Source organism: Mesoplodon mirus (genome assembly GCF_964341445.2).
Source record: "Mesoplodon mirus genome assembly, chromosome: 12".
In the NCBI taxonomy this organism is placed as follows: Eukaryota; Metazoa; Chordata; class Mammalia; order Artiodactyla; family Ziphiidae; genus Mesoplodon; species Mesoplodon mirus.
Genome location: NC_138988.1, coordinates 93,225,562 through 93,297,650, shown reverse-complemented (window position 1 = coordinate 93,297,650; position 72,089 = coordinate 93,225,562). Strand labels below are relative to the sequence as shown.

The following is a 72,089-nucleotide window of genomic DNA, read 5'->3' as shown; positions in this document are numbered from 1 at the left end:
CAGGCTTAGGACTGGCTAGATTGAATAATTTCTGTGGGCTCTGGGTCATAGGGGCCGTCCCTACTCATCAGGTATCTGGCCCTGGGGTGATTAGGACAGGGTGAGAGTGGCCCAGAGTACAGTCCCCAGCCTTAGGAAGTTTCCAGTATCCTTGATGAAACATAACTAATATGCATGAAACAGAGAACAACAAAATAGTGTCTAATTGAGCAAGGAGCAAATTACAGGCTTTAGAAAAAGGAAAACTTAATGTGGACTACCATTATTCATGAAGCTGTGACAGGAAACCTTGCACCTAAAAGAGTTTTAAATAAGTTTACGCCGAAGTATATCCATCAGTTCCTATTTTATCTTTTAGTGCCTTAGTTTTCACATTTGAAAAACTGGAGGTAACACCTATCCTTTCTCACGGAGGGAAGGGATGATTACCAAGGGAGATCCTTGGGATAAAGGTGCCAGGATGCAGAGATACCTGAAGGAAGAACATTATCTTGTTAACCAAGTAGAAAAGGCAAGAAAATAAGAGATAGGCATAAAAACCTGAACAAACTGCATCCATTAACATAACCTGGACTTGCCCAAAGGCACAATATTGAATGCTTCTGGTATGGTGTTTCCCTAGCATCGTGTTGGCCAGAACTTATCATGTAGATCCCTTTTACCACATTTCTAATTATTTGGCAAACTTTGGAATTTTCAACGAGAGCAAGCAGTTATCTAGTGCCAGGGACTATTTCAAGAGCCTTTGGGACATATCAATACACTTAGTCCTCTTGAAACAATTCTGTGTGGGAAGCATTATTATTATCACCCTGTTTTACTGATAAGGAAACTTAAGCACAGAGAAATAGCTTGCCCAAAGTGTCACAGCTTGCAAACGGAAGCAGTGGTTTTGAATCAAGATAGTCTAACTGGAGCTCATGCACTTAACCTCCAAGCGGTAAAAAATCTCCCAGCACAATATTTTAACTGGCTTTGTAACTGGTTGGTACTGCCAAGCAAAGGAAGAGCCAGCATAAAGCTCCTATTATTATTAATATTAATTCATATTGTACAGGAGGTGTCCACAGATTGCAATTTCACTGGCAGACCAGGGAGGGTAATGGGGCCACCTTTACCATCTAGACACCCTATTAATGATTCTGCATACCACCTAGTGTGGAGGCCATGGTGGAGAGGGGTGGGCAACAGAGAAACAAAAGATGATGGCAGGAGGAGGGATGTGGAAGTGGGACAGCTGGAATGGATGCAAAGTGGGGAAAGGGTTGGAAAGCAGGGCAGCATCTTAGGCAGCCAGGGCTCATTCTGTTATTGAAATAAACTTTCCTGGCAATAAATTATCTGAGTATCTCAGGTCTTTTGTCTATGTTGAAATGTTAATGCAATGAACCACATGAGTATGATTTCAAAATTGGTGGGCCAGCAGCTCAAACTGGGAAGTCTTTTGCTTAATTTAAACCTCTAAGACAATGAGATTTGACCAGGGTGAGTTTGTGATCGTTCGCATGCTTACAAAGTCACAGTCTGGGTTTTTTTCTTCTGGACCCAGTTTATCCAGTTGGCATGTACTACTATTGTAAACACTGGGGTAGACACTCTGGTAGATGCTGGGGAAATAGATGGAGATGTTCAGCCCCTGCTCTCAAGGATCTCACAGTCTAGTGAACAGTCATACCGATCGTTGATCGATGACAATGCAGCACGTGTGACAAGAGATGACACAAGCTGCCAAAGAGGCACAGAGGGGGAAAAGCCTGACTATGCAAGAAAGTTTCAGGGAAGAAATGTCATGGCTGACTATCCCAAGAAGATCTGGAGTCTTCCAAATGGAAGGGAAGGATGAGGAAGGACATTCCTGGCAGAAGGGATAGGTGGGCAAAGGATGCAAGTATGAGAGAGCATGATGAATTCCTGCCCTTAGAAGATGGTATTTTTTTCCAACTTAGCACACATTTATTATCTCACAGTTAGGACTCCACGGTCAGGAGTCTGAGCATGGTGTAACTGGGTTATCTGTTTCAGAGTCTCTCACTAGGCTGCCTTCAAGGTGTGGGCCAGTGGTGGGGTCTGATTTTAAGGCTTGACCTGGGAAGGATCCACTTCCAAGCTCATGGGGTTTTGGGCAGGATTCAGTTCCGTGCAGGCTGTTGGTCTGGCAGCCTCAGTTCCTTGCTGACTGTTGGCCAAAGGCTGTCTTGAGTTCCTGAGGCCATGAGAGCTTCCCCAACCCAGCAGCTTGCTTCATCAAAGACAGCAGTGGAGAGTCTGCCAGCAACTTGGAACTTAGCATCTTATGTCGTTCAGTCCAGAAGGGTCACCCATCACCTTGCTGGATGTCATTGATTAGAGGCCGGTTACTAGACCAGCTCACACCCGAGGAGAGAAGATTACACAAAAGCAAGTGTACTGGAAGGTGGGGATTTGAGGCAGGAGCAGCTTAAGAGTCTCCCTGCCACAGAGAGGCCATTCCATGTCTAGAAGGAGACTGGTAAATTTCTATCCATATGCCCTGCATTGTAAAATACCCTCCCAATTGAAAAACATGATAGAAAATTCTTGCTGGATCTATAACAACCTCCTAATTTGCTTTTTTCCCCCTCTATCTTCTCAGTCACTGTAGGGACTTTGTGCACCTCTCTTGTACCCCTGAAACCGAGCCCCTTCCTGGGATGACAATGTCACTGGCTCCCAGTCTCCTATCTCCTAAATTTCTCCCTAATCTGATTACTACTATATTATTAGACTCCATTATCATATTACCCTTTTTAGCATATAGATAGAATTTTGGGTCTTCCTAAATGCTTAAAATAATTTTTACCCTTTTAAACACTCTTTAAATGCTTTTTCAATGAATGTTACTCATTACCGGTGAGATTTAGTCACCTCTGGCTCTTTTCAAAGGGCATAGCATTAAGGAGATAACAGGTTTTGACAAGTTATTAAGAAGGGTTAAGTCCACAGATTTCATCATCATTCCTGGCACAGAGTTGGAGGTAATATTTCCTTTTTATTTTGTTATAGGGGCTTTAGCACGTAATCCCCCACCTGCCACCATCACCCAAGGACCTTACTATGTGAGAGTTTCAGTGACAGTACATGGCTTGTGAGTTGCCTGAAAGAGATCAGAGAGTATCTTAGAAACAAAGTAGAATTTGTCTCTCTCTGATCACTATAACCAGAAATGGAAAAGAACACCGAACCAAAAATAGTAGCACCATTTACTCTGACAGAATAGGAAACTAGCAGCTTCTGCTTGTGAGTTTTAGCCTTTCAAGCAAGCAACACCTCTGTGACTCCTTCTACTCATCTGTCAAACAGCAAGGATGATATAAATGCGAATGTATTTCCCTAAACAGCGTCCAGAATTAGTACAATGTTGAGCCCAGTTTGCACAGCTCTGAATTTTACCAAAAGAAAGGCCCCAAATAGCTGAATAGTCCACCAGCCAAATGGCAGGCCAGGGTTGCCACAGGTTTTAATAAAATTCTATTTATAGCCAGCATCTGGAGCCACATTCACAATTGTCTCTTAAATAAAAGAAATACAGGATTGTTGTATGCATCATTTAGAGCACAGTTTAACAGAACATTCTAACACAGAAATGAACAATCTTGAAGAACAATCTTTAGATGTATGTGGGAAGGTAGAAAAATCACATGCTTTGGAGTCCAAAAATATGGTTCCTAATCTCCACTTGGCTTCTATGGGACTCCCACACCCACGATAGCCTAAGTCATTAGTTCTCAAATTTTTCACACGGGAACCCTTATCTGCAAAGGGGAGCAAGCAAGTCACTTACTCAGGAATTTGAGGGAGGGCCTGGAGAAACTTCTTGAAATCATAATATCCTGTTTAAAATACTCCAATTTACATGGAGAACCGACTGGTGGTTGCCAGGGGGGTGGGTGTTGGGGAAGGGATGGAGTGGGAGATTGGGGTTAGCAGATGTAAGCTTTTATATATAGACTGGAGAAACATCAAGGCTCTACTGTATAACACAGAGAACTATATTCAATATCCTATGATAAACCATAATGGAAAAGAATATTTTAAAAAGGATGTATATATGTATAACTGAATCAGTTTGCTGTACAGCAGAAATTAGCACAATATTGTAAATCAACTATACTTCAATTAAAAAATTTTTTTTAAATACTCCGATTTACTATAAAAATCTATTTGAACTTTGTGTTCGAATCCATTTTATATGTGTTCTTGGTTTTAAATAAAAATGCTTTAAATTAATTATTGTCATGTAAATTTACCTTCCAAAAGTTGGGCCATGTTTATCATGTGGCTTTGAGTGGCCACTGTGGCACATTGCTATGTATGTCGGGGAAGGTGGGGAGAGGTACGTACTCCCTGATTTTGAACATTTCAGCCAAAGTGATTATACAAATGAGAGAATTGATATCACTATAAAGTCATGATTTCTAACCTCAAGTGGACACCTGACATGGCCCAGCTGTACAGCGACTGATTACTCATTGTGTCCCCACTCTCACAGCTCTGATTCCCACCCCCCCCAACCAACCTCCTCCAATTCTCCTTTCAGGCTTTACCTTAGGTAGTAGTCACTCAGAAGCATTTGACACAGTGGATTACTCCCTCCTTCTTGAAAGATCCTCTTTTCTTGGCTTCCATGATACCACTTTCTCCTAGCTTTTCTTAAACACATCTGGCAGCTCCTTCAGAGTCACTTTTGCATGAATCCATTTCCTGCCTGTCTTCTGAATACTGGGGTCTTCCTGGGATCGCTTTTCAGCCCTCTTCTCTTTCAACCCTGTTTTGCTAGGCAATCTCATCGACTCTCGGGGTTTGTGCAGATGATCCCCCAAATTGAATCTCTATGCTACCACCTTCCTTCTGAGCTCCAACCTTATATCCCCTTTGGATGGTTTCCAGACCTCCCAAATTATCGTGTCTAAAATCGAACGCTTTATCTCTGTCCCTCTTCCTGCCTCCCCCAACCCAGTAAATGTCACCCATCCACCCCGTCATGTGCCCAGTATCTGGGGAGGTCATCACCGATGCCTCATTCTCCCTTAACCCTAACATCGAAGACAACGGTAGATCTAGTCTCACTCAAACCACAGAGGGAATCTGTTTACTTCTCTCCATCTTCACTACTAGGCATTCATTGTTTATCACCGGGGGACAATAACAGCCTCCTAATAATTCTCCCTGCTTTAACTCTTGTTCCCTTTCAATTTTTTCTCGAAATAGAAACCAGACTGATCATACAAAAATATAATTGCATTCATGTCAATCCTCTGTACAAAACCCTTCAACACTTTTTTTTTTTTTTTTTGCGGTACGCGGGCCTCTCACTGCCGTGGCCTCTCCCGTTGCGGAGCACAGGCTCCGGATGCGCAGGCTCAGCGGCCATGGCTCACGGGCCCAGCCGCTCCGCGGCATGTGGGATCCTCCCGGACCGGGGCACGAACCCGCGTCCCCTGCATCGGCAGGCGGACTCGCAACCACTGCGCCACCAGGGAAGCCCCCTTCAACACTTTTTATTGCACCTAGAATGAAATCCCAAACCCTTGACATGGCCTAGAGGGCACTTTGCGCTCAATGGCACCAGCCTCTCTCTCTCTCTCTAATCCAGTATAACTTGGTGTCAGCCTGGAATGCTCTTCTCCAGGTTTTTGTCTGTTTGTTTGTCTCTCCCCTCAAGCCTCAGGTTAAGTGTCTAACCCCTACTCCCACCTCATTATATGATCTCACACTAACTTGTATTTTCCTTTATATCGTTGTGATTAGATGTTGGTCTGATCATTAACTCACTATCTGTATCCTCACCAGACCCTGAGTTCCTCGGGGCAGGGGTCATGTCTGTATTATTATTGTTGTTATGTTATTATTATTCCCTCCAGTAAACCTCAATGCCTTGACCCTATTAGGAACTCACTAAGCCCGTGTTAAATACTGTGGGCACACAAAGAATATGATTGGTGCCCCCCGTTCCTCACTGAGAGGACTGCACAGTCCTGTGGGGTTCCTAGTAGATGGGACTCAGGATCTCTGGGGTCCGAGCCTGTTTCTAGAAGAATGGTGCTGGACGATCCACTTTTCATGTCGCTGGGCTTCATTTTCCTTATCTGGAAGTTTCCCTGCTCCTGTCTATGCCCACCCCCAACCCACCCCACGATTCCCATCACAATCCCTTTTAAGGCTAAGATTTCTTTCTATGGGGGAAGGTAGCAGAGGGGAATAAAAGTTTTCCCCACAGAGCCTGCCCAACTGTACTGCCCAGCTGCATAGGCTGATTATTATTGTTACTTTAAAGTAGAAATGAAATTAGTGTATTCGTTCTTAATTGCATCGTTGACCATGAATAGCACAAAATCCATTCACCTAAGATTATCCTTAGAGATGTTTTGGACACAATAAAGGCAAGCTTATTATTACTCCAGCATGGCTGTGGTTTTATTGCCCCCTGGTAGCGACGTTAATTACTTAGCCCTGCACGTTTAAAGATGCTGCTGTTTAAACCGGGGTCCACAGATTTTCCCCTGGAGATCATGGTATTTGCTTCTCTCCGAGTAAAACTAGAGACAAAGGGTGTGAGGGCATTCTCTTGATGAAAACTTCTGTGTCGGCTCCACATGCATTTTTTCCTTAAGGGCGATTGCTCCCTCCCTTTTATGTCCCTTCCCCCAGGAGACGTTTTTGTACCCTCTGAGTCGCTGTCCAGGGAGGAAACCACCAGAGCGATTAGCCATTTGGTCTCAAAGAACAACTGCTTGGGGACCCTCATTTTAGAGAACAATATTCAATCTGATAGGAGCTAGCTTTCACATGGGACATAGATGTTCAGGCGGCAAATTGTTTCAAATGTATAAAATAATAGAAGAATTACCAACAATCAGACATCTGAGGTTATGTATAATAACTGCATACAATAATTGCATTCTAGGGAAGTGTCACCTGTACTCATGTTTTCATGTTTCCAAATGCATTTTCACTCTTCAAATCAGAAGCTTACCCAAGAGACACAAGTCAGCTACTCACAATTGTACATCCCTTTTTTAGCCTTTGAGATGAAGTAGGGAAAAAGTGGATAAGGGGAATGTTTCTAATTGATAGAAAATGCTTTAACAGAGTTGAAAATATATATCTATATATATCTGCAGAGATGGCTGCATTTATTGTTAAAGGAAACAATTCAATAAGAAGTGACTGACTGTTCAAAAAGGAGAACTAGCAGTGGAAACGCAGTTTTCCCTGCTATCTGCATTCCCATTTTTTTTCTCTGTAGCACTGGGTTTAGAATCAGACAGTTCTGGGTCTGAATCTTGACTCCTTCCTTACCAGTTGTGCTACTTTAGGTAAGTGACTTAAGATTTCTAAGCCTCAGGATCTTCTCATCATCTACAAGATGGGTATAATAATACCCACCTCTTACACTTGCTGTGAAGTTCGAATGTAATATTATATGTAAAATACTATGCAAAATGCCAGGCACATATTAGGCATTCAAGAAACAGTAGCTATTACCATAACTGTAATTATTCTTAAGGTTATTCAGAAGGGTATGAATGATCTTGAGGAGAAAAAAATAACATAAAGCCAATCAAAGCTAATTGTTTGCATTCAGGAGCAATATTTAATCTCTTTTAAGAAGAGAATCTCTTTTAGAAGAGATTATGAATCTCTTCTAGGAGATATTATGAATAACAAATAATTGACAAATAATATTCATTTTCTACGCTTATTTCTTCCTGTCTCCCTGGGGCAGGCAGAACTCTAAGATGGCCCCTAATATCCCAGGACCCTAGTGTATACCCCCTGTATAATCCCATCTCCTTGAATGTAGGTAGACCCTGTAATTATGATGGGGTGTCACAGTCATGGTTAGGTTAAATTATATGGCAAAGGTGAAGGCATTTCACCTAAGGTTCCACATTAGTTTATTTTGAGTTAATCAGGAGGAGATTATCCTGGGTGGGCCTAACCAAATCAGGTGAGCCTTGTTTTGTTAAGCAATTGATTTTATTTTTTTAATTTATTTTTTATTGAAGTAAAGTTGAATTACAATGTTGTGTTAATTACTGCTGTACAGCCAAGTGACTCAGTTATACATATATATACATTCTTTTTCCATTATGGTTTATCACAGGATATTGAATATAGTTCCCTGTGCTATACAGTAGGACCCTGTTTATGCATCCTATATATACCAGTTTGCATCTGCTAATCCCAAACTCCCAATCCATCCCTTTCCCACCCCTCTCCCTTGGCAACCAGGTGAGTCCTTTAAAGGAGAGTCTGCAGGTCAAAGATAAAAAGAAACAGCAGAGAATCTCTCCTTTTTGTCTTGAAGAAGCAATCCTCAATGAGTTCCACAGATGCAAGAAAATGAATTCTGCCAATAACTACATGAGTTTGGAAAAGGATCCTGAGTCCCAGCTGAGACCCCAGCCAACACCTTTATTGCAGCTTGTGAAATCCTGAACAGAAGACCGAGCTAAGCTGTGCCTGGACTCCTGACCTATGGAAACTCTGAAATAATAAATGTGTGCTGGGCTTCCCTGGTGGCACAGTGGTTGAGAGTCCACCTGCCGATGCAGGGGACACGGGTTCGTGCCCCAGTCCGAGAAGATCCCACGTGCCGCGGAGCGGCTGGGCCCGTGAGTCATGGCTGCTGAGCCTGCGTGTCCGGAGCCTGTGCTCCGCAACGGGAGAGGCCACAACAGTGAGAGGCCTGTGTACCACAAATAAATAAATAAATAAATAAATAAATAAATGTGTGCTGTTTTAAGCCACTAAATTTGTGAAAATTTGTTACACAACTATAGAAAACTAATACACTCCCCAATTACTGTTACAAGTAATTACTATTACTTATTACTCCCCCCAAATCCTACCATAATATTTACTGGTGTTTTAATTTCCCAAAGAATTGGGAAAAGAGACTAGATGTCAAGACTCTTTCTTTCAGTTATTTGATTGCTTCTTTGACTCATGGGTTATTTAGAAGAAAGCTTTTTAATTTCCAAATATTTAGGAGTTTATTAAGAGATCGTGTCATTGGTTTTTTAATAACATTTCCAGTATAGTTTTCCATTTCTCCCCTCCTGGCCTTTGTGCTATTATCATTGTCATACATTGTATCACATAGGTCATAAACCCCATACTATGTTGTAATTATTTTTGTTTAAACAATCAATTATCTTTTTAAAAGATTTAAATAGTAGGAAACATTCCTTTCTATTTATGCATGTAGTTACTGTTTCCAGTGCTCTTCATTCCTTTTTGTAGATCCATATTTCCATCTTCTATCATTTTTCTTCTGCCTGTAGGACTTCCTCTTCCATTTCTATATATAAGTCTGCTGGTGATAAATTCTTTCAATTTTTGTATATCTGGACAAGTTTGTTTTGCCTTTGTTTTTGAAAGATATGTTCACAGGTTATAAAATTATAACTTGCCCCCTCTTTTTCTTTCAGTATTTTAAGATGCTATTTTATAGTTCCTCTGTACATGGCAAGTTTTCTTTGTCTGTTATTAAGATAGTCCCTTCATCACTGGTTTTGATTGGCTGATTATGATGTACTTTGGTGTAGTTTTCTTTATGTTTCTTGTGCAGCAGATTTCTTGAGCATCTTGGATCTATGGATTTATAGTTTTTATCAAATTTGGAATTTTTTTGTTCATTATTTTTTCAAATACTTTTCCTATCCCTCCACTCCTCTTCAATGGGAACTCCAACTACAGATATTTTAGGTTATATGAAGTTGGCCTTCAGTTCACTGATATTCTGTTCATTTTTGGTTTTAGTCTATTTTCTCTCTGTATTTCATTTGGGATAGCTTCTATTGCTATGTCTTCAAGTTCACTAGTCTTTTCTTCTGCAATGTCTAACTGGTCATTGCAATGGACTAAATGTTTGTGTCCCTTCCAAAATTCATATGTTGAAATCCTAACCCCCAATATGATTGTATTGGAGGTGGAGCCCTCACAAGTTGGATTAGCGCCCTTATAAAAGGGACCTCAGAGAGCTCTCTCATCCTCTTTCCACTATGTGAGAATACAGTGAGAAGTCTGCCACCGGAAGAGGGCTCTTCTCAGAACTCAACCATGATGACACCCTGGTCTCAGACTTCTAGCCTCCAGAACTGGGAGAAATAAACCTCTTGGTTATAAGACATCCAGTCTATAGTACTTTGTTATAGCATCCTGACTGGATTAAGGCTGTCATTAATCCCATTCAGATTATTTTTTTTAAATCTCAGACATTGAAGTTTTCATCTCCAAAAGTTCAGTTTGAGTCTTTTAAAAAATCTTTCCTGGCTCTAATCTTAACATGCTTAATCTTTCCTTTAGCTCTTTGAACATATAGAACACAGTAATCATAAGTTTTAATGCCCTTGTCTGCTAATTCCAACATCTGTTTTAGTTCTGGGTCTGTTTTGGTTGGCTTATTTTTCTCCTAATTGTGGATCGTATCTTCCTGTTTCTTTGCATGCCTGGTCCAGTTTTTTTAATTAGAATTCTGACATTATCAATTTTATCTTGTTGGGTCCTGGATAGATTTGAGTCTCTATAAATATTCCTAAACTCTGGGGTGCAGTTCCATTACTTGCACACAGTTTCAGATATTGCTTTTATGATTTGTTAGGTGGGGCCATAGTGATGCTTAGTGAAGGGCTAAATTTTCCCCACTACTAAGGACAAGTACTTAGTACCTTCTGAGTACTCTAACCTATGCTTACTGAGGTTTTCTAGTCTGACTGGTGAGAACAGGCACTGTAAGAGCTCAGAGTACCATTCCCTCTAATCATTTTGGGTGGTTCTTTCCCCAGCCTTGAGTAGTTTTCTTACATGCCTGTGTTGATCAGTCCTCCGCTGAGTACTCAAGGGGACCCTCTGCAGTCTCCAGAGTTCTCTCTGTCTCCTCTCAGGTACTTTGCCCTGCAAACCCTTGCCACCTTTTCCCTCCCTGGACTCCCAGCATCTTCTCAATTCAAGGACTCTGCTGGCTGTTTGGGGTTTTCCTTCCCTGTACCATCATCTGGAATCTTTCTCAAGGCAGTTAGATAAAGGTAATCATAGGCTCACTCTATTTGCTTTCCATCTCTCAGGAACCACTGTCCTTCATTGCCTGGTGTTCACTGTCTTAAAAGCCATTGTTCCACATATTTTGTTTTTAATTGTTTCTAGTGGGAGGGTAAGTCTGCTTATTACTCGATCTTGATTGGAAGTCTACCTGAATCATGTTACATCAGGGGAAAGGGAAGAATGTTGGAGGCATCACTTAACCAAATTTTTGACGCTGTCAAGATATATAATAATCATAAAACAGATAATTTTTTAAAAATATATAACAGATTGAGGAAAGAGGACAGGGGAGATGTCTCTTTTTTTCCTCTTGTGGCAACTTTGAAGCATTCTTTGCTTTTTTTCCCTAACAGAATGGGAAATAAAAGAATTTTTATATTGTTGCTAAATTGAATTCAACCCAAGCTAAATGTATTGTATAAGAGGATAACAAGCTGAATACTCCCCCCTAGCAGTTTGAAGGGATATCGCATGTGCTCTAAACAACTGGAAGTACAATTTTACTGCGTTGTGTGGTGTACTTTGAAAGTAAGATTCTCCCTCCTAGGTGAGCATCACTGCTAATATCACTGCAAATATCTGTCACTGTCGCCCTTTCAGCACTTAGCTGGTAAATAGTCAGCCTAATTAATAGTCAGCTGGGATTCACTCTGGAAGGGGAATAAGAATAAACTCAGCAGGAAAGTTGTAGGCTTGCCCACTACGGACAGTTCTTCAATTACTTCTTTTAATTCTTCAGATACTGCACTGAAAGAGATTGATGGATCCATTAGTGATAAATCCTGTCAGGAGAGAAGCATGTTCCCTGCTGCAGTGCTTCTGGAGCACATCACTGTTCGGGCATAATCTTGGGGTCCCCATCGGAGTCCCCACTGTCTGTTTGTAAAGTAAAAATACATTTGGAAAAAAAAAGGAGGATTTTTGTCATGAAATACAGTATGATCCTCTGCTGAGTGCTGGAGAAACTCTGCTAAGGGAAGAAGAAACAGTGGGATTCATGTAGGCGACGTGGACTTAGGATCACTGGGTGTAACCCTATCGTGGGCCCATAGGTTGATAAATGAGCCCCTTTCTGACCCTCACACACCTTATACAATGAGTATAATAATACACAACCTCCCCAAGAACAAGAAGGAGATGGTATTACTTCTCTTGGGGTTCCACCCGGTCCTATGAGCAATGATGCTGACATTAGTTGCCTCACTGACCTGGACCCTATATTCTCCTAACTCCCGGGCAGCCACAATGGCCTCCACCCTCTCCCTCGCATGGTCTAAGCACGCTCTGGCGCAGGGCATTCTTGCTTGCTGTTCTCTCTGCTGAGAAAACGCCGTCTCCCTCCATCCACAAAGGTCATTTCCTCTCTACCTCTCCTGACCCCCAATCTAAAATTATAGCTCCCCCCCCACCTCCCAGTTACTTTCTATCCGTTTCTGAGCTTTATTTTCCTGCACAGCACTTTTCACCACCTCCCAGGGTATCCGTCTACTCTTTTGTTTATTCCGTTGCCGCTCTAGACTCTAAGCTCTTTGAAGGCAGGGACTTTGTTTTGGCCTCTCCTGTACCCTCAGCACCTGGAACGGTGCCTGGTGCACAGTAGGAGCTCAATAAATACTTGTTGAGTGAATAAATAAGCAGACATGTAGAACAAATGGCAGGCTACATAAGTATGTGTGGATGACAAGAAGATTGGCTTGGTTAGGTAGAAGTAACAAATGATGCTTGGCCATAAATTAAAATTCAATACATCAGACAATGGGAGATTTCATAGGAGCCTATAGGTATGGTGTCAGCTGGGGTGCCTGAGGGGCAATCGAGGAAGGTGATGAAGGATTCATGAGAAAAATGAGGCAGGTTGGTTCTGAAACACTTCCCCAAGAATTAGTAAGAAGAGCCTCTGAAAGGACAGGGGCGGCCGTCATCCCGTAGCTGGCTGATGTACACTCCATGGAGAGTGGAACAGCACAGGCTTTTTTGGACCCACACAGTTACTTAATACTAGCACCTGAAAGTGTGGTGGCAGGTACCTCACCACGTGCAAAAAGTGACCATCAGCTGCCACTCAAGAGCATTCACAAAACTGAGCTGGAGTTTAGCATTAGCCCTCGAGCTGGCATTCTGAACACGGACCTTTTTTTTTTAAGAATGAATGACATTTTTTCATTCTAGGTCCACAGTCTCTGCATGACCCTTCTACTCTTAATAGTTGTCCCTACAAGAATTCCACCTGCTGACACCTGGCTGAAAGGTAGGGCTAAAGCAGATGTTATCACACACCAACTCTGAGCTCAGCAGAGCACCTGACACTTAGTAGGTGCCCAATCCATGTTTGGGGAATTAAATGGAAGGGAGCTATTTCTGCAAACAAAGACACTGGTGCCACCTGGTATGGGGATGAAGCCCATTCAGGCACAGGGAATTGAAGAACTGAGTTCCTCTTTCCCACCGGAGGCTGGTCCAGAGCATACTCAAGACTCACGCACACGTTTCTGTTTGGGAAAGGTGTCCTAACCTTTTCCCTTCATAAAAAATCTTTCTCTCTCTCTGTTTCCTTTTTGTCTCTCTCTCTGTCTCCCTCCCCCATCCCTAACTCTCAAAAAGAGTACTGGTACCTGAATTTCAGTCTTCACAGAGAGAGGGAAATCAGTAACAGCCTCCCTGTGATGGACCTCCTGGAGAGACTCAACAGACTTTTGAGGAGAGAAGAGGTATAATTTCCCTCCAAGTAATTCGGACTATCAGGCCCTCACCACAGCTTGTTCCAAAAGAGAGCACGGAGCAGGCAGCTCGCTGGGGCTGCTATAATTGTAGAGTCTGATCAAAGACAAGACAGAGGGAAGGAGAGCGAAGCAGGGAATCATGGGGCTTGTGTGAACCCCACCCGCTCAGAAGGGGGCTTCTCCAGAAGAAAGAAAATTGGCAGCATCCACTGTGAAAAGGGCAATGCTTGCTTTCAGTTGGTGGTAAATGACAAGTGATATCTGCACTCTTTTAAAAAAATTATTATTTTCCTAGAGCTTTGGGGCCTGATGCATGAGGGCTAGAGGGCAGTTGAACTGTCCTCGTGGGTCTAAAAATGAGATGTCAGCAAGCTTGTGGTTAAAAAAAAACCCAAAAAACTAATCTTGTTCAAAAGCTAGATTATCCAACAAAAATTGTTTTCTTCACTTGCAGTGATGTTAGTTTGATAAAGTTGTGGACTTTCAGTCAGAGTTTAGAATTTTACAACTTTACAATAAAAAAAAAGGTCAACCTTAAATGTCAAAATATAGCCTAAATCATCTTAGCTGCCCTGAATTTTGTAATTACTGTGGGTGAGGGAAGCATTTTCCATGCCTATATATATATTTAGTTAGTTATATATTAAATATATATATTAGGACGATTAAATATAAATTCAATAACCCTAGGAGGTAGGTATTATTGTTATCTCCTATTTTAAAGATGAGCACACTGAGATTTAGGAAGGTGAAATAATTTCCCAAGGTCAACGATTGATCTTCTCTGAAGCCCAGATTCTTCTCCCCTCTGCTCTTTGCAATGTGGCAAGCATTCCTATGCATATGAATAACTCCGAATGCTTCTTAAAAATGCAGATTCTGGGGCACCCATCTCAGAGATTCTGATCCAATGTGTTTGTTCATAGTGCTGGGAATCTGCATTTATGACAACATGCAGAGATTATTCTGAAACAGATGCTACAGTACCTCACTTTGAGAATAGGTGCTCCAGGGGCTATTAAATATTCAGCATCCTCCTAGTCAAGTCCTTTTATTACAAGAGTGAGGCGCCGGCCCCCAGAGGTTAAACAACTTCCTGGAGGCCAGTCCACTACCGAGCCAGCTGGCCCAGCATTCTTTCCACCACATTCCAGTGGAGAAAAAATTCAAGTCTCTTAGAAAGCTTTGTTCTCCCCCTAGTCTTTCAGTTCTGCAGGCAGCCAAACTCCCCTAGAGCATCAAACAATATGTTCAAGGCCAGAGCGGAAAAATCACACCACTCATTCTAAAAGTCTCAGTGCTGTGTGCCCACGTACTGGCAAAATTAGAAGCAGTGAAAATCATTTAAATATTACTTTTCTTTAATTGTGAGAATATCAGCGTGTGAAAATTGCCATGTGTAACCTTAAGAGTTGTTACAGCTTTCTAAAAAGCGAGTTTGCCTTTCCAACTGCCATTCAGCAAGGACTGGCTGCCCTCTTACACATCCTCATTAAAGCCTCAGCGCAGTCTTAGACCCACAAAAGACCTAAAGGTGGTTCAGAACTGGTTCTTAAGGGTAGATGTAAATGGAAGGCTTATAATTCTATGAGATTATCATGGCTACATTTCCTGTGAAGCTGCCATTCGCCGAGGTATTCCTCTGAGATTGGCATTTTCTCTCTGTATTTACCCAGTTTGTGTTGAATGAGCCAACATCGAGATTGGTGGCTTAATGCCAAGGTTTGGTAAACAATTGTTCCCCTGTTTGTGGGCTTATTCATTTATTTCTGAGTGTTCTCTGACAGAATCTGTCCTATCAAGTCCCTTAGAGGGAGGCCTAAAATACGCTCGCACTCTGCATTTTAGGCAACTCCATTAATTCATCGCTGGTGTCATGGCAAGCTTTCGCACAGGGATTGCAAAAATCTTGATTATGCAAATGTTGTTGTGTGTTTCTTAACAATATGCTGGTATAACTTGCTTTGATTCATAGTAGTTTTATCACACAACCGTTCACAGACAGATCCATGAGGTTTCTAAATGTGCTTGGTTCTGTTACTGAGGCAACCTGCCCCAGTGGATTCCTCAGATATAAACTTCACGTCTGAGCGACACAGTGTGTGCGTGAAGGGGAGGACTGTTTTCCAGAAACACAATGTTTGGGTTGAGGCGTCTGACAAAGGGATGTGAAGAACCAGAACAATATGGGGTTTTTAAATTAGGTCTTTAAATTCAAGATGACACTTGAAATACCACCCTCTTTCTTACAATCTGGTGCTCTTTTTTTCTTTTTCCAGACACTACAAGCGTCCCTGCGCTAAGTCTCAGGATGCAAAACAGCTGAGCAGCACAGGGAAGTTTTGTTGCCTACTCCATAGCCATTCTGTTGAACAGGGCACTCCATCGAAGCAGGGGAGGGTTTTAGCAGTTGAATGAAGCCACTTAACAAAATGTTTCATGGGCCTGGGAGTTGTTAGTTAATGAGATAAATTCCCCTCGTAGGGCAGCTATTTCCTGGGAGTTTTTGGCCCTTCTGGAAGCAGTACAAGCTCTTTCAGGCCGTTAGGGTTCCGCAGAATTATTTCATGCCCTTGTGGGAATTACTTTATCATTTTAAATCAGAGATCAGCAAACATTTTCTATAAAAGGCCAGATAATAAATATCTTCAGCTATGTAAGCCATATGGTCTCTGTCACAACTATTCAACCCTGCCATTGTAGCAAAAAAGCAGTCAGAGATAATATGTAAATGAATGGGAGTGTCTCTGTTCCAATAAAACTTTATTTACAGACAATGGAACTAGGATGCCATGTAATTTTCAGGAATTACTAATTAATGTTCTTTTTTTCCTATATTTTTTCAACCATTTAAAATCTATTCTTAGCTCATGTGTCAGATAAAGACAGGCAGTGGGCCATAGTTTTCCCATCCTTGCTTTCAGCCAATTGACTGATAAAATAGAAATACCAACAGTCATCAGCTTCCCTCATTTACCTAATCCTTAGCAAGCCCTCAAAAATGTCAGCTATTACTGATATAATTAGTCAGTTGGGACACGTTTGGGACTGAAGGTCAGCACAGAATTTTTCTATGCATAGGAAGAATGCTGGTAAACTCAGTGGATTTGGTGGTGGGATTAGAATTGATTTCTCTGACGTCCCAATTCCTAGAAAAGCTTAGGGTCTGAACTAAAATTGTAGAGTTTTCAATGTGAGCTCTGAAACCCCTTGGCTGCGTGGTACCAACCGTTGCCCCCGCCAACCCCCGCCGCCCTGATATACTAACCTTCCCAGTGCTGCGGGGAGACATGACTGCTCTCTGGTTTGCCCGTCATCCCTGGAAGGGTAAGTTTCAGAACAGACAGAAGAGGAAAAGCTACCTCCAGAGCCTGGGTGATGGCAAGTAAGGATTTTCTTTTCTTCTTCACTCTGAGCCACTAACTTGCAAAGATCCTTTCTCTACCAGGGAAGAGGATGAGAAGCTGGTGTGGCACCCAGGCTCCTAGTTGTAATTTTATGTGATAAAGGTGCTTCCTAGACAGAGGATACCTTGATAAAATGAGGCCAGGGTTTCTTTTCCTCTATGCTTGATTGTCTAATAAACTTCATTTTATTCTTCCCTGTCATTTTCCTCCTCGATTCTTTCTCCTTCCTCCCATTTTTCCTTTCTCCTTTCTGCCTTTTGAAGTCATCATTTGATATTCTGACGAGCTCTACACCCTTCCCACTCCAAGTGTGACCCTCTGCAAAAAGCGACAGAAGCACTGGGAGATTTTCAGAAATGTGGGACTTGGGGCTGCACCCTAAACCTACTGAATCATAATCTGCATTTTAACAAGATCTCCAGGGTGAGCACTGTAAAGTTTGGGAGGCCCAAGTCCTTACAATACCCTCGTCGCTCCAGAGAAAAAAAAGCTCAAGACAAACCTCAGGCTTAAATAGATTCCGGAGGGAAGTAAAAACTTGACCTTCCGGAGATTATTCATATCTGAGGAGAAAAATGGAGAGTAGTAGTCAAACTTTAAAGTGAGCAAGTGACAGCCCTACTTGGTTGAGCCTCGAAGGATTTTTCCCTCTAGCAGTCATCCAGGTGGAAACAGGTTATCCAAGACCAGAACAGGATAGTTAAGGACACAGAGCCTGGAGCCTTAGAATGGCGCCCCAGCTCCAGTGAAGGGAGATGTGGAAATGATACCAGCACACATTCTGTGGCTCAGGCTGGGGGTAACAGAGGCCACTTCACTGCAGAGAGAGGTCAGAGGACAGTGAAGAGGGCAGAGGCATTCCTTGGCATTCTGGAATAAACAGCCAGTGGTGTGCTCTCTGGGGGAGGGGGGCTGAGGAGAAAGCCTTTGATTTGTAGCATTTACCAGTTTTCATGGTGTACATAGTCCTACCTTGGCTGATTTTAAACTATCAATGTGATATCACTGAAGGTGGAGTTGGGAAGAGACACACAGTAGCACACCATACAGATACAAGAGACGTCAATAAACTCAGAAACGTAGTAAGTTGTAATAATTAGAAACTGATTAAAATAATTTCCTCTTCTTCAATTAGAAACTGAGGAGTTGTACTTATTACCTTTTTTTTTTTTTTTTTTTCCCGGTACGCGGGCCTCTCACTGCTGTGGCCTCTCCCATCGCGGAGCACAGGCTCCGGACGCGCAGGCTCAGCGGCCATGGCTCACGGGCCCAGCCGCTCCGCAGCATGTGGGATCTTCCCGGACCGGGGCACGAACCCGTGTCCCCTGCGTCGGCAGGCGGACGCTCAACCACTGCGCCACCAGGGAAGCCCTACCTTTGTTTTTAATATAACTAATTTGTGAGTTTATGTAATTTAATTTTTAGTAATGGCTGTGTTGAACACCTAGGTCCAAATATTCCCGAGAATTGGCTCTCATGAGACAGTACAAGCGGGCTCCAGCACATACCTTTAAAAGGGGCATTTTTCTACTTAGAGGGGTGGGATAGGGAGGGTGGGAGGGAGACGCAAGAGGGAGGAGATATGGGGATATATGCTTATGTATAGCTGATTCACTTTTTTATAAAGCAGAAACTAACACACCATTGTAAAGCAATTATACTCCAATAAAGATGTTAAAAAAGGGCCTCCCTGGTGGCGCAGTGGTTGAGAGTCCGCCTGCCGATGCAGGGGATACGGGTTCGTGCCCCGGTCTGGGAGGATCCCATATGCCGCGGAGTGGCTGGGCCCGTGGGCCATGGCCGCTGAGCCTGCGCGTCCGGAGCCTGTGCTCCGCAACGGGAGAGGCCACAACAGTGAGAGGCCCGCATACCGCAAAAAGAAGAAAAAAAAAAAAAAAAAAAAAGATGTTAAAAAAAAGGGGGCATTTTTCACAACTTCGGACTGTAAATGATAGGATGCCTCAAAAGATAGCTGCACAATACTTTTGGGTATCATTCATTCACACTGATGTCCTAGCAAACCTCTGTTCACAGATTGCCTTCAAAGGAAAAAAAAATGATCTGTAGTATTTCACTCTTACAGTTCATCCTACAAACTTCCGTTAAACTTTCTCAAGAACGTTTTATAGGTGTCCTCTGTTTTGAGTTCTAGTTGAGAATTTTTCAGTTTCCAATTGGAACATTTCATGTGACTTATTACACCCATGAGTTAACACTTTCAGAGATGTTCCCAAAACACCATTTTAGCCTGGTTTCAACTCTTCATTCACAAATTTTTAATGCCTGTCGCTCAACAATTATAATGCCTTGGCTTGAGTTTCATCTCATCTTTCCTCTTCTTCAATTTTAGCCAAAGGAAAATTGACAGGCAGCATCCTCACGGCAGTAAGGAGAGAGAGTGAAATGAGCTTAAATGGTATAACGCAAATAATCAGCTTCCTATAACAGAGCTGACCATTAATTTCCTTAGCAGGATCCAGAACTTTTACGACATTTCCAAGAATCCTTTCTCGTATTTGCCTGGTGTTACGGATACACGGGACAGTGAGGCCACCTGGTGCCTCATTCCAGCTCCCTCATTAACTGCCCCCCCTTCTACGTCACTCAACCTCACTGAGCCTAAGTTTGCAGCCTGTAAAATAAGGGGCTGGTAGATAATGTCTAGATCCCTTTCAGCTTTTTTTAAAAAAAATTATTCTGGAAAATAAAAATTAATTGGAAATAGGATAAAAGAAAAAAAATCCAGGAAGAGACAACTTTTTGCTGATTTGGGCAGTCCGCCTGGTCTGCCTTTCTTTGATGGATGCCACCGTTTTAATTCTAAGAGAAATATGCACACCCATCCACCCTCTTTCCTTACAAGGTAACAGCTCATAAAATGCACCTTCCATAAAAATGATTTGCATGACCCATTTCGCGGCTGCTGAGCTGTTTATGATCCTAAAAGTCTGGTTTTCTTCACTGAGTGGGCTTCTGTTTGCGTGACCGTCCCCTCCAGGGTCTCCCTGCGCTACTGCCGTCTGCTGCCAGCCGGGCCGCCTCCACCGTCCACCTGTCCTCAAGCGCTGCTTCCGCCGGCGGGACTCCTACGGTCGCCACAGGGTCTGTAGCCCCAAAGCCAATAGTTTGAGCGCCTGGCTCAGGCAGCAGGGGTGGGGACGTGCCCCACGATGCCTTGGAAAGGAAAAAAAAAAAGAGGTCTCCGCAGGATGCTGGCGCCTAGGGTACTTTTAAAACCAACGTGGCCAGGCAGCGGTCTCTCCCCTCACCAGGCTCGGGAGAGGGCATCCCAGGTGTCCCTTAAACGCCTCCGATCTTGCAGGTCCCAGTTACAAAAGTCCCATTGCCGCCCAGGTCCTAGGTCCGCGTGATGAGGTTTATCGTGGCGACGGTTCCGGGCCACGGCCCTGGTGTCGAGCGCCTCCTGCGGAGCCTTTAAGTGCGCGAGGCGGGAGAGGCTGGAGTTACGGAGGGCGGCGGAGGGAGACGCAGCGCGCGGGGCCGAAACGCAGAGGCGCAGGGACGCGGCGAGGAGCGCTCGAGGGCGCGGAAGGGGCGGCCCGGCCTGAGGAGCGGCGCGCGGCGCGCACCGTGGGCTGCGGACCTTCCCAGGCCGCTGCAGAACAGAGACGTGTTCCCGCGCCTCAGAAGGTCTGGGAAGAGGGATTCAAGGTAAAAACAAAGAGACAAACGGGAACAAAGTCTTCTACCCGTCAGGCCTGGCGATTCCCACGCTTGGAGGCGGCTTGGACGACGGGCAGTGGGTGGGCGGGGAGGGAGCGGCTTTCTTCAGGGGCCGCTTAACTGTTGTCTTAACCGGGTCTCGTGCTGCTACAGGACTAGCTTTTGTGTTTCAAGAGCCCGCGAAGGTGGTCGCACCCCAGGGCAGAGGTAGGAATAACGGGATGAGCGGGGCGTTCGGCACAGAGCTGGGTTGGTGGTGATTCGCAGGGGAAGGTGAGAGTTCCTGGGAGCCGCCATATAATATTGGCTTCCGGAAAGTGGGCCCCTTGGGAGTTCCTTAGCGCTGGAAGAGATCTTAGCAGCCGTCTGGCTGAGCCCTCGCGGTGCTCACAAGAGGATCTAGAAGCCCAGAGAGGTGGACGACTTGCTCGAGGCTCCACAGCTCGTTTGGGGGCAGAGCTGGAGATAGAGCCTAATTGTCAAGAGTCTCGTCCCAGGACTCTGCCCACTCTCCCTCAAGGTTGCATCTTCCGTAATTCTTCTGGAGGAAAGAATAGGCCCTTTTTTCTAGGGTAGTGTTTGGAGGGATGGGCTGGGGGAGGCGGAAATGCGGTCCATGATTCTTTACATCCTCACCACCGGGGTGAGATTCCACAAACAGAACTAGGAACCCACAAAGGTTCCTTCCGGAGCGGTTACCCAAAGACAGTGTTACCATATAATTTATCATCCAAAGCAGAATACTCTTAAGAATGGAAGGGAACCCTATTAATAACTTTGCCCAGACAGTCTGATATAAGCCCATACTGTCTGCCTCAAACCAAGACTTAAGGTCACCCCTCCTGAAGCGCATTTTTGGAACTACAGTTTAAAGAGCACACACTTTCTCTCAGCAGGTGATGGGCAAGATATTCTTCAGTATCAGTTACAGCACCTACTGTGTGTGAGTCCATCAAAAACAAACCAGAGGCAGCTAAAGGCTGGGACTCAGGCTTAGTCCCTGGTGCCCTGGGGGATGCCTGTCCCCAGATGCCCACCCATCTCAACATTGTTTTCTGCTTTCCATTCCAACCGCCACTGTCTGCCTTTAGGGCCCCATTACCTATTATTGGGCCTTTCTGCCTCTCCCATCACCACCCTAACCAGGCTATCTTGCTAAGAAAAAAATTCCCTGCAGTGTGCACAAGTTTACATTTGGTCCTACCGGTCTCTGTAATGTCATCCTCTGATCCCCAGGTGCTCTCATTCCTGGACCCTCAGGTCTGCCAAGCCAAGAACCTGCAGTGCTCAGTTCCTCCAGGCTTCCTCACGCTCCGTGCCTTTCCCCATGCCATTCCCTCTTCCAGGAATGCCTCCCTGGGCCCCATTTCCCGTCCGCCTCGTGAAATCCTACTTTTCCTGTCAGCGCTGAGCCCAAGCACCACTGCCCAAGTACTCTGGTGCTCCCTTATCACGTGGTAAATGTTTGTTTAAAGCTGCTTCTCCCTAATAGATTTATGGGTTTCTTGGGAGCAATTTGGTCATCTTTGTTATTATTCATCACTGCTGTGGAGTAACATTAAGAATGCTGTTTTTCCCTCTCCTTTTCCAAAAAATAATGTGATTTAAAAATACTAATCCATTTTGCTTTTCCTGTTTTGTGCAAAAATCTTTTAAAATTTATTTTACTGGCATGATTACATATAAGAAGACTTCAGTAGAAGAAAAGTTTCACTATTTGAATTTGTTTTCTGGCCATTTATCATTTGTCCCATTTCATGGTTATTACTGAAAATAATTTTGTTGTATAGAGAAGAAGGAGTGCTAAAAAGCAATCCTCTCCAAGTGTCAAATGCACTAGGTCCCTTTGGGCCAAGCATCTCAAGGCCTGGGAGGGGTTTGGGTTTCTTCCTGAATTTCCTTGCTTGGATTTTGGTACAAGACTCCTAATTAGTCTCCCTGGGTGCTTCCTTCATGACCAGCCTCCACCTGCCCTGCAGCTCCAATCTTCCACATGACCTCCAGAGGGATCGTTCTAAAATAAAATCCGATTATGTCATTTCTCTGCTGAAAAAAATTCAGTGACCCACTAGGTAGACCCACCAACCAATGGTCAAGAATGTGACTACCTAGGTTTGATTTCTGGATTCACCACTTGTTAGTTGTGTGACTTTGGTTAAGTCATTTGACCTCTCTGTGCCCTGGTTTCCTTATCTGTAAAATGAGGGTAATAATAGTTATTTTATAGAGTTGTGAGGATTAAATGAATTGAATTCACATTAAGTGCTCATACCAAAGCTTGGCACAGAATAAGCACTTGATATTAATTATTACAATCACTATTATTACCATGATTTATGTGAGATAAAATCCTAAGTTCTAAGCGTGCCTTACTAGCGACTCTCGAGCTGACGCCTGTCAAATTCTCCAGTTTCATCTCTCCTTTCCCTCCGATTCTGGTCAGACCTCACCACGTGTTCCCCAACCCCACTCTGTTCCTACCTCTGTTCCTTTGCACCTGTTCTCTTTCCTTCAGACCTTTCCTTCTTTGTCTTCCTGGACCACAGGCACATATGCCCCCAGGTTTCAATCTGACTCAAGACCACTCTTTGCAGTCCCCCTGCCCCCGCCCCTATGCTGGCGGAGTGGACCTTACACCTTCTCCTATCATATTTCAGAACATTTCATTGTACTTATTTGTTTCCATGCTTGCCTCCCATCCTAAGCTATTACTGAGGAAAAGAACTGCTTTTTGTCTTTGTGTCTCCAGTGCTTGGTGCAGAGCAGACATTAACGCCCGTTTCTTGGGTGACTGCATGTCCCTCCCAGCTCCTTCAATTCCTTAGCATCTTCCTGTCTCCTAGTAGCATAACTAGACTAATGACAGTCAGCAAGGAGGAAATTTAATATGAAAATAACCTGAAAATGGACTCAGAGTGGACTCACGCCTGTACCTCTCTTTCCCTACCCCAGGCATTTGACTTTGGAAATCTGATCTGGGAAAAGTATGATTATTAATTAAACACTCTCAGGCTGTCAGAACAGTACTTTTTGCTACCTTCATAAATGCATAGGGCTGAGAGTTTACTAGTTCGGCAGTGTCTTTTAAATGAGATGAACATGTTTGCTTGCATGAAATATTTATGTTTCTTAGTGGCACGACTTCAAAATATTCTGAATCAAACTTCTTGAGATCTGCCTCCAGAGTTTCTGTTCACTCTCTCTTAAAGTGGAAAGAGGACATGGTAATAAAATAATGCATAATAAGGAACGCATGGGAAACTTTTCTTATTTGGAGAAATGCTCTTCTTCTATGTGATTAACTCAGAGTTTCTTGCTTAATATATAAAAGGGGAGAGACTAGATTGGAATAGATGATCTCTAAGTATCCTTCACAGTTTTCCCCTAAACTTTGACAAGAAAATTCTTGTTTGTCGTCAGTAAAAGGGGCTAACTTTTAAAGTACAATTAAAAAAAATATATATATATATACACACATTGTAAAGCAGTTATACTCCAATAAAGATGTTAAAATATGAATATATATATATATATATAAATTTCTGTTTGGTTTTTGGAGGGTTGCTATTTATTATTACATTTGAAGTACACTAGAAAAAAATCAAAATTTGATGAGAAAATTCTTCCTATATGTCTACAGACAAATATATTTATAAAATGCATCTGCCAATAATTTGATTTAAGAAGGTTTCAGCTCCAGGGAGCCTTGACAAATGACTCCCTCCCTCCAAGCTGTTTGGCAAATTTGTTTCCCCAAAGCTTTAGAACACAACATATAATACTGCCAGACCAACCAACCAACCAACCAACAAACAAAACACCTTTCTGTAGTTAAAAGTTATACCTTTTTCGGAATGCTGATAATTTCCATGCATAGCTGTTACCTTGGAATTCACAGTTTTTCAGTTCTGTCTAAAATTTATCAATTTTTATTAAGACAATGAAGCATAAAATGAAATTGATACAAAATGTGGAAACATTGAATCTGTACTTCTGCTACAACTTCATCTCAAGGAAAAAATAAAACCTTCCACCCCCTTCCCCCGGTACCATTGCAGACAGACTTCTTATTGGTGTGAAAACGTAAACTGCACGCATAGGTAGACCAGGAAAACTGTCTATGCCGTATCCCTGTGAGGCATAGATCTAATTAATTTGTAAATATCTCTCATCTTTGGACTATGTCTATTCTCAAGTCTAGATTATGAAATTGGGTGTTAAAATGTCCAGAATGTGTTGCACATAGATAAGACGTTTGAAAGACTTCTTAGTTTGCAAAAGAGAAAAACCTTAAATTTCTGCTCTGGAAACTGAAGGCTGGTGTATGTTCTTTTATGCTGGAAGCTTGTGTTTCATTGGCTACAATTTAAGTTTCGGTCACTGACAGAGCTTGAAGGCAGACCATATCTAAATAAGCATAAATGGGAAAGTTCCTTGCTCAGGCCTGGATGAATTGCTTTGTTGAAACAATTGGGAGGTTGTTCAGGGTTGTGGAATTTAAAGCTATTTTGACTTGTAGTTGACAGATTATCTTTGTGAAAAGCCACGTGTTAGACTGAAAACATTCAAGTTTGCTCTCAGTTCCAATATGGGCATTTTGTTTATTGTTGTTGTTAAATCAGTTCCCTGTTTCAGGATCTCCACTGGGAAATCTTAAATGGCAAAATTAGTCCCTGTGTGTAACTCAGTGCTTTACTATGTTCAAAAAACGATGGATCTGCGAAACAAAGTGAACTCGTCAAAGTAACTGTCTTACTATCACTGTAGATATTGGTTTTTAATAGTTCATTTGGAAAGAGGGACAATATAATCTTTACCTTCAGTGTGAACTGTGAGCCCCTAAAAGATAAATATCAGACATGGCCTCCTTTTCCTTTGTTATATAAAATACGTGTGTGTGTGTGTGTGTATTTCATATTATATATATTTCGTATAACAAAGGAAAAGGAGGCCCTGTCTGATATGATTGTTATTATATAATAACATAGCATGTAATATGTAAAGACTCTTTTCCTGGGTCAGCTTACCATTCAGGGGCTACATGGGCAGTAACTGAGTCTGTGAAGAAAGAGATGGAGAGAGAAAGAGAAAAGCATGTAGATCCTCTCACACTTTCTCCTTGTGCTGAGTCATAGTACAGATCTGTTGAGTTTTTATTCGCTTACTTGTTTGTTCAGTTGGTTGATTTTTCATATTTTCCCGTGTAGTTCTGAGCCACAGAACTAATTAACCATCAGCACAATGAACTGATGTTGGTTTGACTGGAGTGATCATGTACTGTAAACAGGGCGATAAGCGATGCGAGTCTCCCTACGAACGTGTGAGAATCGCTAATTGAATTCTGAGAACCCGGGGTGACAGGGGCCCACAACCTGGCTATGGTGATTTCTCCTTAGCCTCTGAGGGAGCTTTGGAATGCTTCCAGAAAGTGGTCAAATGTGCTTAGGTTTTTAAATTGGTATGATTTTTATTGTGAAAGTCCCAAGAGTTTCTTGTCAGTGTCCTGGCTTTTTATTGTTTTCCTGAAGGGAATGTTTTCTGTTTAGTTCCTAGAGTCATAATTTAGAGCCAGAAGGGACCTCTCTCCTTTAAACTGAAGCTCTGAGAGGTCCGTTATCCACCTTTCTAATATTTCGGGGCCCACCTCTTTCCCCCATTTTCACTTCCACGGTCCTAGTTCATGCTTAATCCAATCCCACGTGGCCAACTGTCATCATCATAACTGGTCGCTCTGTTCTGTCTCATCCTTCCTTCTACTCCTGCCATTTGCACTAGCCCAAAAGTGATTTTTCTAAAAATCATACCTGATGCTTGTATTTTACATCCATGTGTAAAAATCCTACAGAAGATTTCCGTTGCCTTCAAAATAAAATGACACGTCTTTACCTGTCGCAAAAGACTTTCCCACCTCAGCACCCACCACTTTCTACCCCAGTCTATTTCTGCTAAACTGGAATAATTCAAGTTCCTCGGCACACCATGTTGTTTCACACCCTATCTTTGTGTGTACTTTTTCCTATGTCTAGAATGACCTTTTCTCCTTCCCCACTGGAAGCTCATTCATTTCATCAAGACTCAATCCAGGCATTTCCTCGTTGATACCATTCGTGACCCCCAACAAGACACACACGTGTATCTGTGTGACAGGGCTGTGCTGAAAAGAGTGGGAGTTGGAGGGTGGACTCTTGAGGCCCTTTGAAGTTTCAGAGGAGAAGAAGGTCACCCCTTGGGCCAAAACAGTAAAATCAGTAGACATTTAAAAAATAGCTAGAAGGGTGTGGACACCAATTTGTTGCCTGAGGGGGGTGGCGGTGGAAGTTAAGGGAGTTGGGGGCCAGTGCTTTTCGGGACCCGCAGTCGCGGCTGTTGCAGTCACTTCGCCGGGTGGCCTTTAGCGTAGGAGTCACATCGATAGCAGCCATGAGCAGCGGGGTGTACGGGGGAGATGAAGTTGGAGCCCTTGTTTTTGACATTGGATCCTATACTGTGAAAGCTGGTTATGCTGGTGAGGACTCTCCCAAGGTGGATTTCCCTACGGCTATTGGTCTGGTGTAGAAAGAGGAGATGGAAGTACATTGATGGAAATAGATGGTGATAAAGGCAAACAAGGCGGTCCCACCTATTACATAGATACTAATGCCCTGCGTGTTCCGAGGGAGAATACAGAGGCCATTCCACCACTGAAAAATGGGATGGTTGAAGATTGGGGTAGTTTCCAGGCTATTTTGGCTCATACCTCCAAAATGCATGTCAAATCAGAAGCCAGCCTGCATCCTGTTCTCATGTCAGAAGGACCGTGGAATACCAGAGCAAAGAGAGAGAAACTGACAGAGTTAATGTTTGAACACTACAACATCCCTGCATTCTTCCTTTGCAAAACTGCTGTTTTGACAGCATTTGCTAATGGTCATTCTACTGGGCTTATCTTGGACAGTGGAGCCACTCATACCACTGCAGTTCCAGTTCACGATGGCTATGTCCTTCAGCAAGGCATTGTAAAATCCCCTCTTGCTGGAGACTGTATTACTATGCAGTGCAGAGAACTCTTCCAAGAAATGAATATAGAACTGATTGCTCCATATATGATTGCACCAAAAGAAGCTGTTTGTGAAGGATCTCCAGCAAACTGGAAAAGAAGAGAGAAGTGGCCACAGGTTACAAGGTCTTGGCACAATTACATGTGTAACTGTGTTATCCAGGATTTTCAAGGCTCAGTACTTCAAGTATCAGATTCAACTTACGATAAACAAGTAGCCACACAGACGCCAGCTGTTCATTATGAATTCCCCAATGACTACAACTGTGATTTTGGAGCAGAATGGTTAAAGATTCCTGAAGGATTATTTGACCCTTCTAATGTAAAGGGGTTATCAGGAAATACAATGCTGGGCGTCAGTCATGTTGTCACTTCAAGTGTTGGAATGTGCGATATTGATATCAGACCAGGTCTCTGTGGCAGCGTTATAGTGGCAGGAGGAAACACGCTAATACAGAGCTTTACTGACAGGTTGAATAGAGAACTCTCTCAGAAAACACCCCCAAGTATGCAGTTGAAACTGAGTGCAAATAATACAACAGTGGAACAGAGGTTTAGTTCATGGATCGGTGGCTCCATTCTAGCTTCTTTGGGCACCTTTCAGCAGATGTGGATTTCCAAACAAGAATATGAAGAAGGAGGGAAGCCGTGTGTGGAAAGGAAATGCCCTTGAGAAGAGTTCCCAAACCTCTACCTTCTGTGTCACCTTATGTTTCATAGCTTTAGTGTACTCAGGAAAAGAACAACCATCTTTTGTAGAATGTTTATACATTTTTGCATATTTCAGTTTCCACTTAAATTTTTTAAGGCTTTAACTGGCTCTATAAATTAAAATAAGTTTGTGCTTTCCTTGAAATGCACTTATTATAAGCATTTTATAATTTTGTATAAATGTCTATTTTCTCTAAATATTTTGCTTTCAGTAAAATGCTTTCCAACTCCGTTTAGTATATTACCACTGGGTTGGTAGAATTGCTTTTTATTGACTAGTAAAACTTACTGCCTATATTTTTTACCTTAAGCTTTTAAAATTAAATAAAAATTACTAGCCCCCCCCCAAAATAGCTAGAAGACAATAGTCTGTAGTAGATGCTTATGTTCTTGCCTCTTCTAGGGATACTATAGAGGATTCCTCTGGTAAGTGTGTCTTAGATGGAGAAGAAGTTGGCTGATAACATCTACTAGAGGCCTTGACTTCCATTGAATGAGGAGTGGGAAAGAAAAGTTTTTCTGAACATATTAATTTACTTCCTTTCAAAATAAATGACAGTTCTTTAAATCAAATTAATTTAGCTTTCTGAAAGACTCCTTATATTTTCCTTCTTTTACTGTGGAATTATGAAAAATTTGACATGGACCAGCATTTTGGAGTTGGTGGTTTACTAAATCACCTATAAGCCCCTTTTATGCCATGTTTCAGCCTATTTACAAGCAGTGAAACTGTGGTATGGAGACATAGACATCCTTAAAGGAGAAGGTGGGATTGTAAGTCAGTGCAGGATTTATAGAAGGCCCTCTGGAAACATATTAATACCAAGTGTGTATATCCTCCGACTCAGTAGGTCTACATCTAGGAATTTATTCTCATGGAAGGATTGGGTGAGTTCACACTAATGTATATGCACAGATATTATACCAGTTCTGTTTATTATATCGAGAAGTTAGAAACCTAGATGTCCTTCAGTAGGTGGTTTAGTTACATAATGGACTGCAATGCAATCGTCAAATAAACAACTACTCTCACCATTAAATAGAATGAGATAGACCTGTACGTATTGACATAGATAAATGTCTCTGATATATAATAGTTAATAGAAAAAAAAAGTTTACAGAAATGCAATATATCACTTAATATATAATCTGATTTCTTTTGTTTTTTAAACAGCTTTATTGAAATGTAATCCACATATATTGATACAATTCATCCATTAAAATGCACAATTCACAACCATCACCACAAGCTAATTTTGGGACACTTTTGTCCCCCTAAAAGGAACCACTCTCCATTGGCAGCCAACAGGCATTTCCTGAGAAACCACTAAATCCGCCTTCTGTTTCTATTAATCTGCCTCTTCTGAACATGTCATGTAAATGGAATGATCTTTGTTACTGGCTTCTTTCACTTAGTATAATGTCAGGTGTCACCTGTATTGTAGCGTGTATCTACTGATACACGTAAGTCAATAAAAAGCTTCATTGCTTTTTATTGCCAAATAATATTCCTTGGTATGGATAGGGCACATTTAATTTATCTGGTCATCAGTTGCTGGACATTTGGGTTGTTTCCACTTTTTAGATATTTGAATAATAACTATGAACATTTGTGTGCAAGATTGTGTATGAACAGACGTTTTCATTTTGCTTGGGTGTATACTTAGGGGTGGAATTTCTGGGTCATCTGGTAACTCTATGTTAAGAGGAAATTTTTGAGGAACTCTTAAATCATTTTCCAAAGTGGCTGCACCATTTTACATTCCCACGGCAATGTACAAGGGTTCCAATTTTTCCACATCCTTGACAACACTTCTTATGATGTGTCTTTTTCGTGATAGTCATCTTAGTGTGTGTGAAGTGGTATCTCATTGTGGTTTTGATTTACATCTCCCTAATGACCAATGATATTGAACATCTTTTCATATGCTTACTGGCCAATTCCAATTTATTTTTAAAGATTATAGTTATATAATCAAACATATTTGGGAAGTTATATACTAAGATATCAATAATGCTTCTGTCTAGGGAATGGTCTTTCTTATTTTCTACTGCGTTTCTATATCAGTCAGGGTTTTACCAAAGAATCAGAACCAGTAGGATGGATGAACAGATAGATAAATAGATGTATTATAAGGAATTGGCTTATGCAATTATAAGGGCTGGCAAAGCAAGTCCAGCACCCATACAATAGAATAGGTGGTCCAGAAAGCTAGGCTGGAGCTGAAGCTGCATCTACAGAATTCCTTCTCCCTCAGAGAAACCTCGGTTCTACTCTTAAGGCCTTCAACTGATTGGATGAGGCCCACCCAGATTATTTGAGGATCATCTCCTTTACTTATAGTCAACTAATTGTAGATGTTAACCACATCTACCAAATACCATAACAGCAAAGCCTAGATTAGTGTTTGATTGAAACAAAAACAATAATGGTAGTTTCATTTTTAAAAAGGCTTTTAGGAAATTGAGTTATTTGTAGTGAGGTGGATGGACCTAGAGTCTGTCATACAGAGTGAAGTAAGTCAGAAAGAGAAAAACAAATACCGTATGCTGACACATATATATGGAATCTAGGGGGAAAAAATGGTTCTGAAGAACCTAAGGGCAGGACAGGAATAAAGACACAGATGTAGAGAATGGACTTGAGGACACGGGGAGGGGGAAGGGTAAGCTGGGACGAAGTGAGAGAGTGGCATGGACATATATGCACTACCAGATGTAAAATAGATAGCTAGTGGGAAGCAGCTGCATAGCACAGGGAGATCAGCTCTGTGCTTTATGACCACCTAAAGGGGTGGGATAGGGAGGGTGGGAGGGAGGGAGAGGACATGGGGATATATGTACATGTATAGCTGATTCACTTTGTTATAAAGCAGAAACTAACACACCATTGTAAAGCAGTTATACTCCAATAAAGATGTTAAAAAAAATAAATAAAAAGGCCTTATACATAGCAGTATCTTTACTTTTCACATTTTTTTTTTTTTTTTTTTTTGCGGTACGCGGGCCTCTCAGTGTTGTGGCCTCTCCTGTTGCGGAGCACAGGCTCCAGACGTGCAGGCTCAGCGGCCATGGCTCATGGGCCCAGCCGCTCCGTGGCATGTGGGATCTTCCCAGACCAGGGCACAAACCCGTGTCCCCTGCATCGGCAGGTGGACTCTCAACCACTGCGCCACCAGGGAAGCCCTACTTTTCACATTTGATGATTAAACTTGTTCATCTTGGTATCCTCCAGAATACTCAGCATAATAGCTTGTACCTGGTAGATTCCTATTAGTCACTGTGTTAGATTCCTACTGCTGCTGTAACAAATTAATGTAAGTTTAGTGGCTTCAAACAACACAATTTTGTTCCCTCACAGTTCTGGAGATCAGAAGTCCAAAATTGGTTCCACTGGGCTAAAGTCAAGATGTTTGCAGGGCTGGTTCCTTTCAAAGGCTCTGAGGAGAGAATCTTTTTCCTCGATTTTTCCAGATTCCTCGGCTGGTGGCCCTTGCTGCATCTTCATTGCTGGTACTGCAGCATCTCCAACTGTGTCTGTGCTTCTGATGTCGCATCACCATCTCCTTCTCTGTGATCAAATCTTTCTCTGCCTCCCTCTTCTAAGGACACCTGTGATTACATTCAGAGCCCACCTGGATAACCTGGGATACTCCTGCTATCACAAGGTCCTTAATTTAATCACACCTGCAAAGAAAGTCCCTTTTGCCACATAAGGTCACATTGACAGGGTGCTGGGTACTACTCAGCTATTCACAAAGCAGACCGTGTGGCATTTTCATTTTCCAAGAAACCATTTTTTAAGAAATCTTGACTCTTACAAAGCCGTTCCCTTTTCACAGGCTGATGTCGGTGCGGCTCATTCCGGGGAGAATTTCAGACCCCAGATTGAAGCTACGCTGCCCAAGGATAATGTGGGCAGCTGTGGAAGCTGGACAAGCAGGCCCAGTTGGGAAGCTTACCTGGAACCATTCCAGAAAGTTCCCCATTTCCTAGTGAAAGAAACGGAAGAATAAATTCAGGTAACAGCCCCTGTTCATGTTGATCTATATAAAATACTGTTTCTCTGAATGTATTTTATAATGTGTGTTTGGTGACTTATCACAGCTTTGTGAGCCAGGCAGTGCTTCAAATGTCAAGGTCCCATCTCCAAGACATAGCCTTAGGCCTTCATTAGGTGAGTAAGTAATACTAACCATTAATCTTCTTGTTGATGACATAATTAAAACTATCTTTTTTTAAACTAAGAGCCTTTATTGGTGGTTGGGATAAGGCCTTGGGAATACGAGTTGCACAGGCTTTAGTTAAATTCCTCAAAACTTCCACTATGTTAACATCTTTCCAAGGCAAAGTTCTACATTTGAAAAATTAAGTAAAATCTACATCAAACTTTTTCTCTTGTCTCTCCCCATTCGAAGTTATAAGCAAATGTACAATAAAAATATCTTTCAAAAACATAAAAGATGTGATGTTGACCTGGTGTGTTCTTTAGAAACTATTTGTGGTTTTTCCTGTGGTATGTTTTCACTTTACTTGAGTTACCCTTCTGTTGTTAAGAGCTCTTGTTTCTGTTTCATCAGCCTTTGAAACAAATTGAACTTAACAGACTTCAAGGAAGACTTATTTGGGGTTGGGGGAGGCTTTCATTTCCTTCCTCATTGCTGTAGTTTCTTCCCTAGGGACCAGTTAGAGTTGGAAAATAGATTGGATAGTAAGTGAGATTCTTTTTCCTGGACTTTTGTAGCAACTCGGGTTATGACAAATTTCCTTTTTTAATACGCTTTTTATTTATTTTTTAAGTTGAAGTATAGTTGATTTACAATATTATGTTAGTTTTTAGGAGTACAGCATAGAGATTCAGTATTTTTACAGATTATACTCCATTAAAAGTAATTACAGGGTAATGGCTGTAATTCCCTGGGCTATAAAATATGTCCTTGTTGTTTATCTATTTTATACGTAGTAGTTTGTATCTCTTCATCACCTACCCCTATCTTGCCCTTCCCCTCTTCACTCTCCCCTTCGGTAACCACTAGTGGGTTTTCTATACCTGTGAGTCTGTTTCTGTTTTGCATATGCATTCGTTTGTGTTACTTTTTAGATTCCACATATAAGTGATATCGTACAGTATATTTCTTTCTCTGACTTATTTCACTAAGCATAATATTCTCTAGGTCCATCACAAATTTCACATTTGCCCTCGTCTTGTGCTTCTGATAGGGTGTAGCATGACCTCTGAGGGTGAAGGAGGAGATGGCGGATGCAGGGCAGGGATGGCCCCTTCCTCTACCTCTGTGTTGGGCCAGCACATGTATTTTTTCTCTCTGATGATTCTGTTGATGAGAATCCCTCCGAGACTGCAACACGAATGCTCAATATCCATGTGTTAACAGACTAGAGATTGTTAGGAGGACAGGGGTGCCCTCGGACAGGCAGTCCTGCCATCTGTACACCGCTGAAAGCAGTATGGGGAGGGAGGGCCCCAGGTAAGCAGGATGGTGCTAAGAGAGACCAGCGCGGGAGGGACTGAACCACCAAAGCAGGTGTTTTCAAAATGTAGTGTAAATTCGTTTTCAGGAAAGCTCTTCCCACAGGATGAATAAGAACCAGTATCCTGAGCTTTCTATTTGTTCTCTACCCAGTTTCCTCACTGTCTCCTCTCCATCCCTGCTCTTCACAGCCACGGAGTATATTTGTTAAAAATTTCAAGGTTGGGCTTCCCTGGTGGTGCAGTGGTTGGGAGTTCGCCTGCTGGTGCAGGGGACATGGGTTCGTGCTCTGGTCCGGGGGGATCCCACATGCCGCGGAGCGGCTGGGCCCGTGAGCCATGGCCACTGAGCCTGCGTGTCCGGAGCCTGTGCTCCGCATCGGGAGAGGACACAACAGTGGGAGGCCCTTGTACCGCAAAAAAAAAAAAAAAAAAAAAAAATTTCAAGGTTCACACAACATTGTAAATCAGCTATACTTCAATAAAATTTTTTTTAATTTCAAGTTTCACACTAACATTTCCCAAGTATTTCCTTTTAGTAAGAAAACAAAACAAACTAACACTTCTGTGGAATTCCCTGGTGTTCCAGTGGTTAGGACTCTGAACGCTCACTGCCGAGGGCCCGGGTTCAATCCTTGGTCGGGGAACTAAGATCCCACAAGCTGCATGGCACGGCCAAAAACAAAAACAAAGAAAACAAAACAAACAAACAAACAAAACTTCTGATTTTGAGAAGTTTCAGATAAGAAAAGTTGTCCAAAACAAAGAATGCCTGTATTCTTTCACCCAGATTCCCCCAAAGTTAATGTTGTACCACATTTGTGTTATCACTGTCCCCTCTCTTCCCTCCCTCCCTCTTCCCTCTCCCCCCTTCTCCCATATACATCTATATTTTTTCTGAGAGTAAGTCACAGACATCATGATACTTTACTCTTAAATATATCAGTGTGCATTACCTAAACACAAGAACATTCTTTGCAAAATCGCAGCACAAGGATCCAAATCAGACAGTTACCACTGATGCAGTACCGTTATCTCACCTATTCAGATTTTGTCCGTTGTCTCACAAATGTCCTTTAGAAATAAATTTCTGGTTCAAGATCTAATGCAGAATCACACGTTTAATGTAGTTGTCATGTGACTTCAGTTTCTTTTAATCCGGAACAATTCCTTGGCTTTTTTTGTCCTCTAAAACCTTGATATATTGGGAGATATAAGCCACTTACTTTGTAGAACATTCCTCAGTTTGGGTTTGTCTGATATTTCCTCATGATTAGGTTCAGAATATGCATTTTTAGCAAGAATACCAAAAATGATACTGTATCCTGCTTAGTACATCAAATCAGGAGGTAGGTGATACCTATTTTTGACTTTTACTGTGGGTTTTGTTTTTTGGTTTTTTTTTTGCCATTCTGAAGGGTTGTTTTTTTTTTTTTTTTTTCTTTTTGCGGTATGCGGGCCTCTCACTGTTGTGGCCTCTCCCGTTGCGGAGCACAGGCTCCGGATGCGCAGGCCCAGCGGCCATGGCTCACGGGCCCAGCCGCTCCGCGGCACATGGGATCCTCCCAGACCGGGGCACGAACCCGTATCCCCTGCATCGGCAGGCGGACTCTCAACCACTGCGCCACCAGGGAGGCCCTGAAGGGTTTTTTTAATGTAGTAAAAGTTATCAATCTTTCTTTCATTGAATCTAGATTTTGAGACATAGCTAGAAAGCCTTTCTCTACACCAAGATTAAAGACAGGGCTTCCCTGGTGGCGCAGTGGTTGAGAGTCCGCCTGCTGATGTAGGGGATACGGGTTCGTGTCCCGGTCCGGGAAGATCCCACATGCCACAGAGCGGCTGGGCCCGTGAGCCATGGCTGCTGAGCCTGTGTGTCCAGAGCCTGTGCCCCGCAACGGGAGAGGCCACAATAATGAGAGGCCCGCATACCGCAAAAAAAAAAAAAAAAAAAAAAAAAAAGATTAAAGACAAAGCCACCCATGTTTTCTTGCATAATTTCACTTTTTACACTTATGCTTATGAAATTTCTAATGGCATGAACTGATGCTACTGTAAATATTAACTACATAAGAAATAAAACTGGATGTTCAGTATGATGTCAAATTTATAAAAATTAAATTTCATATGTTAACTGGCAACCTCTGAAAGGTAAGAGTATGGACATTTTAATTTTCCTCTTTACTCTTTTTTATATATTCCAAATTTACTCTGATAACCACGTATTTCTTTTATAATCAGAAAGAAGCACAATGTTATTTTTATTTTTATTTTTTTTGTGGTATGCAGGCCTCTCACTGTTGTGGCCTCTCCCGTTGCGGAGCACAGGCTCCGGACGCACAGGCCCAGCGGCCATGGCTCACGGGCCCAGCCGCTCCGCGGCACGTGGGATCCTCCCGGACCGGGGCACGAACCTGCGTCCCCTGCATCGGCAGGCGGACTCCCAACCACTGCGCCACCAGGGAAGCCCGCCCAATGTTGTTTTTAAACATTCCCCCAATAGTCTTCAGTGTCCCAAGAAATCATGAATATTAGTTGAAATGACTGATGTAGTCCAGGGATTTCTGTATAAGTGAGCTACTGTAAATGTCAAGCCAAGTACTTTGGTAGACTCAGAAAAGAATGGATAGAAATGGTTAAAATATTTCTATTATGGTAGTGACAGATGTCAACGATGACATTCTTTTTAAGAACATCCTGAGCGAGAAGTGGACCATGACCAGTGGGAGCCATTTATTGATACATAACCTATTTGGGAAGGAGTACAGTGAGGTGGTGAAGAGCGTGAATGCTAATGTCAAATAGACTTGGATTCAAATCCTAGTTAATTCACTTACTGCTTGTGTCACCTTGAGCAAGTTAATTAGCCTCTCTCATATAGTTTATGTATAAAATAGAGATACGAACACCTCTGTCACAGAATCTATGTTTGAATTAGATCTTACAAAGAACATAAAGTACTTAATATAGTGCCAGGCACATGAGTGCTCAATAAAGGGTCATTATTATTATTATTTTGACCCTTTCAGATAAGCCCACCTTCTAACCAAAAAATCATTCTAATTCCTTGAAGAGGATTCACCTCTTCTTTATTGATTTTTTTTCTGTTCTTTTAGTTTCTAGTTTACCTCCTTGACACCTATGCTTTACTACTCTGTACCAAAATCTGTACGGAGCACTTTAAAGTGAGAACTGACTCTATTTCAAACACGTGTATGAGTGGAAGACGTAGCACTGGAAAGGTGATAAGACTATAGGAAATTCGTTGGAGTTAATTGCAGTGGGCAATTAGAGAAGTCTCTGATACCAGGAAAGTTAATATTCTGAAGTGAGAGACATCTGGTTTGTGTGTGTGTGTGCGCGCGTGTGTGTTTTTCCTGTCTTCCCATTACAAATTCATGAAAACTGTCTTTGTTAACCAGTGGGTTTAGAAATTTTCATACAAAGATTCCATCCACTGGATGAAATGGACTTCTTAAAATAGAAGAGAGCTCATTTCTGAGGACCCCTCATTGCACCTTTATTTTATGAGGTTGTAAAAACAGATGCTTGCTTGCTTATTTATATAATTGGGTGATTTGTAATGGGAACGGTCTCTCTCATTAGTGCTCCCCTCTAAACTATTTCAGTGCCATTTTTAGAATAAAAATTTAGCTACCACTCGACTCCAATTCTGATTTGGTTCAAAGACTCTTTTCAAAAAGGCATGCTTTTACTTATGTAGATTTAGCAGATGGCGTAATTGTAAACTCAGGGTTGCAGAACTAGAAGTCTCTTGGCAACAGCACGCTGTTTATCCTTTGTATACAAAGCATAGAAACCAAACTGCAACTCAGAGTCACTGAAAGACTATCTCATTCGTGGCTATGGTTTAGCTTCATAATTATTGCACAGAACCTGTATAATCGTATCCAAGTGTGTAAGTGTTGTTACAACAAAAAAGTAGTACATAGCAGCACAAGAAAGACTTTTTGTTATGTTAATATTTGACCTGCTAAGTAAACAGTATATTATGTTGATGTGTATCCTCTGTAAGTACATTAAGGATTTGAAGTTCAAAGGATTATAAAGATTTGTGGTAGAAACAGATATTTAACTACAAGTGTTGAGACTAAGAGTTAATTAGCATGATTTATAAGGCATGTATTTAGCATTTGATTGATAAAATCTTCGTGCTTAAATTTCTTTTTTCTTTTCTTCTTTTTTCTTTTCCTTTGGAAGACCTAGTGATCAGTGGATTAATCCATAAACCCCAACACTTAGAGAATCAAGAGCAACAAAAGTCATCAGACATCCTAGAGGAGTTAATTGTTCAAGGAATAATACAAAGCCACAGCAGAGTATTTAGAAATGGAGAATCGTATGATGTCACGGCAAGTAATTTTGTGATTAACAGTAGCTTATAGTTAAAATAGCAACAGAATATGACTGATCACGAGTTATTTTTTCCACCAATATGCATCTTAGTGTCACAGTACAGATTACGGCATTTATCTAAGCCAGTTTTTTCTCCCATAAACTCCTCACCCCTCTGCACACCATCCTTCTCTACGGATTCAGGAATTGCCTGATCGTTAATGATTAATGAATCCAATGAAACATACCTTGGGTTTTACCAAATTTGAGACATGATAAGCCCCATTGAATAAAATGCCTTCATTCTTTTAGCAGTTTTTATTAAACATTGCCTATGTACTAGGCATGTGAATATAAAACTGAACCCTGACTTATCCAATAAGAAAATAGGCCTAAATGTCAAAGCTAAAATAGATACATGTATACATTTATATACACACCCTGAGGTCAACCATGAGGTAATAAATACAATGATAAAAATTGTTATACCCTTAATTTTCTTTGTTGATTCATCTTGACTGATCTATCATTGTTTTTCTGTAGTGTGAGCATTATTTGTAGCCTGATTTTAACTTGTTGTGACCAAAGTCTTGAGTTCTTGACTTTTTAATAACTTCTTTGTAAATTGATGAAGAAGATGGCAGATTTGCTGTTGTTTTGTTTAGTTCTCATTGGTTTGGGTTTCTTTTTAAGCCACTGTTTGCCAGCAGCACCAGTAATCCTAAAGTATAGACAGAGAAAAGAAGATAAAAAGAAAAAATAACAGAAAAGAGGCCTAAGGGAAAATGAATAGGAAAGAAAAGAAAGAAACAGAAGTGATGGAAATTGAGACCAGAAATTATATCAAAGGCACCTCAGTGGTGGCCAGTCCCCTGTGTTGTAGGGAAAACAATCAATAGGGAATAAAAAGATTCATTAGTGAAATCAAGTTTGCACCTAGACCAAGTCACTTAGTGTTTCAATAAAGGTAATTTGCTTCTCTGTGTGTGGGACTTGCTGAGAACTCATAAATAAAAGCCAAAGTGGCATTTTCTTTTGAAGAAGGAAAAATAAGTACTGCAGAAAGTATTTGGCAAGGAAAGAAGTTTGTTAAGCCTTATGAATGATATTATCAGGCTGCCAATAATAAGAGGAACTGGGGGGAAGGGGAAGGTAAAAATGGACCACATAATGGAAAAACTGACGCCAACATAATGACAATTTACATTTGCACAAGGCTAGCTATCAGGACGCAAGGCATTTTCGAGTACCTTATCTTACTTCAAAGTACTAAAAAAATGATGCATCTTTAATATGGAAAGGACAAGGAGAGATTTTTTTTCTCGCTGTAGGTGAATTGCTGGGGGTCAGAAAATAAAAGGTGGGTCAAAAAGAAAAGACAGGGACTTCCCTGGTGGTGCAGTGGTTAAGAATCCGCCTGCCAATGCAGGGGACATGGATTCAATCCCTGTTCTGGGAAGATCCCACATGCCTCGGAGCAGCTAAGCCCATGCGCCACAACTACTGAGCCTGCACTCTAGAGCCCATGAGCCACAACTGCTGAACCTGCGCACCTAGAGCCCGTGCTCCACAACAAGAGAAGCCACTGCGATGAGAAGCCTGCACACCACAACAAAGAGTAGCCCCCACTCGCCGCAACAAGAGAAAGCCCGCGTGCAGCAATGAAGACCCTATGCAGCTGAATAAATAAAATAAATAAATAAATAAATTTATTAAAAAGAAAAGACAGGAGTCTCAAGCCTCTCAGATAGCCTCATCCACCAGAGTGCAGAGAGCAGAAGCAAAAAGAACTACAATCCTACAGCCTGTGGAATTAAAAACCACATTCACAGAAAGATAGACAAGATGAAAAGGCAGAGGGGTATGTACCATATGAAGGAACAAGATACAACACCAGAAAAACAACTAAATGAAGTCAAGATAGTCAGCCTTCCAGAAAAAGAATTCAGAATAATGATAGTGAAGACGATCCAGGACCTCGGAAAAAGAATGCAGGCAAAGATCGAGAAGATGTAAGAGATGTTTAACAAAGACCTAGAAGAATTAAAGAACAAACAAACAGAGATGAACAATACAATAACTGAAATGAAAACTACACTAGAAGGAATCAATAGCAGAATAACTGAGGCAGAAGAACAGATAAGTGACCTGGAAGACAGAATGGTGGAATTCACTGCTGCGGAACAAAATAAAGATAAAAGCATGAAAAGAAATGAAGACAGCCTAAGAGGCCTCTGGGATGACATTAAATGCAACAACATTTGCATTATAGGTGTCCCAGAAGGAGAAGAGAGAGAGAAGGGACCAAGAAAATATTTGAAGAGATTATAGTCGAAAACTTCCCTCACATGGGAAAGGAAATAGCCACCCAAGTCCAGGAAGTGCAGAGAGTCCCATACAGGATAAACCCAAGGAGAAACACACTGAGACACATAGTAATCAAATTGGCAAAAATTAAAGACGAAGAAAAATTATTGAAAGCAGCAAGGGAAAAATGACAACATACAAGGGAACTCCTATAAGGTTAACAGTTGATTTCTCAGCACAAACTCTACAAGCCAGAAGGGAGTGGCATGACATATTTAAGGTGATGAAAGGGAAGAACCTACAACCAAGATCACTCTACCCGGCAAGGATCTCATTCACATTTGATGGAGAAGTCCAAAGCTTTACAGACAAGCAAAAGTTAAGAGAATTCAGCACCACCAAACCAGCTCTACAACAAATGCTAAAGGAACTTCTCTAAGTGGGAAACACAAGAGAAGAAAAAGACCTACAAAAACAAACCCAAAACAATTAAGAAAATGGTCATAGGAACATACATATTGATAATTACCTTAAATGTGAAAGGATTAAATGCTCCAACCAAAAGACACAGGAGCGCTGAATAGATACAAAAACAAGACCCATCTGTATGCTGTCTACAAGAGACCCACTTCAGACCTAGGGACACATACAGACTGAAAGTGAGGGGTTGGAAAAAGATATTCCATGCAAATGGAAATCAGAAGAAAGCTGGAGTAGCAATATTCATATCAGATAAAATAGACTTTAAAATAAAGAATGTTACAAGAGACAAGGAAGGACACTACATAATGACCAAGGGATCAATCCAAGAAGAAGATGTGACAATTATAAATATATATGCACCCAACCTAGGAGCCCCTCAATACATAAGGCAACTGCTAACAGCTTTAAAAGAGGAAATTGACAGTAACACAGTAATAGTGGGGGACTTTAACATCTCACTTACACCAATGGACAGATCACCCAAACAGAAAACTAATAAGGAAGCACGAGCTTTAAATGACACAATAGAGCAGATAGATTTAATAGATATTTATAGGACATTCCATCCAAAAACAGCAGATTACACTTTCTTCTCAAGTGCGCATGGAACATTCTCCAGGATAGAGCACATCTTGGGTCACAAATCAAGCCTCAGTAAATTTAAGAAAATTGAAATCATATCAAGCATCTTTTCTGACCACAATGCTATGAGATTAGAAATCAATTACAGGGAAAAAAACGTAAAAAACACAAACACATAGAGGCTAAATAATACATTACTAAATAACCAAGAGATCGCTGAAGAAATCAAAGAGGAAATCAAAAAATACCTAGAGACAAATGACAATGAAAACACAACGATCCAAAACGTATGGGATGCAGCAAAAGCAGTTCTAAGAGGGAAGTTTATAGCAATACAAGCCTACCTCAAGAAATAAGAAAAATCTCAAATAAACAATCTAACCTTACACCTAAAGGAACTAGAGAAAGAAGAACAAACAAAACCCAAAGTTAGCAGAAGGAAAGAAATCATCAAGATCAGAGCAGAAATAAATGAAATAGAACAAAAGAAAATAATGGCAAAGATCAATAAAACTAAAAGGTGGTTCTTTGAAGAGATAAAAAAAATTGATAAACCATTAGCCAGACTCATCAAGAAAAAGAGGGAGAGGACTCAAATCAATAAAATTAGAAATGAAAAAGGAGAAGTTACAACAGACACCACAGAAATACAAAGCATCCTAAGAGACTACTACAAGCAACTCTACGCCAATAAAATGGACAACCTGGAAGGAATGGACAAATTCTTAGAAAGATATAACCTTCCAAGACTGAACCAGGAAGAAATAGAAAATATGAACAGACAAATCGCAAGTAATGAAATTGAAACTGTGATTAAAAATCTTCCAACAAACAGAAGTCCAGGACCAGATGGCTTCACAGGTGAATTCTATCAAACATTTAGAGAAGAGCTAACACCCATCCTTCTCAAACTCTTCCAAAAAATTGCAGAGGAAGGAACACTCCCAAACTCATTCTATGAGTCCACCATCACCCTGATACCAAAACCAGACAAAGATACTCCAAAAAAAGAAAATTACAGACCAATATCACTGATGAATATAGATGCAAAAATCCTCAACAAAATACTAGCAAACGGAATCCAACAACACATTAAAAGGATCATACACCATGATCAAGTGGGATTTATCCCAGGGATGCAAGGATTCTTCAATATATGCAAATCAATCAATGTGATACCCCATATTAACAAATTGAAGAATAAAAACCATATGATCATCTCAATAGATGCAGAAAACACTATTGACAAAATTCAACACCCGTTTATGATAACTCTCCAGAAAGTGGGCATAGAGGGAACCTACCGCAACATAATAAAGGCCATATACGACAAACCCACAGCAAACATCGTTCTCAATGGTGAAAAACTGAAAACATTTCCTCTAAGATCAGGAACAAGACAAGGATGTCCACTCTCACCACTATTATTCAACATAGTTTTGGAAGTCCTACCCACAGCAATCAGAGAAGAAAAGGAAATAAAAGGAATACAAATTGGAACAGAAGAAGTAAAACTGTCACTGTTTGCAGATGACAGGCCAGTATACATAGAGAATCCTCAAAATGCCACCAGAAAACTACTAGAGCTAATCAATGAATTTGGTAAAGTTGCAGGATATAAAATTAATGCACAGAAATCTCTTGCGTTCCTATACACTAACGATGAAAAACCTGAAAGAGAAATTAAGGAAACACTCCCATTTACCACTGCAACAAGAAGAATAAAATACCTAGGAATAAACCTACCTAGGGAGGTAAAAGACCTGTAGTCAGAAAACTGTAAGACACTGATGAAAAAAATTAAAGATGATACAAATGGATGGAGAGACATACCATGTTCTTGGATTGGAAGAATCAATATTGTGAAAGTGACTATACTACCCAAAGCAATCTACAGATTCAGTGCAATCCCTATCAAATTACCAATGGCATTTTTTACAGAACTAGAACGAAAAATCTTAAAATTTGTATGGAGACACAAAAGACCCCAAATAACCAAAGCAGCCTTAAGGGAAAAAAACGGAGCTGGAGGAATCAGACTCTCTGTCTTCAGACTATACTACAAAGCTACAGTAATCAAGACAATATGGTACTGGCACATAAACAGAAATATAGATCAATGGAACAGGATAGAAGGCCTAGAGAGAAACCCACGCACCTATGGTCAACTAATCTATGACAAAGGGGGCAAGGATATACAATGGAGAAAAGACAGTCTCTTCAATAAGTGGTGCTGGGAAAAGTGGACAGCTACATGTAAAAGAATGAAATTAGAAGACTCTCTAACACCATACACAAAATAAACTCAAAATAGATTAGAGACCTAAATGTAAGACTGGACACTATAAATCTCTTAGAGGAAAACATAGGAAGAACACTTTTTGACATAAATCACAGCAAGATCTTTTTTGATCCACCTCCTAGAGTAATGGAAATAAAAACAAAAATAAACAAATGGGACCTAATGAAACTTAAAAGCTTTTACAAAGCAAAGGAAACTACAAACAAGACAAAAAGACAACCCTCAGAATGGGAGAAAATGTTTGCAAATGAATCAACGGACAAAGGATTAATCTCCAAAATATATAAACAGCTCATGCAGCTCAATATTAAAAAAACAAACAACCCAATCCAAAAATGGGCAGAAGACCTAAATAGACATTTCTCCAAAGAAGACATACAGATGGCCAAGAAGCATGTGAAAAGCTGCTCAACATCACTAATTATTAGAGAAATGCAAATCAAAACTACAATGAGGTATCACCTCACACCAGTTAGAATGGGCATCATCTGAAAATCTGCAAACAACAAATGCTGGAGAGGGTGTGGAGCAAAGGGAACCCTCTTGCACTGTTGGTGGGAATGTAAATTGATACAGCCACTATGGAGAAGAGTATGGATGTTCCATAGAAAACTAAAAATAGAATTACCGTATGACCCAGGAATCCCACTGCTGGGCATATACCCAGAGAAAACCATACTTCAAAAAGACACATGTGGGGCTTCCCTGGTGGCACAGTGGTTGAGAGTCCGCCTGCCGATGCAGGGGAGATGGGTTCGTGCCCCAGTCCGGGAAGATCCCACGTGCCGCGGAGCGGCTGGGCCTGTGAGCCATGGCCACTGAGCCTGTGCGTCCGGAGTCTGTGCTCCGCAATGGGAGAGGTCACAACAGTGAGAGGCCTGTGTACCGCAAAAAAAAAAAAAGACACATGTGCCCCAATATTCATTGCAGCACTATTTAGAATAGCCAGGTCATGGAAGCAACCTAAATGCCGATCGACAGACAAATGGATAAAGAAGATGTGATACATATATACAATGGAATATTACTCAGCCATGAAAAGAAATGAAATTGAGTTATTTGTAGAAACATGGATGAATCTAGAGACTGTCATACAGAGTGAAGTAAGTCAGAAAGAGAAAAACAAATACCATGTATTAACGCATATATGTGGAACCTAGAAAAATGGTACAGCTGAACTGGTTTGCAGAGTAGAAATTGAGACACGGATTTAGAGAACAAATGTATCTACACCAATGGGGGAAAGTGGCGGGGTGTGTGGGCGTGTGATGAGTTGGGAGATTGGGATTGACATGTATACACTGATGTGTATAAAATTGATGACTAATAAGAACCTGCTGTATGGAATAATAAATAAAATAAAATTCAAAAAAAAAAAGACTGGAAAGCCATCTGGAGGAGGATAGATTGTGGGAACATTCAGTAGCTAAGCAAGCCTTCTGAAGAGACATGCTATGGGCCCTTGATGCTCACGTCAGTGGGAGTAACATTAAAACATTTTTCAGTGATTCCAGTGCCAGAGATGAATGAATTCAGACTCGGACCTTGCAAGGGCACCAGCAAGGTTAATTAATATAAGCTACATTGTGAAGGAAACGTATCTATTAAGAAATGAAAACTACAGGCTTGACTTTCAATAACATCATTAAGAGAGCCAAAGATGAAGACTGTGATCGTATTCGTATTATGTAGAAATAGAATGGTTGTCAGGGGCGTAGGTGGAGTGTTCTCAAAAGGATTTAAATGTGACAGGACTGCAAAGGTAGGCAAGAATAACACAGTTCTTTTTTTCTTTTTTTTGCTTTGGAATTGGACCAGGATGGCCAACAAAAGTCAGACTTGCAACAGGCCGGAGCTGTAATGCACAGCTGTGCACCTTATTGCCCAGTGCAGTCCTTAACCTGTACCTTTGCGTCACCCAGGAAACTTTCAAAACTCCTGGGACCAGTGGCTTGGGGTGGGCCCAGAATGTGTTGCTTTTGAAAGCTCCCAGGTGATTCCAGTGGGCAGCCCAGGCTGAGAACCACTGCCATGAAGTTTCAATAAAAATGTACACCCAGCCCTCAAATTCATTATCAAGCTGGGAAGGGTTAAAGCTTTCGAAACTGAAATTCCCCATTCACTGTGAAAGAGAGTCCTAAAATATTCCTGAAAATAGAACACGTGTTCACTATAGGACTAAGGTGATACCCAGGAAGCGTATGGAAATGAAGAGAGATAATTGCTCAGTGTCACAGGTAAAGTCTCTTTCAATCCAGGTGTAGCTGAGAACATGTGTGTCAGACACCAGATGTCTTGGATATTCGGGGGAAAGTTCTGAGGCCAATACAAAAAGATGAGAATGAATATTGAAGGACTGAAAATGAAAATATTATGAGACAGTTAATACTTTTAACTAAGAAACAAAGAGCCAAAGGAAACAAAAAGGGGATAGTCAAAAAAAAGGATGTTAATGTCAGCAGATACTACAATATGATGAATCCAATCAGACATGTGAACACCATTTCTTCATTGCTTTAAAAAAAAACTTTAAGTGAAATATTATGAGAAAAAAACAGAACAGAAGTGAGAATACTTAAAAACAAGGCTCCGTATGTAGACCAATATTATATATAAATACAAGGGAATTTTAGACATAGATCTGTCCCTGTCTTAGCCAGGTTGTTATCTTTAATTCAGTTATCATTTAGAGTGAAATATAATAAAGGATGCTGAAAAGGGGACTCCCCTATGAGCTAGTCTCTTCCTAGAAATCCACAGCAGTATCTGTGTCCCCAGGGCCCCCTATCGTCTTTTTTCTTAATTTTTTTTCATCATCTGCTTTTTAGCCAGTACTACAGCCATTCCATAGCCCCTCTGGGTAACCTGCCTGCAAGCACATTCGCGCTAATAGATGTTACGCTCACTCAGAAAGAATTATAATGGTATGTAAGTAATACGATGTTAAGAAGCTAAATTATCAGACTAAGTGAATCTTCCAGTATATTTTAAAACATTCTACTGAGACTCCAGTGGCTGTATTATAAATGTATATTAGTTTTATATACACATGTAAATACATGTATGGATTGGTACAGATCTCTTTAAAGAGATGGGAGTGGCTCTCATTTATCCACATAGGTATTATCCACTTTGGGTGTTTTTCATCCAAACTCATTTCTCACGTTCTGGGTTTCCCTACACAAGACTCTCAATCCTCTATTGATCCCTTCTGTCTCTAGTCCAAGTTGATTCCCGTTTCCAGGCAACCTCTGTCCTTGATAACCTTCAGTGCAGTTAGGGAGTTTGCTGACAATGTATCAGAGTCTGTAACATTATTTGCTCAACCTCCTGGGGAGTCTTTGAAGGAGGAGGAAGTTGACCAGGGTAAAGACAAAAGAATGGCAGCTAACGCTCAGAGTGACCATCTTAGGAGGTCTTAACAGTGGCAGAGCAGGAGTGACAGATCTGTTGTGAGAAACTTTGGCTTATTCTATGCACAAGACTCCTCTTAAGAGAACATAGCCAGGGTAGGTTTATCTGTGGGTCAATAATTAACTAGGAAAGCTCTGAGGAAGACACAGTGGATGCAAGAAGTAATGTATACAAGCAGGTTGGCTAGAAACGAGATCCCCTTCTTATCACAGCATCTTTGGTTGTTCCATCCCCTGCTGGTGTTCTTAAAGAGAATAATTGAACTAGTAACTTCTATAGATTTTAAAGTTAATTTTTTTTTTTTAGAGTTTCTGTGGGTAGTACCTCTCTACGTATTATGTGATCATATAATGCTGTCATTTTTTAAGTGCCAACAACTGGTAACTCCTGACTTTATAAAATCCAGTGGTAAAGAATACAAATAGCATTCCTCAGGTCTTTCAATGCTTTTCTTTAAAGTGTCAAACTCAAGAAAGGACAAGGGCTGCACAGGTAGGATTAACTTCCACAAGGGAAAGGAAGTACATGATTTCTTATGCGTCATTTTGGGATAAAGCCACAGGAAGAGGTCACCCAAACCAGAAAGCCCAAGCTCTCTTGAAACTGTTGATCTCATGATGTAAATCAAGGCTCAGACTCCTATGTAAGCCTGATGGAGACTTGCTTTATTGGATCTTAGATGACTATTCCATTCTCTGTTAGCCCTCTATGAGTGAACTTCCCCCCAAAACTGTTTCATCCTAATTTCACAGTATCTCTAGTCGAGCCTCCATAGCAAGCATGTCCCAGTCTTTTCAGCAGATGGCTTTTGTCAGCAGGGAGCCTAAAAGCCAATTATCATAAAAAATAACACAAGGATGGGGGAGGGGGAACTTGCTTTGAAAAACATCTCCCAGTTTTCCTGTAGTGAAAATTTTCTCATCACATGAAAGTGTCTGAAGGCTGCAACTGAACCAGAACTTTAATAAATGTTTATCCTTTAGAAGGATTCTTTCCAAGGATCATAGATTTTAAAGCTGGAAGGAACCTTAGCCATCCTCAGCAAGTTGCAGAGGAGTGTATATCGTATAATTTTGAGAAAAGTGAGTCCAAAGAGAAGTGCTTTGTGTCAGGTCACACAGTGGGTATTAGCAGTAGACCCGGGGTTAAACAGCCCAGGCCTCCTGCCTGCTGGCCCCTGTGATTCTGAGTCTTATTTCTCCCCTTCATGACAAAAACTGTATTTGGTTCTGATTCTCTGTGCTGTCATTGAAAAAAGTCACTGCTTTCACTGAATAAGTAATTACCGTTTATTGAGTGGCTACTGTATACTTTCCTCTTTATTTATTTATTTTTTTCATTTCAAACAAACTTTTATTTTCAATGTGAACAATAACTGTTAAATTTATCTCTAAAAGGTAAGAGTAAAGTCAGATGTCAGTTAATATCATTTTGGGGTGTTGAACTTTGAAATAAAATGGGTATTTTGGGCTAATGAAAACTAGAATACCCATGAAGAACAAATTCAGCTTTTCTTTTGCTGTCCATTTCTTTTTATGCCTTCCAACTGTATTCTCCAGAGCTGCCCTCTGCTGAGACCATATCCATTTTAAGTCCTTCTTCTGGTTTTTCATTTCCATCCTCTTCCTCTTCATCAGCGTTTTCATATTGATATTCACTCTCTTCTTTAGAACCATACGGACTTTGGGATCATAAGTTGGCGGAAAAAATATCCCAATTTAAAATCAGCAGCAGAATCTAGTGCACTGCCCTCAGGAGGATCGTCCTCCTCTTCCTCTTGGTCCACATAATTCTCATCCTTTCCTTCATCTCTCCTCCTTGTCCAACTCTCTCCTCCTCTTCTCCTGCCTCTTCCTACTCTCCTACAGGCTGTACATCCCAGTACTCCTTGACTATGGGGTGGGCGCCCTCCTGCCCACCCTCCTTTGCCCGCAGAGTTCGCACTATCACCTGGAAATCCCTAGGGGCTGCGTCTCGGCCGACCCTGGCACGCCAATTCGGCAGGCACCACTCCTCCCCTGACTGATCCAGGGTCGTGGCCCATCCCACTACCTGCTCTGTTCTGACCACTGGTGGCTGGGCCTCGCTTCTCTGTGCCAGATGTGGCAGGAGAGATGCACCAGTCAGTGCCTCAACCAGAGCAGCGATTTGGCTGCTAGACCAAGTTGGCAAAGATTTTCCTCTTTTTTCTAAAAAAAAATCCTGTGAAATAAAACCTATTTTATAAATGAGGAAGGGAAGGCTTACAGAGTTTAAGAATTCATGCAAAGCCACACCATGACCAAGCCAGGATTCAAACCCAGGGCTGTATGTGTCTGGATCTGGTACCCTTTCCTGCTATGCTGACCTGTCTCTCTTTGTGTGATGTACTTTCTCAGTAACTACAGTATTGCAATCTGAAGAGACAGTCTTTTCGATATGACAATGGATATCAGTAGCTCCTTTGTCTTTACAAGTCTTTAGAGAAATTATCTAGAACAATACAGGAGTACCTAGTTGGAGATATTGCAGGTTCGGTTCCAGGCCACTGCAATAAAGCAAATATCACAATAAATCGAGTCACATGAATTTTTTGGTTTCCCAGGGCATATAAAAGTTATCTTTACATTATAATGTAGCCTGGTAAATGTCCAGTAGTATTATGTCTAATAAAGCAATGTTCAGGTCTTAATGTAAAAATACTTATATTGCTAAAAAATGCTAACCACCATCTGAGCTTTCATCGAGTCATTATTGGTTTGCAATAGTAGCGTCAAAGATCACTGATCACCGTAACAAATACAATAATAATGAAAAAATTTGAAGTACTGCAAGAATTACCAACATGTGACACAGAGACAGGAAGTGAGCAAACACTGTTGGAAAAATGGCGCCAATAGACTTGGTCAACGCAAGGTTGCCACAGATCTTCAATTTGTAAAAAAAAACACAAAAATATCTGTGAAGCACAATTAAATGAGGTCTGCCTGTTTTGGTTCATTTTATAATGAAGGCTTGGTGTTCATTAAGACAGTTTAATAACTCTTTACATACTGACCTAGAAAGATGTCCATATTAAATGAAGAAAGTAAATTGCAAAACAGCGTATATGGTATAATCCCATTGATTGGTTGAACATGACAGATGCACTGTTAATATATGTGTATATAGATATATGTGCACAGAGAATGTCTGGAAGGACACACACCAAACTCTTTAAAATGGTTCATGCTGATGAGTGGGATTGGGGGCCAGCTGGTTAAACAGAGAATTAGGGGACTATTTCTGTATCATTTAAAATTTTTTATAACCAAGGTATATTATTTAAAAAAACCAATTTTTAAAAATTAAACTTTAGGGCTTCCCTGGTGGCGCACTGGTTGAGAATCCGCCTGCCGATGCAGGGGACACAGGTTCATGCCTCGGTCCGGGAGGATCCCACATGCCGCGGAGCGGCTGGGCCCATGAGCCATGGCCGCTGAGCCTGCGCGTCCGGAGCCTGTGCTCTGCAATGGGATAGGCCACAACAGTGAGAGGCCCGCGTACCGCAAAAAAAAATAATAATAATAAAAAAATAAAATAAAATAAAAATTAAACTTTACAAACCCTTTACAACAGTTTAACCTTTTTTAATAACTAGAAATTATAATCAAAGTCATTATCACTGCTCTAAAGACATAAAGGGTAGTCAATCAGGAAATAGTATGGGTTTTTTTCTATTGTCATGGAAACATTTGTAAAGTACTGACAGCAAAGACCAGTGTTAATTCTCTCCTTCACAGGACCAAAAGTCCTAAAACTAATCTCGACCCCAAATGAAAATCACTTGTAGCTTATGGAATATTATAAAATCATGGGGTTTAACTTTATACCTTGAACTACAAATGCATCATTCATTCGCCACCTTTTCCCATCTTGTATTTGTTCTCCAGGTTTTTTTTTTACTTTTCAAGAGCGCTCCTCCATCACTGCATGTTTCTTTCATGTTTTTTGATAATAGCCTGTTTTTTCCTAGACATCTAATAGATATTTTTTCTTTAGGAATTAGTTCTGTTGTTACCAGGCATAAAGTCTTTAGGGATGAGTTCAATTGTTACCAGTTTTCACGTAATTTGTTTTTACAAATCTATCCAAAAATCTGTTAAGATTTTTAGGACTAAAACCTTAAACAATGTTTATTCTCTCTCTCTTATCTTTCTCCTCTGCTAATAAATACATTTGTTTCTGCATTTTAAAAAGTGTCTTTCTGGGCTTCCCTGGTGGTGCAGTGGTTGAGAATCCGCCTGCCGATGCAGGGGACACGGGTTCGTGCCCCGGTCCGGGAAGATCCCACATGCCGCACGGAGCGGCTAGGCCCGTGAGCCATGGCCGCTGAGCCTGTGCATCCAGGGCCTGTGCTCCGCAACGGGAGAGGCCACAACAGTGAGAGGCCCGCGTACCGCAAAAATAAATAAATAAATAAATAAAAAATAAAAAGTGTCTTTCTGCACGTAAGCACAACTGAGAAGCTGCTGAGAAAGCCACCAGCCAGGCTGAAAAAACTTAAAATCAAAAAGGAAGTAAAAGATTTCATGATGAAGGACATAGAAGAGAAGATGCAGGCAGTGGAGGAGTGCAGGAAGGTAGCCCAGGTCTCATGTGAGGGGCGCTGCCTCTGAAATGCGCGCATCCTCTCCAGTCGCCAGCTTTAAGACAGATTGCGTGGATTGTATTCTTTTAGTGATCTCTATGCTTCCTATGCTGTATGTTTAGTTTTTTAAAGTTCTCTTTGTGTGGTGAAGAAATGCAGCACTCTCTTGAAGTTGGTTGAATTACAGTTTCATCCCTGTAGCCTAAGGAAGCAATATCCACTTCTGAGAATTAAGTATGGTGTTTTTTTCCTATTAAAAAAAAAGAGGAACTTCAGTTGGGGCCAGGGGTGGCAGGAGGTCCCAGGTGGAGGATGGGAGATGAGAGGAGGCCGTGCAGACCCTCAGACAACTTCTGCAACATTTACACACGCGTGGTCCCCATAAACCCTCTGTTTGCCCTTCTGCCAGAACCAGTCTTCACAGCTCTGGTCTGACAGCCTCTACTTCCGTGTCTCTACTCGGCCTCTCAGAGAGAAAAGACAGATCATAGCCCTGTGAGGGTATGTCTGGAGGGTGTCTGGAGGGTATGGGGTGGGGGCTGGCGGCTAGCTCTGTCTTCTTCAACAGTAATTCCTCAACCTCTGCTTGTCGAACGATTGCATAATGAAATAGGGAAGCCAGGCATGTTCATTACAGGCAGTAGTAATGAGAACTTGGAGAAAGTCCCTCGGACTCGTTTTAATACTCTTTAATACTGCTTTTCAGACTAAAGAAGAAGAAATAAGAAAAAGGCTGCGGAGTGACCGACTTCTGCCCCCAGCCCATCATTCAGATTCAGCTGAAGCGGGTGGGAAGGAGGCTCCATTTGCCAAAAGACTTAAAACGGTGAGTTGTGCCGCGTTTGAACCCTCTGACCTGCCGGAAGGAAAGCTGTTGAAAAGGTAGAAGAGTAAACGTCATACAACCTCAAATGATAGAAACTACAGGTACGAAGGTATCGGGGTCGTGGAATCAGACATGTCTTACAACCAAGCAGATGACGTATTCTAATGAGCCGTTTTATGTGAATTTCGTGAAAAGGCATCCTTTCCCCCAGGTGTGACTTTCTTACTATGTCTCATGTTTTCTTTGACACTCTGACCCCTCACCCACTGGGATGTGCCTTGGGTTTAGGAATGATTATGCGAGCTGCCTGGGCTGGAACTTAGCTGAGTAAAACAAATGGCTATGTTAGCTTAAAAAAAAGAAGAGGAAGATTTGACTAGCTTTGGTTTTATAAAGTTGTCATTCTCCTTCAGTGTGGCTTCAAACATGTGAAAATGTCTTTCATTTATGAGCACCTTTCAGCTTCCATTAATGTATTCGTGCCAAATGAAATCCTTCTTTTTGGCTCCTGCCCCTTGGCTGTGTCTACCCTCTGAGGGTCCTTTAAGACAAGTTGTATGGATTTGTGTTAAGTATTTTAATGATCTGTATGCTTCTTATGCTCTATGTTTAGGTGTGTTTTTTTCTAATTCTCTTTGTGTTGTGTTGTGTTGTGATTAAAGCAATATCCTGAAGTTGGTTGAATTATAGTTTCATCCATATAGCCTAAGGAAGCAATATCCACTTCTCAGAATTAAATGAAGTATGGAGTTTTCTTCATATGAAAAATGAAAAAGTTATCAGGTCTTATGAGTCTACATTCTATGAAGACCTCTTGCATCCCTTTTCATACTTTTCCCCGTCATTACCTGTTCAGACCAGCCGACCATTATTCAGTTATATTACTACAACAGTCTTCTTAGTATTACTCCAACCGTCTTCTTTTTTATTTTTTGATACTTATTTCTTTATTTGGCTGTGCCGGGTCTTTGTTGTGGCATGCGGGATCTTCACTGTGGCACGTGAAATCTAGTTCCCTGACCAGGGATCGAACCCCAGGCCCCCTGCATTGGGAACACACAGTCTTAACTGCTGGACCACCAGGGAAGTCCCTATTCAAGGGTCTTCTGCTGAAACCCTTTGTTGGCTCTCTTTTATGGTCAAGGTAAAGTCCAGCCTTCTTCTTCTGACTGGTAAGGCCCTCAGCTTTCATGACTCACTCCTGCTGACCTTCTAGCTCGTCACACTCAGCACATTCCCTAGCCTCTGCGTCTTTGCACATGCTGTTCCCTCCTTCCCCTCTCCCGGTCTCACTGCTTTACTTGCCTGATGCCTTCTTGTTTCTCACGTCTCCACTCAGACAGCACTTCCTCTGAAGCCCCTGGCCTGGGTTGGTGGCCCTCTCTCATAGTTGCCTTTTGACAGCCCAGATTACTCAGTGCCCCACTTGCCACCCTCTTTTGGAATTACCGGGTGCGTGTCCATCTTTACTGGTAGATGTGTCAGTTCTAATAGGACGGAGGATGGGTCTGTCTTGATCATGGTTGCAGTTTTGTACCTTAGAAAGTGAATGGCACGTGATACATGGTGTGTAAGTGTTTCTTCTGTGGATAAATCAGTATACCCCTATATCCTCCAGAAGCTGGAGGACAGTCCCAGGAGATGGCTTGTTTCCCTGGGAACTCATGGCAGTGCTGATTTGAGCAGAAGACCACTGGGCACCTCCTGTTTGTACATTCCCTTTGGGATGTTGCAAATGGACACCTCATCTTTGTAGGACTGAGGACTCCTGCAGCAGTGAGGTACGATGGTGGTGGTGGAGGGTGCTTCTTTCCAAACTCATTCCAGAACCCAAACCTTTAAGAACCAGTCTACTTCTTACAGCGGTACCTTGGAAAGTCCTTTAGGCTCCCTGGACCTCTTTTACCTTACAGTAAGTCCGCTGCATACGAACCGTCTAGTTGAGAGCTTTCAAAGATGTGAACATGCGTTCCATCAGTGTCAGGAGTGAGTGAAACTGCAGCTGGCCCTCCGTCTCCTGTTGCTGACGATCCTTCAGCTCTACCACCTCCCACCTCCTCTCCCTCCTCCAGTCGGTACCTCTTCTTGCCTGTTCACTCAATGCCAGCCCCTGTATGCCAGCTGTTGGACTGTACTTCTCAAGGTACTGTACTGTAAGATTAAAAATGTTTTCTTTACTTTTTGTTTTTTATGGATTACTTGTGTGAAAAGTATTATAAACCTATTACAGTACAGTACTATTTAGCCGATTGTGTTAGTTGGGTACCTAGGCTAACTTTGTTGGACTTATGAACAAATTGGACTTAACCAATGCGCTCTCGGAACAGAACTCGTTCATATGTAGGGGACTTACTGTATATGTTAATTTGGGATCGCCATTTTCCCGGAATTATACTAAACGAAATAATGTTTAAAAGTACTGTGCAAACTAGAATATGCTGCAATATTTATAACATATTATTTATATAAAATCCTACGTGGGCAACATGATGTTTTTCATCTGTCTGTTGCTTTTGCTATGGAGATGATCTCGTGGTGGCATGTGCCAGTCTTATGAAATATTGGATCAGCTGATGATTTCCTAGTACAAAATGATTGTACTGGGACACTTAGGAAAAGTTGGACTATCATTCAGGTCTCTGCAAATAATAAAATTTAAATGACCAAAAGTACATTCCATTCAAATTTTAGTAATTCTTGTAAGTTAAATCAATCCTCAAACTTGCTAAATACCCAAATAACACTTTCTCTTGAAATCTTATGCTCTTGCTTATGCTATTTATAGTGGCTTGGAAGACATGTTTATTGAGTTAAAATATATACAGTATAGATGTGAGCATTATCACTGATACCCTGGCTTGAAAACTTCTCTCTCTATATATAGAGTGAAACATGCCGTAACACACCCGAAGCGATCAGCCATATATTTTCTTAGCAAGACCATCCATTTTTACAGGATGGAGGGATGATGAGTCACCTGGATTCTGGGAACTGCCCTAAAACCTTAGGCGTGTTACTACTTGTCAAACCTTCTCAGGGTTTAGGGGTGAAGAGGAGGCTCAGAGACTGTAGGCACTTCCCACCTTCCCAGAACCACTCGCATCAACTGGGCAGGAGGCTTGTGTTTGAATCCACTCTGCCTCTAATGAGCCATTAACCCCATCTCTGCAAAATTTAAAAAACGAACAGACAAAACCAAACCAAACCAACAACTTCAAATGTAAATGTGACTTTTTTCCATGATCAACTTTCTTTCTTTTTTAAAGATGATTCACACTGAACGTTAAAGGATTGAGATTTCTAAAATATTGCCTCTGGGAATAATGTTAACTTTATCTATTGAAATAACATAATTGGTTTTCTCATTCTTAAAACAAAGTTTTGAACATCACCAGCATACTTCAATGAAAACCAAACCACAGCCTTCAGGAAAGTTGTGAGTCAGAGATGGGATTAGATAAACATCTCTGTAAGCATTTTAATTGAGGGCGGCTGAAAACATGCCTTGTATTGATCTCCTTGTGAAAGATGGCCTTGCTGTGTCTAATAAAAGGTACTTTGCTATCTAGTTTTTCTGGGGGAAAAAAACTTACGGATAACATATTTATTTAAAATAATATTTAAAAGGAGTATTTAAAAATATATCACATATATTTAAAAGATACACAATGTAAGATTCTTATGTTAACAAAAGAAAATTTGCAATCACAAGGACAAAAATAGAATTTATTATAGGGTGTTGGTATAGTGACTACCAGTAATTTATGACTGTGCCTATTTCTGTCTTTGTTATTTCATTATCAGTAAATAGCTCGTATTTGAAGGAGTAATTATACAGTAAATGCTGCATTCTAAAGATATATAATGCTACGGTGTGTCAGCAGATAGATCACTTTTGCACCCATATAACCTGTGTATACAGCGCCTTCCTGTAGGATGGTGGAATTTTTGTCTCAGGAGATCGGTAAAGGGCATTATTTTAAAATAAACAATGGGAGGTGACCCTTACGGTCTCTCTGTGTCACTTGTATTTGCTTCTTAAAAATAATAGCCACCTCTTTGTTTTAATTTTTATGAAGCCCGTAAGTAATATGTTATAGGAAATATGCACTGAAAAACATAAGAATCAAAAAACACCAAGAGGGCTTCCCTGGTGGCGCAGTGGTTGAGAGTCCACCTGCCGATGCAGGGGACACGGGTTCGTGCCCCGATCCCGGAAGATCCCACATGCCGCGGAGCGGCTGGGCCCGCGAGCCATGGCCGCGGAGCCTGTGTGTCCGGAGCCTGTGCTCCGCAACGGGAGAGGCCACAGCAGTGAGAGGCCCGCGTACAGCAAAAAAAAAAACAAAAACAAAACAAACAAACAAAAAAACACCAAGAATCCAACATTTTCCCCTCCTACCAAGAAAACTAATGGGAACATTTTGCAGGTACTGTAACTTTTTTCCTCGCATAAATGGACTAATACAACATAAACTGTTTTGTAACTTGCTTTTTTCACTCAAAAGTACAATATCTTTTCGTGTAAATAAATCTGCTCCCACAGTATCATTCTTTTTTTTTGTTTGTTTTATTTTTGTGATACGCCGGCCTTTCGCTGTTGTGGCCTCTCCCGTTGTGGAGCACAGGCTCCGGACGCGCAGGCTCAGAGGCCATGGCTCACGGGCCCAGCCGCTCCGCGGCATGTGGGATCTTCCCGGACCGGGGCACGAACTCATGTCCCCTGCATTGGCAGGCGGACTCTCAACCACTGCGCCACCAGGGAAGCCCTACAGTATCATTCCTGATGTAACATTGTTTAGTTTCCCTGTTATGTGTTTAGGGATTCTCATCCTTAAAGCCAGTCATAACACATTTCTGTTTCTGTTTTTTTATAAGTTGGTGAGTAAAATAATTTGAACACTCCCCACTTAACAACAGTCTGGAACCCCCGGGAAGGCAGACAGCTGCCATGCTTGCTTGTCCAGGACCCCGCTTTCTGTTGACCTTATTCTTGGTCCCTGTCCCTCAGAGGGCAAATGACCAGTCTTGCAAATTCACCTCCAGACTCTTCTCCTGTTCAGGAAACTGTGTTCACCTCATCACAATTTGTATTCAGCACACTGAGATCTCAAGTATGCTTCAAAAGCTTTACAAATGGTGTGTTAGTTTCTGCTTTATAACAAAGTGAATCAGTTATATCTGAGTTAGTTTTTCACTGATCAGGAATAAAGACTACCTACACTTGCGAAGTGTTATTGACAGAAAAGTGCTTGCAGTTAAGGATCCGTAACCTTTTCTCTTGTCATTTAGAAACAAGAAACTCCTGTCAGAAAAATTGAGGGATCAGCTATTTTAAGCACCAAATGCAGTCATTCTAAACATCAGGATCATGAAAGCAGTAATTCAATTCCTAGTCATTTCTAGTAATTGAAACATACATTTCCTCTCTGTGCAATACAGTTCAATTCCTGAACCAACCATATCGCTTAAAAAAGTATATGACAAAAAAAAAAAAAGGTATATGACACTTCATGCTTTTTCCTCTTAAGGGGGAACTAGCAGTGTTCACTTGTTAAAGGGGAGAAAGACTGTACAGAGGATTAGCCCTTAACCAACCGTGTGGGATTGGCCTGTGCCAGTGGTTCTCAGCGTGTGGCCCCCCACTGGCAGCATCAGCATCACTTGGGAACATGTAATAAATGCAAGTCCTCAGCCCCACCCCAGACCTTCTGTATCAAATCACGGGGCTGAGCAATCTGAATTTAACAAGCCCTCCAGGTGATGCACACTCAGGTTTGCCCTGTGTGTTCGTTCACTCCATAAGCCTATCCAGCCATGCCCAGAGTAAGCTGCCCATTTATGACTAGTAGGCCACTTTCCAGCAAGTTCAAGTACCCATGCACCCAAGGGTCAAGTTGAATATTTACCAAGAGTCAGTTATGTCTCTTCTAAAATCTATTAACACCATTTGTACTGATGTATGGTCAGGCCATTCAAGATGGCTGTACTCTTGCTCTCTGTACATCCCCTGCTTGACCAGTCCCTGCTTCACTCATGACTATCCAATTCTCTTAATTATAAGGCTTAATCAGCTGCCTACCTGCTTGCCCCCTGCCCTACTCGCTGGTTTCCCTGGTAACTGATGAGTCAACCTGATGTCAATTCCCCATATAAATGGTAGCCTCCTTCTCTTGCGAGTACTGAAGATTGCAGCTGTGTCCTGCCTGCTGTCTGCTGTACATGGCAGGATGTCAGTCCAGGACCTTTTGCTTCAGATGCGTAAGATCCCCTATCCGATAGCCGTTGATGTCTCTGTCACTGTCTCCGGGCTCTTTCTTTCTTTGGTCTAGAGGCTGGGCAACTACAAGGCTTGCAAGCCTGTGGGGTGCAGCCCAACAACTGGCTGTTACATTTAATTTTGAAATGCTTTTTGAAAGAATGTGCTCTATAAAGGAATAGACAAGATTGTAAAAAAAAATCTTTGAAGCTTCTAGACTCACATGGTTTCATAAAATGTACAAATTTCACCTTCCAGTTCAAGGAAACTAAACCTGCAGTTGTAGATAATGCATTACAAATGTGGTTTTTGTAAGAATCCTGGCCATGCCTTGATGTTACATCACAGTATATTCAGGTGAAAGTATATATAAATGTTTTAAGTTAAAACAAAATATTTAGGGTATATATGCACTGTTTTTTAAGACTCCCTGTCTAACTATTTTTATTAACTAATAATCTTCCACACGATTCATCTATTGTATTTTTAAGAAATTTTCTAACACAGTCTTTAGTATATTGACCCCAAAATGTTTAACATTTTAAATTTAAAATGAGTTTTTTCTCACATGCCATTCAAAATTGCAGAAAATATTTTTTTAAACCGCTTAAGGGGTTTACAGTTTTTAAAAAGTTGGAAGATGCTACTATTTATTTAACCAATGCCTGTTTGTTGGAGGTTTTGGTTATTTTCAATTTATCAGTAAGTTATTATAAACAATATTCTACAGTCATCACCAAAATGCCAGCTTATTAGTCTTAAATTTCATCTCATAAATTCTATAAAATGGACATTTTCATTTTGGATCTTGTATCTAGCATTGCAGAGAAGTTGATGATGCAGAGAATTGCTATTTCCACAGGAATATGGTGACAATGAGCGATTGCCAGATTAGCCCAGAATACTTGGAACCATTTATTTAATTCTTCAAGGAGGGACTGTTTATCCCTTTGTCCTTCCAGACTTGTTGAAATCTGTGCAGCTTGAATGTGGGAAACCCACACCAGAAAAAAACAAATAATTACCAGCTGTAGCTGAGGTGGAGAAATTCATCTGGACCTTAGTCCTCAGCCCAAGGTGAACAGCTGCTGGACTGCCAGTCAGGTGCTAGAACTCACTGTAATATGGAAGTTGTAGGTTAAATGTGGTCCAGTCACTGGCAATTTTATGTCACTCAGTCTAATAAAAGCCTGCTCTTTCATATGATCAAGGAGCATTTCAGGGCCTGCCTAGACAGCACTTCCCCAGGCCAGTGTGAGGACAGCCTCAGTGGGGGACTCAGGACCCTCACCGTGACCACACCCCCCAACTTCCCAACCACCAGGCAGCTTGAGCCCTCCCAGGGGTGCCCACTTCATGAAGTGTTTCTCCCCATCTCCCACATTGCTTCAACAAGATCAGTGAATATTCTTCCATTTTTTTTCTCCTTCCTTTGGTCTTTTTAAAAATTTGTTTTATTGAAGTATAGTTGATTTACAATGTAGTGTTAATTTCTGCTGTACAGCAAAGTGATTCAGTTATACATATATATGCATTGATTTTTAGACTTTCCCATAATGGTTTATCACAGGATATTGAATATAGTTCCCTGTGCTATGCAGTAGGACCTTGTTGTTTATCCATGCTATATATACTAGTTTGCATCTGCTAATCCCAAATCCTTCCCATGGTCTTAAACTGAAAGTTTCGGAATGATTTTAGTCACTACCCCGTCACTCCAATTCCCAGTTTTTCTGAGATTACATGTACATACATATACAAACATACACACACACACACACACACACACACACACGGTCTCAAAATGGTTATGGTGTTTTTCTCCTCTGACCTATTGATGGGGTGAATATACAGCATCTTTGCCAATACTGAACAACACTGTCACTCCCAGAATTAAACCCTCAACCAAGTCATTTTATCAGTTAGGATTCTTTCACGTAAAAATAATTAAGAGCTCAACTTGCACCAATTTAAACAATAAAGAAATGTACTGATGTATATAATCAGAAATAAAAGGCAAGGCGAGTCCATGGTATGTGGATCCAGTGCTCAGCAGTCATGCTGGATCCAGGTTTTCCAGCTCTCGTTCTTCTACCCACATCATTAGCTTCCTTCTAAGGCAGGTATTCCTTGTGGTCATGGGATGGTTTTAAGTAGCAGCTGGGGCTACATGCTCACTTACTTTCAGCAGAAGAGAGTCATTTCAGGAAGCGCTCCCATAAAAGCAAGGGGGAGGTTTCCTAAAGAACCCTGAAAGCATCCCTTTGCATTCCATATGCCTGGATCATGTCTATGCCAATTCCTGAGCCAGCCGCTGTCAAGGGAACGGGAGTTACCTTTGGAACAATCAAATCCCCCCCTTGGAGTCGGGGACAGAATTGTTTTCTTGGAAGCAAGTTGGAAAGGGGTGGATACCTGAATAAAATTGGGTTCCATTCAGAAAAGAGGAGGGCAAATGGGTGCTGTACAGTGTAAACCACAGTTGGGAGGTGTTATTATTTTAATATGATGCTGGACTCATTTTGCTAATATCATAGGTTGAATTTTTCATACTGTTGTGTGGTTTTCTTCGTCATGGTTATTTCACATAAGAAAGCTATTTTAAGATTCTCTACCAAAACCCTAAAATTATGCAGCGCATCTTCCTCCCAAGCTGCTGTCTGATTGTCTCCTGCTGTTGCTCCTGCCAGCTATTTATCACTAAGGGATTTGAATAATTTGCTTTCAGCTTGGCTGAATTTGAGAAAGCTACATTAGTGAACTTTAGACCATCCTTTCAATTCACCAATATCTAATTTATTCAGGCTCTGGTCTTTGAGCAGTTTATTTTCAATACCAAATCATTTTATTAGATATTCTTTTTTTAATTAAACTTTTATTTTTCAGTTGTAAGAAATAACATAGAGAGATCCATGTGCCCTTTACCTAGGGGTAACATCTTGCAAAACTGTAGTACAATATCACAACTAGGATATTAATTAACATCAATTCAATCAAGATCTGGGATATTTCCATCACCACAAGGATGCTTCATGGTGCGCTTTTAAAATTATTTTAAATTTTTTAAATTGTGGGTCTAAAAACCACATAACATGAACCATCTTAACATTTTTAAGTGTACAGTTTGGTAATAAGTATATTCATATTGTACAACTAACTTTACTCTTCTCTTAACTAAAGTATAGTTGATTTACAATACTATATTAGTTTCAGGTGTACAACACAGTGATTCCATATTTTTATAGATTGTGCTCCATTCAAAGTTATTACAAAATAATGGCTGTATTTCCCTGTGCTGTACACACACATATGTAAAATAGATATGCTTGTTGCTTATCTATTTTATACATAGTAGTTTGTATCTCTTAATCCCAGACCCCTATTTTGCCCCTCCCCCATTCCTTCTCCCCACTGGTAACCAAGAGTCTGTTCTCTATGTCTGTGAGTCTGTTTAAACTATCTTTACTCTTGATTGTTTCTTCTTACTCCAGTCCTTGGTGAATAGTAAGCATCTACTCTGCCTGGCTCTGTCATAGATACAGTGGTAGGATAGGCATGTCACTAGTAATGTGTAAGACGGGAGACCTGATTACAGAAAACTTTAACCTTTGGGGGAGGGGATAGCACATGTACACATGAGAAAATTTGAAAAATGGATAGTATATTTCCCAAAAGACAAATCATAGAATAATTAGACAATTCTTCTGTCTCATTTCCACTTCTTTTTTATCCCTTTGTGTGCCTATGTTTTTAGTCTTCTCCAAATTCTACTTCCCTCTTTATACATCCTCCTTTGTTCTCTGTTTTTTCCCCAGATAGTTCAGAAACAAAGCTTTGTGAAATTGATTACCTCTGGTGAAATTGCAAAGTGATTATCTAATTAATCACAGTACACTAAGAACTTTTTTTCCCCACCTGCTGTGAAATCCTCTTAATCACAAGGACTTTCCTTAAAGGGTTCATCCTTCTGTAGTTATTGATATTTGCTTTGATCTATGTCCAGCAGGTGGCACTAAAGGATAGTTAATAGAAAATAGGCATCTCCACCGTAGACTAAAAATCTGTTGGAGTATACAGCATTTTGAGTCCTTCTACTTGACTGCATAATAATCAAAACTTTGGATGGTCTATCCCTTGAATATTTTAGCTCCTGGGTCACTGTTACACTCTCCAACACTCCTCTTTTCTTAATTCTTGGTGATTTCAATATCCTCGTGGAAGATCCTTCCCGCATCCTTCACTTCTTGGTTCAGTTCCTTGACTTTCTTATATCCCTGATCTCTTCTCATTGTAGAGCTCAGAACATTTTGCTTTGGACTTTTTCTCATTTCTATCTATATACATACTGTTGACCTGAAACAAACAGACTGACATATTTCTCCAGCAAGGATGGGTTAACTTGGGATCAGCAGAGAATTGAAATTCGGGGTCTGCAACCATGGTGAGCCGCATGCAAGTCCCTGCAGAGGAAGAGAGGAACACTTTTATAAAAGGAAAAGCAAGTTGGGAGGGCTGTAGTAAACAGAGAGTCCATAGCTTTTCACTGGTTGAGTCCTTGCCAGGAAAGGAGTCTTTCTTCTTCCTGCTGCGTTAAGCATGGCTCAGGGTGTGAGAGCTCTCCCCTCTGGTTTCCCAGCTCTAATTGCAATTTCTGTTTATTAATTATTTTTACAATACTCGTCTTTGGTGGTCTCATCCTGTCTGATGGCTTTAAATACCATCTACATGCACATGACCGCCAAATTTATATCTTCAACATGGACATCTTCCTTAAGTCGAGGCTCCACTTGGATGTCTCATCGGCATCTCAACATGTTCCAGATAGAGCTCTCTGCTTCTCTCAAAGCCTTTCCCACCTGCACCCCCCAAACAAACCCTGACATCAGTTTTTACTTCTCTCCTTCTCTCACGTTTTCTGTCTAGTCCTTCAGCAGATCCTGTCAGCTCTTCTCTACAAATAGATCCAGAGTCTGGCCGCTTCTCACCACCTATGCACTAAATCCTTGTCTAGTCAACAGCCCTCTCTCAGCGAGATTGTCGTCACAGCCTTCTGATTCATCTCCCTGCTTCTGCCCAGTCTCCCTTCAGTCAGTTCCAGAGACGGCAGCCAGATTGACTCTGTTAAAACATAGGAGAGATCCTATCGCTTTTCTACTCAATGATACAAAGACTTCTGACCTCACCCCAAGTAAAAGCCAAAATAATAGTGGTCTACAAAGCCATGTAAGACCAGACCCCACCCCCCAACTCCCGCCGTCCCGTTCTCTTGGATCTCATCTCCTAACACTCTCCCTCACTCACTCTGCGCCAATCACACTAGTCCCTTCATATTCCTCAGGCATGTCAGGCGTGACACCACCCAGAGCCTTTGTGCCTCTTGTTCCCTCTGCCTGGAAGGTTCCCTCCCCCATCAGCTGATGGGTCACTCTTCCACCTCTCCAGGTGGGACAGCCAGTGAGTGAGCTCTTCCCTGGATGAAAACCAGTCCTACAACTCCCATAATTCTCTGGCCTGCTCCCCGCTTTATTCTTCTGGGGTGGTTCACACACGCGCACGCACGCACAGGCATGCCCACACACGCACACGCGCACGCGCACGCACACATTTGGTTTGTTTTTTTTTTTAACCCATCTCTTCCCCAGCTAGAGTGTAGGATCCATGTGGGAAGAGACTTGTATCTGTTCTGTTACTGCTGTATCTTCAGGGCCAACAAGGGTGCCTGGCACATGACTGGCCCTCAATAAAAACGTGTTAATGAGTGAATAAATAAATGATGACTCTACATTGAATTAGTGGTTGAATCCCAATATTTCTCAGCACACCAATGTCACCTAGCCCTCATGACATAGAGTACTTTGCCCTTCCAAAGTACAAGCATGGGCAGATCTCCAAGCCCTTGGTCAAGGTTTTATTGAAAAGGAAGATTGAAACTCAGAACAAAGGAACTCACATGCTTTTGTAAATCATTTACTGACAAATACTCTGCCAACAATCCTCTTTCCTTGATCCAGCTTTTATCTGAATGTATGACTCCTAATGGCATAAATTCTACAAGGCTGAACACAATGACATGTGTTGTAAAATACCAGCCAGTGAGAGAAAAACATCCTCACCCTTAGAATCATCTATAAATTTAGGATTTTGTCAGCCTGGCCAACATTTTAGAACCCTGAGAATGGATGACTGTAGTTTATTTTTGTGAACCATAATAAGTTTCTCCTGTAGCCACTTATGTGTCTTTAAGCCCTAAGATACTTGCATTAATCTGAATAAAAAGGAAGGACTTTGGGTCTCTATCCTCCAAATTATGTGTCCTATATTTCAAATGTGATGGGTGTTATTAAACCATTTCTCTTTTTTGTCAGGTGAAGTAATTTTATTTGCAGTTTATTTACTCAGAAGAGAGAGACCACACCCCAATTCTTTTGTACCAAATTTTAAATGCTAAGACCTTTTTGGGAGGGTAGGGTAAGGAATGGAGAATGTAGCATTAATTCCTGTGTAGAAAGGAGAGTGTTCTAAGGACATTCTTTATGAAATCTGTATATTTTCCACACTGTCCAGCCTTAAACAGTTTCCAGATCTAGCTAACTGATAGCTTAACCCCCATCTAAACAGTGATTCTGTTTTTTTACTTTAAGTACTTTTATGCTTTAAGGAAAAAGCCAACCAACTCTTTGCCTGTAGTGCCCTTGACTATCCAGTCTTTCGTGCAACAAGTGTTAATCTAGCATGTCTGTTGTGCTAGGTCTTAGGGATATAGAGAATAAGCAATAAAGAGAACAAAATTTAGCTTTATTTAAGAGGCTCACGAAGCATTAGCAAGATATGCAAACAGATAATCTAGATATTCAAACAGAATCAAAATGCAAGGCACTGGATTCCACATCAGAGCACAGAGGAACAGAGAGAGGAATGATATTTCTGAAGGATCCTGTGATGGTTTCATGGAGAAAGTGACATTTAAGCAGAATCTTGACTGATGAGTGGGAGTTGACCCAATATAGAAAGAGGAGAATCTCTCCAGGGAGAGACTTGTATCTGCAAAGACTGCGAGTACGAAGGAACACAGCATGGTGGTAGCACAGGGAAGTGTTTGGTGTATCTGAGCCAGAGATGTGGACAGGAGGGAGAGGTCACTGGGAGAGCTGAAGTGTCTGTGGACCCTGCTCAGTGGTTGGGCTTTCTGCTATAAACATGCAAGGCTTTTAGGCAAAGGACAAACCCATCGGTCTGTTTTAGGACGCTCATTCCAGTACAGCGCTCCTCGAAGTTTGGCCCTGGACCAGCAGCAGTGGCCTTGCCTGGGAACTTGATGGAACTCCAAATTCTCAGCTCCAATCCCAGACTTCAGAATCAGAAATTCTGGTCATGGGGCTTGGGAATTCTGTGCTGTATCAAGGTGCCCAGCTGATTCCGATGCACACTTATGTTTAAGAACCACTGTTCCGGTAACAACAGGGAAGATGCAGTGGGGTAAATACAGATTGAAGCTCGATAGGCTGTTCCACATAGCTCAGTCCTGAAAAAAAGCCAGAGGCATGAGTGTGGGCAGGACAGGATGCATTAGAGAGAACTTTCTGAAACCTTACACTTGGCAGGAGATAAGCAAAGGATATCTGGAGCACCAGTTGTCAAATCTCACCAACATTTTCTGGGTGGCTTTTAAAAATTTTACCTTCTGGGTCCCACTCTTTTATCTTTTTTTAAATTTTACTTTTTAAATTTTATTATCTTTGGCTGTGTTGGGTCTTCATTGCTGCACGCGGGCTTTCTCTAGTTGTGGTGAGAGGGGCCTACTCTTTGTTGCGATGTGCGGGCTTCTCATTGCGGTGGCTTCTCTTGTTGCGGAGCATGGGCTCTAGGCGTGTGGGCTTCAGTAGTTGCAGCATGTGAGCTCAGTAGTTGCGGCGTGTGGGCTCAGTAGTTGTGATGCACGGGCTCTAGAATGCAGGCTCAGTAGTTGTGGCTCACCGGCTTAGTTGCTCTGCGGCATGTGGGATCTTCCCGGTCCAGGGATCAAACCCTTGTCACCTGCACTGACAGGCAGATTCTTAACCACTGAGCCACCAGGGAAGTCCTGGGTCCAACTCTTGGCTCATGAAACAGAATTGGCATCCTGTTTGGGGATCCTCTTCTGCTGCTCCTATGTCTTCTTTGCATTTCGTGGTGTTTGTTCATGGAATCTTCCTTCTTGCTATAGTTGTTCAACTACTTGCACTTTGGGGGAGTTTCTGTAAGTACTACCTGCTTCCTTTAGGGAGAAAGATGGCCTTACAGCATCAGAGCTGGGAAGCGCTGTCACCACGAAGAGACCCAGGAATCTCAATTCCTGCCACTCATTAAGTCCCCTGGACAGTTTATTTTAAACTGCTGGTGCTCAGGCTCAATTTCAAGCTAAATAAATTAGAGTTCCTGGGAGTGACGTATTTCTAAAATGCTCCCTAGGTGATTCTAATGTGCAACCAGCAATAAGAACTATAATGTAGTCCAACAGCTTCATTTTAGGAAAAAAGAGGAAAAAAAAAGATCCTAGGGTCAAGGAGGAGCAGACCATGTAACCTGGGTCAGATGAGGTATAATCAACTGTATTAAAATGCTTAAAAGGTGAAGGAGGTTGAGTACCAAAAAAGATCATTATGATTCGTAATGAGGATGATACTGCTGGACTTCCAGACAGATGGCAGAACAAAGCCAACTCATGGGCTCTCTTCTCTCCCCAAGAGTTAAAGCAACAAAAAAAATACTGAAAACACACAAAAGCCAAGGAAACAATAAAAACTTACCAGCCTCAACTAAATAAGAAAAAAGGTGAAACTTCACATCATACACTTTGAAAAAGAGGCATCAACAGAAGAACCAGGTGATCCTGGAGTGGTACAGTCTGTTGGCTTCTGCTTTTTCCTCCCCAGAAGCACTATATCAAGCCAACAAAATCTTGAATCTTCTCACTAACACCTTCCTATTTGCAGAGAAGAGGACCAAGGGCATGGATTGGCATCCCGGGGAGAAACTATAGAAAAGTCTTCAAGATTAGAAGCCCTTTTCTCCCTTGGGGCCCTTGAAAGATGCTGGAAAGACTACAAGGTCTTCCCATCCTCCAAGACATTGGGTTGAGTTGGAGTGATGAGCCAAACCTCACAGAAGTTGGGTGTATCCCTTGCTGGGTTGACTGAGCTCTGTTACACTTGACAGAATCTCCAAGCACTTTCAGAGCTCATGTCTCCTAGGCTCAGACTTCAGCCCTACCTTGGCTCCACCTCCACAGTCTTCCTACCAGCAGGCTACAGGAAAGTGATCTAAGAGCAACACCTTTCCTTCAAACTGGAAAGGCACAATAACCTGGCCTCAAAATAAGGTGGGGAACACATCAAGTAGAATCCATTCCACCAAATGAGAGCAATTAGACAACTGAGCAGAGCTATTTAAAGCATGAATAACTTCTGTCTGCTCTACAGGTGTTCTGTGGCTGAAAACAAAACTAAACTAAAAGAAAATTAAAAGTGAAAAAAAGAGCATGCAGAAAATGGGCAAAGAACGCAGTCTGGAAGAAAACATAAACCAAGAAGTAGAAGTAGATTTCCCATGAGTACATCATGCTAAAGAAGACTTTATTTTTAAAATACTTTTTTTTAAAATTAAAGAAGATTCTAATACTCTTCAAGGAAATGGTTTTAGAAAAGTGGTGAGGTAGAAATTGGATCCCAAAGAGTAAAGGACTGAGTACAGGGTAAGTAGACCTTTATTATAATAATGAGGAAAGAAAGGAAAAACAGAAGTTTGAGGGTTTATCTGAGAAAAGACAGGGAATTATGATTCTGTTTGTATGTTTATTTTTAGATGGAATCACTGAGCATATTTGTAGGTTAAAGGAAACAAACAATAAAAAAATAGAGGCCTATCAGTCTTAAAAAAGAAGGAAATTCTGACACACGATGAAACATGGATGTATTTACCTTGAGGACATTTTATCTAAGTGAAATAAGGCAGCCACAAAAAGACAAATACTGTATGATTCCACTTAGATGAGGTATCCAAAGTAGTCAAACTCATAGAATAGGAAAGGAGAATGGTGATTGCCAGGGGCTGAGGGGAGGGGAAATGAAGAGTGCTTGTTCAATGGGTATAGAATTTCAGTTTTGCAAGATGATAAAATTCTAGAGGTCAACAATGGGAATATACTTAACACTGCTGTACACTTAAAAATAATTATGATGGCAAAGTTTATGTTTCTTTAACCACAATGATAGATAGATAGATAGAGTCGTAAGGTCCAAATAACCCCCATTTATCACCTCACTCATAGGGTTGTTGCTTATCTGGTTAGAAGGATTTCCATCCTCTCTGCTGGAAAGGAATCATGATTTAACAAAGAGGAGATAAAAAGTCAAAAGATGAACAAAGACTGAGATTTAGTGACATCATTTGAGCCCCTGGGTCATGTAATACCTGAAACAGTAACCCTTTGGCATTTTCAGTTAGGAGAGACAATCAAACTCCTTTTTTTTTTCCTTCAAGAAAAAAAAAAGATGAAACTAACACAGCACTGTAAATCAACTATATTCCAATAAATTTTTTTAAAAAAACAGGGAAGGGCTTCTCTGGTGGCGCAGTGGTTGAGAGTCTGCCTGCTGATGCAGGGGACGTGGGTTCGTGCCCCGGTCCGGGAGGATCCCACATGCCGCGGAGTGGCTGGGCCCGTGAGCCATGGCCGCTGAGCCTGCGCATCCGGAGCCTGTGCTCCGCAACGGGAGAGGCCACAACAGCGAGAGGCCCGCGTAAAGCAAAATAAATAAATAAATAAAAAATAAAAAACAGGGAAAAAGGCATACTATAGGATCCAGCCTGACTTTTATCCTTCAGACCACAATGTTGTAATCCTTTCTTAAATAATAGGTTAATAATAGAGTACATGTACTCTACCACAACTGAATCTTCATTTAGCTCAGTGTGTTCACTAATTGGTGTGGACTGGCTGTGGCACATTTTGCTGTACAATCTAAAAGTGCTGACTGGTTTCATTAGCAGAAAAAATGAACTGTGGCCTATGTGTCAAGCAACTGCTTTGCTTTCTTGTATATAACTGATTCTGCTCCAAAGCACCAAAATCCACATAAGTTCTGAAAACCTCACATGGATTTGCGAGATGATTCTCATTCATTTTGTAGCGGTTCCCCTTCTTGTTCATCCTCTTTCCTACTTGGTTATTTTCGTCACTGCCCAAGTTGGAGACCCTGGTCTGCTGGTAATGCACTGTGCCCCTAAACTGCTTTTCAAGGTGGTTGGCAAGTCCCTTTAAGAACACCCAGAAATCTCAATCTGAAGCGGAGGGGCCCCAGGAATAGTTCATCTAAAAGATGCACGGAATGGGCTTCTTGTTCCTCCTCTCTCCAGTACAAAAAGAACATTTCCATGGGATTTGACTAGCTCCCCTTTTATTGATGTCTGGCTCATTTAAGAAAGTGCAAGAGAGATAGTTTTAAAAGAGTCTGTACCCATAGTAAGCTCTCATGAAAAGAACCAACAGCTATTTCAAATGATAGTTTAGATCAAAGACCTGAAGCCAAAATTGTGCCATCATAGGCCAATCAATAGAGACAGCAAATGTTTGGTGTGTCAGAATAGCAGTCCTTCCTGGAGAAGAATTTTTTGGAATTAAAGATGTCCCAGGTGACTTTTTTAAAAAAAACCCAATTGAAATCATAGTTTACAAACAGCCTTATATCATGATTTGCTTAGCAGTAGAGCATAAAGATTTTGATGTGAAACATTTTTATTTCTATCAATGTTTATAATGGGTGCATAATATTCCTCCCTGTGGGTATAAAATTTATCTTTTTTAAACTTTCTTTTGTTGTTTAATACTTTGGATATTTCTGATATTGCACTGTTAGGGATAACCATGATGAACATTTTTGTCCATCTAGATTTTCCCATATTATGAACTGTTTCCTTAGATTCTCAGGGGAATTACGTGGTCAAGCGGTAAACATTTTTATCAGCCTTGATCCATGCTGCTCAATTGTTTTCCAAAATGGATTTAGTTAATTGAAGATTAGTTTCACTCTCTCCCTGTTAACACTGAATATCATTAAAATAATTTTCGTTGTAATTAAGGGGGAAGAAATGTCCATTTGCACCCATATAATTACTACTGAAATTAAACACTTTCCATATATTCTTTATTAATTTATTTCCCTTTTGTGAATTGTTTTTGTGATAGTTTGTAAACCAATGGCAGGTTTATTTCTGGAACTTTCTAATGTCCTCAAGCTCTTTCTTTCGCTCATTTCAACTACCTGTGACCGGCAGGCCAGAAAAATGCCCGTAATGCTCTATTTTCACACTAGGTAACTCGGTGGGTGACACTAGGTAACCAGTTAATTGCCATGTGGTTCCAGGCAAATCCCCAGCCGCCTCTGCGTGACGCTCTTCCTTCTTGCTGGCCTCTGCTCCCTCAGAGGAGTGAGAATACCATTTCTGAACTTGGGAGAATTTATTCCTGAAAGCACTGGTTGCCAACATTGACGGCACATTAGAATCATCTGGGGAGCATTTAAAATTCCCAGCTCTCAGCACATTCTACACACCAATTAAATCAGAGTCTCTGGGGGTGGGACCTGGCATTACTGTTTTTGGAAAGCTCCCCTGAGGATTCCAAAGTACAGCCGAGGTTGAGAACCACTGTTTTGAATCTGCAGCCACAGGAGCACTACGCCAGGCACTCAGGCTGCAAAGGCCCATATGCAGTGACCCCTGCTCTCAGGGAGCTCACAGCTGGGCGGTTTGGGGGGCAAAGCACATTCTGAATGTTTTCATAAGGGAGTGATTTTTTTTT

General features: G+C 41.4%; 2 protein-coding genes across 2 annotated transcripts; both read left to right on the top strand.

Annotated features, from left to right (window-relative positions):
* Positions 1 to 17,077: 17,077 nt before the first annotated feature.
* STMND1 (stathmin domain containing 1) lies at positions 17,078 to 53,302 on the top strand (the record flags this gene model as incomplete). The annotated part of the gene is given in 9 exon segments (XM_082638948.1): positions 17,078 to 17,114; positions 20,193 to 20,318; positions 20,517 to 20,866; positions 32,468 to 32,549; positions 32,552 to 32,647; positions 38,335 to 38,473; positions 52,014 to 52,158; positions 52,873 to 53,049; positions 53,053 to 53,302. Coding segments are annotated over 9 exon segments (1,257 nt in total). The 3' UTR covers positions 53,158 to 53,302.
* On the top strand, positions 27,221 to 28,655 carry LOC309813930 (actin-like protein 6A). The gene is given in 2 exon segments (XM_082639126.1): positions 27,221 to 27,428; positions 27,431 to 28,655. Coding segments are annotated over 2 exon segments (1,287 nt in total). The 5' UTR covers positions 27,221 to 27,298; the 3' UTR covers positions 28,588 to 28,655.
* Positions 53,303 to 72,089: the final 18,787 nt, after the last annotated feature.